The sequence below is a fragment of the Phoenix dactylifera genome, chromosome 8, assembly GCF_051530095.1.
Source record: "Phoenix dactylifera cultivar Ajwa chromosome 8, Ajwa_hap1_PhDact_Kaust_v1.1, whole genome shotgun sequence".
Classification (NCBI taxonomy): domain Eukaryota; kingdom Viridiplantae; phylum Streptophyta; class Magnoliopsida; order Arecales; family Arecaceae; genus Phoenix; species Phoenix dactylifera.
The window spans coordinates 11,289,576-11,352,205 of record NC_143197.1 but is presented as its reverse complement, the minus strand read 5'-3'; the positions used below and the strand labels follow the sequence as shown (position 1 = coordinate 11,352,205).

Sequence of the window (62,630 nt, the reverse complement as noted above, 5' to 3'; positions counted from 1 at the left end):
TTGGGCCCTAATTTATGAAGCCTTTGTACAAATTGCGGAGACTTGACGAACGGAGCATACATAGCGTAGTTAGGGGGTCGGTCTTAAGCCGACCTATTGGAGAAGCCCGGCTTTGGGGCGTGATAAGACTCCAACGTTGAGATTCCGCTCAGCAGTATGTAGATAAAATTTGACAAGGAGGGCGTCTAGTTAGACGTACCTCTTGCATTCTCGGAGTTATGCTTCGCATGGTGGAGTAGGTTGCCTCCTTTCCTCGTCGACCTCCGGAGTCATTTTGACTTAAAGGGGGGCTCGTGTTTCTCACGGACCCAACAGCGCCCACCGAGGTTGAGAGGATTTGGCGAGGCTTTATTGAATTGTAGCTCTCTGCGTGGTCGAGGGATTTCAGACCCCATGGTAGGACCTCGAGCGCCTCAACCTTGGTCGAGGGATCTTGCGTCAGGTCGGCGAGTCCGTGGACGCTTTGCTGACCTGTGGTGCCTCCCGAGGTCGAGGGAGTTTGGGACTCTACGGTCGACCCTCGGGGCATCCCGACCTTAGTCGAGGGATCGTTCGTCAGGTCGGCGGGTCTGGGCACGCTCTACCGACCTGCGACGCTTCCCGAGGTCGAGGGAGTCTGGTTCTCTACGGTCGACCCTCGGAGCATCCCGACCTTAGTCGGGGAATAGCTCACTTCGGGGATCGGGGATCGTCGACCGCTCCCGGGGGTCCACTTCGTGGCGCCCCGGGTGGAGCCACCCTTTCCACCCCTTACGGCTTCATTCCGAGGTCGAGGGAGTCTGGTTCTCTACGGTCGACCCTCGGGGCATCCCGACCTTAGTCGAGGGATCGTTCGTCAAGTCGGCGGGTCTGGGCACGCTCTACCGACCTGCGACGCTTTTCGAGGTCGAGGGAGTCTGGTTCTCTACGGTCGACCCTCGGGGCATCCCGACCTTAGTCGAGGGATCGCTCGCTTCGGGGATCGGGGATCGTCGACCGCTCCCGGGGGTCCACTTTGTGGCGCCCCGGGTGGAGCCACCCTTTCCACCCCTCACGGCGCCTTTCCGAGGTCGAGGGAGTCTGGTTCTCTACGGTCGACCCTCGGGGCATCCCGACCTTAGTCCAGGTAGGAGAACGAGCCGAGCTCGTCTGGTCAGAGAGGACCGTGCTCATAGGTGGAAGTTGATGGAGAACAAGCCGAGCTCGTCTGGTCAGAGAGGACCGTGCTCATAGATGGAAGTTGATGGAGAACGAGCCGAGCTCGTCTGGTCAGAGAGGACCGTGCTCATAGGTGGAAGTTGATGGAGAATGAGCCGAGCTCGTCTGGTCAGAGAGGACCGTGCTCATAGGTGGAAGTTGATGGAGAACGAGCCAAGCTCGTCTGGTCAGAGAGGACTGTACTCATATCTTGACGTCTCGAACATCCCTATAGCCGGGGCATCCCGACGAACCGGGGCATTCTGACCTTAGTCGAGGGAATTTCGCGCCAAGTCGATGTTTCGTCGTCCTGCGATTCTTCCCGAGGTCGAGGGAGTTTGGGACTCTACGGTCGAGCCTCGAGGCATCCCGATTTTGGCCGGAGAATCTGAGGATCACAGACGACCCAATATTAGAAGAGAATTACAGTCATCAAGATAAGAGAATTGTTTGCGAAAAGGAAGCTGAGTCCATTGTTGATGGGGACATCAGAGCCCTTCATCCAGATGATCCTGAGCCCCCGGATTGAGCCAGACCCGTTTATTTACATATTTATTTTATTATTTTATTTCTGGGCTTATTTGCATTCTAGGGTTTATTTGTTGTTTATTTTATTTCTGGGCTTATTTGCATTTTAGGGCTTATTTGTGTTATTTGTGGGTTCATTAGGATTTATTTCTGTGTAGGGGGGGTTTATGCAAGTTGTGTATTTGGGCCCTATATATAGGGAACTATTTTCATGATTAGGGTTTAATGAAGAATTAGAAATTTTCTCCCCACCTAATCTCTTTCTCTCTTCTTCTCTTTTCCCTCTTCTCCTCCTCCTCCTCTTTCTCTTCTCCCTCTTCTTCTGTTCTGGTTTAACATCCCGCTGAAGTTCTTCCTCCAGATTTGGTCCGGCATCAACTTGGTATCAGAGCTATCGGTTTTGCTTCTATTGCCAAAGCCGCGATCCATCAACAGTTTTTTTTTTCTTTCCCTCGGTTACCATCAACAACAAGAACAGGCCTCTTTCCCTCTGTCAGTCTGTTCAAAAAAAAAAAAAAAGAGGGAAAACCTCTGCGGCGGGATCCTTCACCGCCAGTCACAGCCGCGACCACCATCACTCCCGCTCGCCGCCGCAGGCCACCTGCGGCCACCACCTCGAACCGAATTCCGCCGACGAACAGACCGCCTGCAGCGCCACCCCGCTTCCGCCTGCACCGCCGGAAGCCGCCTTCGGCTGCCACCGTGACCGGCCATCCCTCGCCGGCCGCCGTCCGGCGCCGCAGAGCTTCGCTTCAGCCCACGAAGTCGTGGCCGTGATCTCGCCGCCGCCGCAGGTCACGGAGTAGCCATCGTGTTACCTGCCCCGAGCCCGCAGCCGCCGCCTCGAAGATCGGCGTCTTCCCGAACCGTCGAGAGGTTGAAGACGAGTGGTAACGGGTAAGTTCTAAACCCGTTACCCCAAAACCCGATAGCCCGGGTCCACATCCAGTAAGTCAAAAAAAAAAAAAAGAAAAAAAAAAGAAAAAAAAAAGGAGTAACAAAAAAAAAAAAAAAGAGTTACCTCTTCGTCTTCCCCGAGCCGTGGCAGTCGTCGCTCCTCCGCCGTCGCGCCACCGCCACTCTGCCGCTCGGTTCCAGCCGCGCCGCCCAAGCCCGAGCCGCCTCCCGTCGCCACCGAGGTCTCTGCCGCGTCCGCCGGTGCCGCTCCGCCCTGAGTTCCCCGCCGAACCCTCCGCCGTGCTCTCTTCCCCTGACCGCACGCCGCTTCCGCCTCCACCACAGTGCCGTTTCCGACGTCGGCGCTTCCATCTTCCGCCGCGGTTTGCCGCCCCATCGTTCGCCGCCAAGCCGTCCGCCTTCCGCCATCGTTCGAGACCTCCACCGCAGCGCTTCCCCGACTGCGGCCACCGCCCTCGGCCTTCACCATCAACGCTGCCGAAGCTTCCGCCCTCCCTTCGCCGCCACTACGCCATTCGCCACCGTCGCCGCTGCAACGCGCTCCTCCATCCTCCTCACCGCCCATCGCCCCTCCCTAAAACCCAAATCCCCATTCACCCCATTGGAACCCCTTTCCCCCTCCTTGACCCGCAGACAAGGCCCTCGGGACCATCAAGCCGCAGGCCCCTTCGGGCCCAACCCCCAGTCCCCTCTACCCGCGGGCCGCAACAAGCCCGCCCTGAAGTCCCTTCCAGAGGACCCAAGGTCAACCAGTCCCCACATCAAACTTCAGTAGGCTCTTTATCAACTTGTGCGCCAGTAGCATCTCCTCTCCACAACTTCAACCGCTAGCCGGTCATCTCTCCTCGGCGTCCACTTCAATCATGCAACAGTCTAAGTTCAGCAATCAACACCACTGAGTTTCTGCGCTGCATCCAACGACGTCTCCATTGCTTGAGAAGCCACGGGCGAACGACTCTGGTCGTCTACTTTCCGACAGGTGATAGGTTTCCACTTTTTCTTGAGCTTGTTCATTTAATTATGTTCTAGTTCTCTTGCATGATAGCCACATTTTGAAAACTTACTTTTGCTGTCAAAATTCAGAACATAGAATCCCTACTTTCAAACCCATCCTATTTGCCCTTTAAAAATCTAAATATTAAATTAGCACACCCTAACAACTGGATGCTTCTCAACATTCTTCGATCAGATTGATTTAGGATCAGAACAACTGTACTACTTGATTGCAATCTAATTTCTTAAATTGAATAATCTTAATCCTTAATTCTGAATAACCAAAGTAAAAATCAGCAACATTTAAATTTTAAGTTATTTTTGTGAAGACTTGCTGATTTCTGAAATCATAATAGATTGCATTAGTAGGTTGTCCTGCATCAAATTTGGTCTTACATCATAGTTATTAGGGTTTCATTAGTGACACTGCATTTCATATCATCACCCAGTGTCCTCATTGCATGCCAACCTGTAGTGATATGGAGTACTATCTCAGTCAACCTAAAACCCCTGTAGCTACCATGAATTCCGACATTTTGAGGTCTATCAGGGAGCAGATCATTGCCATACGGGCTGGATACAAAGAATTCCAACAAGAGATCCGTGAGCTCGTGCAACATTCTAGGACCCCTAAATCGCCAACCCCTGTTACAGTCCAACCTAAAATCGGTTTGGTCGCACCACCTGTAGTCCTTCCCCACTCTCCTAGGCACCAAACCCAATACTCTAGGTGTCAACAATTCGGCTATATAGCGCCCCAATGTTCCACTAAGACCTACCCGATTACTGAACCAGAAGTTAGGAACCAAGAGGCCGAATATGTCGAAGAAGTCTATGAACCAAATATAGAAGACTATGAAGAAGACTTTGAAGACGAACCTACAGAATTAGACTTTGTCCAAAATGATTCCCAAAGGGAGACTATTGATCTAAGTACAACCAAGCCACTTCACATCACTACTGTGGAAGAGGTAGTGACAGATATTGAGAGCAAGTCACCTGAATTGGCACTTGTAGCTAAAGATACCCATGCAGAGTCCAACCTTGAACATTCCCCAGTAGTAGTTTCTCTTCTAGAGGAGTTTCATGATGCACTCCCTGATGATCTTCCGGATGCACTTTTTCCAATGCGTGATATCCAACGCGCAATCGATCTAGTTTCCAGAGCATCCCTGTCCAACCTTCCACATCATAGGCTCAGACCGAATGCATATGCTAGGACCTGAAATTTAATGTTACCAACAGTTGAGTTTGCATGTAATCGTCCATTCGAATTGGTGCATGATCACAAACCTAGGCAACCCATAGACCTGTTTTTCATGTCTCATCAGTATAGAGTCTTTGAGTCTACACAATCATTTGCATCACATCCACATTCATTGCATCAAGAAATCAGCAATTGTAGTCACTTTAATGACTTAAAATATAAATTCTTTGCTGATTTACATAGACGTTATAAGGAGTTAAGTGAAAAAGATTACGTCATGATAAGAATTAGGTTTGAACGACTTTCTTCGGAAACGTTTAAGAAATTGCAAATTTGTAGTGCAGAACAGTTCAAAATCTTAAAGAAAACCAGTTCGAATGCATATGTTGTGGATCTTCCTGATGACTATGGGATTAGTGCGACATTTAATATTGAAGATTTAGTCCCATACAAAAAGATAATATTCCTGCCTTCTGACCCCTTTATTGATATACCTGCCCATGTTGGACACCCTGCCCTATTACCTGCTGTTGAGCCACCACCTCCCAAATTTCATGCACGCAGAGAACAAATAGAACATATATTGGATGAGCAGGTTATTTCAAGCAGGAACGGTGGTTACCAACGTTACCTTGTTCGGTGGAAAGGTCGACCAAAGTCTGATGTGACGTGGATTTCCAAAGCACAGTTGCAGCGCATTGACCCCGATCTTCTGGAGCAGTACGACAGCCGGCCAGACCTGTACTCGATGGGGTCGAGTTTTTCTCACCCGGGAGGAGTTGATGGGGACATCAGAGCCCTTCATCCAGATGATCCTGAGCCCCCGGATTGAGCCAGACCCGTTTATTTACATATTTATTTTATTATTTTATTTCTGGGCTTATTTGCATTCTAGGGTTTATTTGTTGTTTATTTTATTTCTGGGCTTATTTGCATTTTAGGGCTTATTTGTGTTATTTGTGGGTTCATTAGGATTTATTTCTGTGTAGGGGGGGTTTATGCAAGTTGTGTATTTGGGCCCTATATATAGGGAACTATTTTCATGATTAGGGTTTAATGAAGAATTAGAAATTTTCTCCCCACCTAATCTCTTTCTCTCTTCTTCTCTTTTCCCTCTTCTCCTCCTCCTCCTCTTTCTCTTCTCCCTCTTCTTCTGTTCTGGTTTAACATCCCGCTGAAGTTCTTCCTCCAGATTTGGTCCGGCATCAATTGTCCTGATTGTCTTGAACCCCTAGGGGTTTTACTGGTAGTACATTCGTAGATTCTCGGAGTTCCAGCTTCGCGGGATCAGGGTCCCCTCTAGGGACTTTAATTTATACGCCCCTGGTCGTTGTACCCGGGCGATCTGATACGGCCCTTCCCAATTTGGGGCGAGCTTTCCTTGCTCAGTCGGTTGAGAAGCCTCGGCTCTCCTGAGGACGAGGTCCCCCACTTTGAAGAGCTTGGGCTTGACTCTAGGTTGTAGTATTGGGCCGTTCGCTGTTGGTATCTCGCCATGCGGACCCGGGCAACCTCTCTTGTCTCTTCGACGAGGTCCAAGTTGCTCCTGAGCTGGGAAGAATTGGTGTCGGGGTCATAATGCTCCACCCTTGGTGAAGGCAGGCCGATCTCCAACGGGATGACGGCCTCAGTGCCGTATGCTAGGTTGAAGGGGGTCTCTCCCATGGGCAGTCGGAACGTGGTCCGGTACGCCCAAAGGACATTGTACAAGTCCTCGACCCACTGTCCTTTGGACCGATCTAGCCTAGCCTTGAGCCCCTGCAAAATAGTGCGGTTAGTTACCTCAGTTTCCCCGTTTGTCTGGGGGTGAGCGACTGAGGTGAAACGGTGATCAATGCCGAGCTCGGAGCAAAATTCCCTGAAATGAACATTGTCAAATTGTCGACCATTGTCAGATATAAGGATACGGGGTAGTCCGAATCTGCAGATTATGGACTTCCACACGAAGTCTCGCATCTTTTGCTCGGTGATCCGGGCGACGGGTTCGGCCTCGACCCATTTGGTGAAGTAGTCGATGGAGACGACCAGGAACTTTCTCTGTCCGGTGGCCAGGGGAAAGGGCCCCAGGATGTCGATCCCCCATTGGGCAAACGGCCAGGGGGCGATGATGGAGGTCAGCAGAGCTGAAGGTCGGCGCTGGACATTGGCGTTTCGTTGGCACCGATCGCACTTCCGGACGAAATCCGTTGCATCCTTCTGGAGTGTGGGCCAATAATATCCTTGTCGCAGGACCTTATGGGCTAATGCCCGACCCCCCAGGTGATTTCCGCAGATCCCTTCATGGACCTCTCGGAGGGCATAGTCCGCCTCGGAGGGGCGGAGGCATCTGAGAAGGGGAGAAGTAAATGATCGCCGGTAGAGTCTATTCTCGTATAAGACATACCGGGGGGCCTGGCGCTTGATTCGGCGAGCTTCCGTCTCGTCGTGAGGTAGGGTTCCGTCCTGAAGGTAGCAGACGAGCCCATCGATCCAGCTTGGCTCGGAGTCGATGCACATGGTGGGCTCGGGTTCCTCCGTGCTGGGGATCCGAAGATACTCGAGCGCTGTTCCCTTGGGAAGCTCGCTCATGCGGGAGGTTGCCAATTTGGATAGCTGGTCTGCCCTGAGGTTTTCCGCTCTGGGGATGTATTGAATATTGAAAGAATTCAGGGCAGATATGAGTTCCCGCACCTTTTGGAGATACTTTTGCATGGATGGCTCTTTAGCTCCAAAATCTCCTTGGACCTGGTTCACCACCAGCTGGGAGTCACTGAAGGCCGTCAGGTCTTCCACTCTTAGTTCTTTCGCCAGCTTGAGCCCGGCGATGAGAGCCTCATACTCGGCCTCATTGTTCGAGGCCGGGAATTTGAGGCGCAAAGCTTGCTCGGCCACCACTCCGTCTGGACTGGTGAGGATAAGTCCGGCCCCGCTACCCCCCGAGGTCGAAGACCCGTCCGAGTGCAGGACCCATGGCTACCTCGGGGCCTCCTCTACGGATTCGGGTGGCCTCTCGGGGTTGTCCGGAAGGGTGCACTCCACGATGAAGTCGGCGAGTATCTGAGCTTTGATAGCCGGCCTGGGCCGATATTCGAGGTCGAATTCCCCGAGCTCGACCGCCCATTTGGCGATCCTCCCCGCACGATCCGACCTCTGCAATATTTGCTTCATAGGCTGGTCGGTCAATATAGCTATCGTGTGGGCTTGGAATTAAGGCCTGAGTCTCCGAGCCGAGATGATGAGAGCGAAGATGGTCTTCTCAAGTTTAGAATATCGGGTCTCAGGATCCCTGAGAACCCGGCTGGTGTAATAGACTGGCTTTTGGAGCTTGTCCTCTTCCCGGACGAGGACTGAGCTTACTGCAGCTGGGGAGACGACCAGATATAAGTAAAGGACCTCGCCTTTCTGGGGCTTGGTGAGCAGCGGGGGAGAGGCCAGAAGGCTCCGAAGCTCTTCAAAGGCCTGCTGGCATTCTTCTGTCCACCGGAAGTCTTTCGGCCGTTTGAGGCTCTTGAAGAAGGGGAGGCATCGCTCGGCTGACCGAGAGACGAACCTTCCCAGGGCGGCAACCCGCCCCGCGAGCCGTTGCACCTCCTTAACTGTCTTTGGAGGCGACATCTCTTGCAGTGCCCGGATTTTCTCCGGGTTGGCTTCAATTCCGCGCTGGGTCACTATGAAACCCAGGAACTTGCCCGAGGTGACCCCGAACGCGCACTTCGCCGGATTGAGTTTCATTTGGTACCTTCTGAGCTTGGCGAATGTCTCGTTGAGATCGGCTATGTGGTGTTCCGCCGCTCGGCTCTTTACCAGCATGTCGTCCACATAGACTTCCATGTTCCGGCCGATCTGGTCTTTAAAAATTTAGCTAACCAGTCTCTGATAGATGGCCCCAGCATTTTTCAGGCCGAAGGGCATCACCTTGTAGCAGTAGGTGCCCTTGTCGGTGATGAAGGCCGTCTTCTCCTCGTCTTCTGGCGCCATTCAGATTTGATTGTATCCTGAAAAGGCGTCCATAAAAGTTAGCAGTTGGTGTCCTGAAGTGGAGTCGACGAGCTGGTCGATGCTCGGGAGGGGGAAGCTGTCTTTTGGGCAGGCCTTGTTCAAGTCGGTGTAGTCCACGCACATACGTCATTTTCCGTTGGCCTTCTTTACGAGGACTATGTTGGCGAGCCAGTCCGGGTAGGAGACCTCCCGGATGAAACCGGCTCCGAGGAGCTTGTCCACCTCTTCAGCTGCAGCCCGTTGTCGTTCCGGAGCAGAGCCTCTTTTCTTCTGCTTCACAGGCCTGCTGGTCGGCCTTACCTGGAGTCGGTGGACCATGACTCCAGGGTCAATTTCCGGCACGTCCGCAGGCGACCAGGCGAAGATGTCAGCGTTGTCCCGCAGGAAGCTGACAAGGCAATCCCTCTCGCGGGTGCCGAGGCCGGAGCCGACCTGCACAGTTAGCTCGGAAAAATTTTCTTATAGTGGGATTTGAATAAGGAGCTCACCGGGCTCTACTTGCTTCTTCCAGAGGGTGTCCCTTGCGTCGAGGGTTTCTATGGGCAGCGAAGGGCCCATCGGGTGGTCCGGCGCCTCGGCTGGTTGCTTTACTGTGTGGGCCGCCATGTAGCATTGCTTGGTGACCAGCTGGTCTCCGCGGACCTCGCCTACTCCTTGGTCGGTGGGGAACCGCATGAGCAAATGGCGAGTTGAAACCACGGCTCGAAGGGCATTTAGCCCTGGGCGCCCAAGGATGGCGTTGTAGACCGAGGGCAGACGGACCACCAGGAGGTCCATCCTCACAGTGCTCTCCCGGGGGGCGAGGCCGACTGTGACAAGGAAGCTAGCCTCACCTTCAACCGGGACTGCATCTCCGGTAAACCCAACCAACGGGGCATTGACTCTCCGGAGATGCCCTTCTGTCAATCCCATTTTTTGGTAGGCATGATAATACAAGATGTTGGCTGAGCTTCCATTGTCAACTAGGACACGCTTTACATCAAACCTATTTACAATCATAGAGATGACCACAGCGTCATCATGGGGGGTTTCGACCCCTTCTAAGTCCTCGTCCGAGAACGAGATGACTTCACCAGTACGTGGGCGCTTCGGGGGTGCTCCCTGGGCGGCCGTTCCTGCCAAGGCCCGCCCGATCATGTTGATGGTGCCGGCGATGGGCCTGTTGTCGCCCGGATTTTCGGTTGGTGCGACATTCTCCGCCGGCCTCCTTTCCTCAGGTCGGTTCCTCACGAACCGGTTGAGTACTCCCCGTCGGATGAGCGCTTCTATCTCATCCCGGAGTTGGTAGCAGTCCTCCGTGTCGTGCCCACGATCTCGGTGGAAGCGGCAATACTTCCTGGGATTCCGGGGGAATCCCGTGTCTCGCATAGGAGGCGGGGGTCGGAAGAAGTCCCGACCCTCGATTTCCATCAGGATTTCGGCCCGGGGAGCGTTGACAGGTGTGTAGTTCTCATACTTTTCTGGGTACGTCCGAGGCCGTGGTGGGGACCTCGGCCGAGGAGGGGTCCTTTGCTGAGATCGCCTCTGCTATCGGGGCGGACTTCTCAGTCTGGGGAGGTTCTTCTCTCGGCGGGGGGGTCGGCTCCTTTGTCGGCCGCGCTCCTCGCGGCGTTTCTTCTGCTTCTTCGAGGCGGGCTCAATTGCCCCCCGCCTGGATGCAACTGCCTCCTCGGCCTTGGCATACTTCCGGGCTCGGACCAACATTTCAGTGAAGTCGGCCGGGAAGCTCTTCTCGATGGAGAAGAGGAATCGGTAGGAGCGAACCCCAGTCTTCAGAGCCGACATAGCTATCGACTGGTCTAGCTCACGAACCTCCCATGTGGCGGCGGTGAAGCGGTCCAGGTACTCCTTGAGGGACTCCCCCTCTTTCTGTTTGATGTCGAGGAGGGAGTCCGACGTCTGTCGCTGGCGCCGGCTGGCAGCGAAGTTGGTGGCGAACTGCCTGCCGAGCTGCTCAAAAGAGGACACCGTATTCGGCTTCAGCCCAGAAAACCAAAGCCGAGCGGTCCCTCGGAGGGTCGCTGGAAAGGCCTTGCAGAGTATGGCCTCCGAGGACCCTTGCAGGGCCATGAGGGCCCGATAGCTCTCTAGATGGTCGAGAGGGTCAGTCGTCCCGTTGTAGGGTTCCACTTGAGGCATTTTGAACCTCGCGGGAACCGGCTCATCCTCGATCTGGCGGGAGAAGGGGGACTTAGTAGTGAACTCAAAGTCTCCCTCTTGTCTTGCCTTCTTGCTGTGGAGCGCCGCAATCTGGCGCTCCAGATGCTCAACTTTCCGGTCGAGCTCCCCCACTCGTGGAATTGTCGCCGTGGTTTGCGCCGGCTCACGGTGGTCTGGGGCTGACTCCGCCTCAGAAAGCTGGGGCCTCCGGTCGAAGCCTTCTCCCGGTGACTCCCTCCGGGGGGAAGCTCGTTCTTCGTTGTTGGCTCTGGAGGAGCCATGCAGGTTTTGGCTTGGGAAAACCGGGCCGTTGGGGAGACACTTCGGCAGGGCCTGAGCCCGTGGGGGGAGCGTAGGTAAGGCTTCCTCGCGCCGCAGACCCTGAACGGCGGCGGCCAGGGCCTGGACTTGCTGTACCAAGGCGTCAAACTGTTCCGGCTGGACCTGAGGAACCGGGTCCGCCGGAGTTGGAGAATTCTGGACAGAGTGTCCAGGACTTTGCGGGGGACGCCGGGAGGCGTTAGAGGCTCCCTTACTTCTCAACTTCATGACTGCTACTCGGGCCCTTCCTCTAGCGCCAACTGTTGCTGGAAATTGGACCCGAGGGCAATCTTCGGGTCGAGGAAAGGGAGCGGCGAGTTCTCACGGCGGGGCGGCGGTCCGTCGGCGAGCGGCGTCCTCCGTCTGGGGCGGTCGGAGAGAAGGGACGGCTGGTCCACGCGGCGAGGCGACGATTCGTCAGCTGGCGGCGTCCTCCGTCTGGGTGCCTGCACACGAGCCAGTGGCCGGGTTTTCCGGCGCCGGCCCTCCGACGCTCAAGTCAGGGAGGGGGCAAATAGTGTAGAAAGGAGATAAACAGTATCTGTAGAGTGCATCAATCTTCCAACCCCCTCCTGAGAGGCCAAGGCTCCCTTTTATAGGCGGGGGTCGGTTTACCTGCGATGTAACAAGGCGAAGCCGTAGTACGGCTCGGCATGTCGTTCGGGTCGGCGCACGGTCAGGCGGATCATTGCACTGATGTCGGCGGTGAGGGCGTCGTACAGCCCGAACTAGCACGCTATCAGGCGAATTATTGCATTGGTGTCGGAGGTATGGCCGAGATCGGAGACTTATCATAGTTGACTAGACTCTGTTGGGCTGATTTGCCGTGGAGAGCTGAGAGTCCGTAGATGACAGGAGCCATGCGCATTTATTGTGGAGTAAGCCGGAGATCCGCATTTATTGTGGAGTAAGCCGGAGAGTTACAGCGACCATGCGCAATAAATGCCAGAGGGGCGTCAGGGTATGGTCCTCGGCCAGACCTCAGAGGCGCACGGCCGTAGTAGGTGGCTGACAAGAGTAGACCTCGAACATCGGGGTTTTTCTTAGGTCGGAGGTCTCGAGGTCGGGCGTTCCGAAGTCGGACACCGACTTCGGCCGTCCGGGGTCGGTAGTTGTACGGCTTCTTAGAGGCATTTATGTCATTTGGGAAAAAATCTTATTCCCCCCAACACTCTATTATCCGTACCCACCTTGGAACCACTGCAAGTTCGTTAAAAACTATCCTATTAGAGTCTGATTCGGTCGAGTATCTTATCTGACCCTTATGATGTTGTATCATAACTCATAAGATTACTCTACTTTCACCTTAGGATGGTATTGAAATTAGATTATGGTGCTTGCAATAACTCTCATGATGTACTTTTATCTCATTGGACTCAAGACTTGATGTTGTATCAAATGTTGAGTTAAGGTTCCATCATTTGTGATTTTTAAATATGGGCTTGAGGCCTGTCCCCTTTGATGTTTTGAACACTAAATTCTTGGCAAGTTCTTTTGTTAATGGATCTGCCAAGTTTTGACTTGATCTTACAAAATCAACAGTGATCACTCTATTTGCAATTAATTGTCTTACATAGTTGATGTCTTAGTCTAGCAGGTCTGGATTTTCCATTATATACTTCATTTTATGCTCTTGATAGTGTGGCCTTACTATCCCAACCTATTAATATAGGTGGCAGTGCTTTAGACTATAATGGTATCTCATATAATAAATCTCACAACCATTCTACTTCTTTACTCGTTGAAGCTAGAGCCACAAGCTCTGTTATGGTGGGTCTGCTATACATGTTTGTTTTTCAGATTCCTAAAAAATTACACCTCCATCAAGCATAAAGATCCACCTACTTGTTAAAGCATGATCTTCTTTTTTTTATAATCCAACCGGCATGGATAAACCTTTCGGTTGCATCCTCTGATATGCATCTTTTCTTAGGTTTTTAACTCTTTTGCTGTAGCCATGTTCTGGTAGGTGTCAAAAAGCACATCCGATATTTTCTTCAAAATATGTACTATGCATACGTAGCCGTCATCATCCCACTTTTGCCTGGTGTGAGTTTTTGTCGTAATCTCATGGTCATTTCCTTCTGACTTCGGCATCTTGAGGGCAAAAACAACTTTGAGAATTGTAAAAAGAAAGTATATTTTTTTCTGCCATCTTAAAAATTCTCTCCATCAAAGTGAATTTAACGAAGTCTGTTGTTATTTCTCAAAATGTTAGGCCATATGTTTTAACAATGATATATTAGAAATCTAAATTTTAAAATTTATATAGAGTTGATGTATTTTGGACCGATCCGCATCCAATCCGACCCATATCTAATCTGTTTAATAATTGAATCTCTCTCTCGAGCATGTACGTGTATGGATGCACGCGTGTGTCATAAACTAGTGGTGCTATGGGGATATCAGTGCTTGTGGTAGGTCACAAAGCAACAAATGAACGGGTTGGCCTACTGAGCTTGAGTTTGTCGGTTGGCACTTTCCTTATCATTGCATCCGCTTTGAAGAGATTTTAGTTTAAATTATAAACATGCAAATAAATAAACAAATAAATAAAACAGAACAAAAAGAAAAAAACCTTGGTGCTCCTGCTGCTATGCACGGTTACAAGAGTGAGGAAGGGTGATGAAACAACGTCCCCGTGCGATCAAGCTAATTTTTAGTATCATAATCTGATAGTTTGGTGCTCTGATTGGCTGTTCGGCTTGAGCTTTAATGGTTGATAACTTAGGTCCATTAATTTTTTTGTTTGGTATACACTTAGGTCCATTAATTGCTAGCATTCTGATGTATCTCCAACAAAGTAACAAAAAAAAACAACTAGCCATAGTAACACATTACAAGTTCATAAGGAATCTGCCAAGCCAATATGGGGCCACATTGGGTTTTCCTGTTGCAACAGGGTCCATCCCAAAAGAATGCCAACTTGGTGTCTTGCCTTTTTAATTTCACAATTATTAAGCCTCAGCAAGTGCAATGGATGTGATCTCAATCGAACTGAAGATTGACTAATTACTACAAATAAGAACGTATGTGGCTTTGCATTTTAGAGGTACTGAGCATGAATACTACAAATTTGACCAACGCTAGAATCTCTTCTCCAGATTTTTTTTATCTTATAATGTAGTAGATAAACAGGGAAATCCCCAATAAACAAAAGGCTAGTTTGTTGAACATGGGTTCTTTCTGTAGTACAAGTATTGCTTTCTATTCATTCATTGAGAATTTTGGACCCTTTCAAATGGTAGTGGTGGGGGCCCTGGTTGCTGTGCGGTCTTCTCCTTTTTCACAAGCCAACAATTAAAACAATTTATAACAAAAACTGTTGATTGTGATGTTCTAACTAATACCATCAGCTTCATGGTAAAAGAATGGATGTTTTGAAATCAAGAAAACCACCATCAACTATCACAACCCAGGATCTCCCATGCGTGTCCTCACATACTTCTCTTCTTTAAATTCCGGTGTTCTCGCCAGGCAAAGAATTTAAATTCATTCAAATCTAATTACAAATGGCACAAACAACTCGTGATCAGCTTAAATATGCTTGTGCTGCAGTCTCCTTTAGTCCACACAACTCACACCCACATAAATTCTCACATAGAGAACTAGCCAAGTTGCTTTGCAAATCAAATTCAAACATAATCACATGCACCATGATCAGCTCATAGTTAACTCTTGTGGCATGACTCTGATACCATTTGGAACAATCCAAAAATCTCACCCAACAAGCCTAGCCAAAAAATATTATTTGAGTTTTTTTACTTCTGTATAAATACCCAAAATCTATCCAGTGAATAATCGATGTGGGACTAAACACACATCCGCATGGATCTCCCCAATAATTCTTTCAATTATCATCATCAGCATCATCAAAAAACCTCTCTCCACCAGCATCAAAAAGTCCTTACCAACTTTCCTAGAATCTCTCTCTCTCTCTCTCGCTCGCTCGCTCGCTCGCTCGCTCGCTCTGTGTCATGGGGAAGATTTGCTGCACTGAGTCAGAGGAAAATGGTGGGATGAATTTTACGGGACTACTCCTGGCGCTTGTCATTGCTTTGGTGCTGCTGTTAATCTGCTGCACACCTCGCCGGCGTAAGGTGATCTGCGTCTATCCAAAGCACTGCTGAGGAATTGGAGGCACATCTTCTGCAACTCTGGCTGGGAGAATCACTGGGATCTCTTTTTTTTATCCTTTTTAGTGCAAGATTCGTGTTCCACAAATTTCGCTGTACTTTTTCATTTTTCAATAAGAATATTATCCCTATGCTCCTTTAAAGATGTGATGATGATTCAGTACCGAGGCACCATAGAAAATTTTTGGTAGAGAAAGAGTAGAAAATTTCATATCAAGGTTCTCTTGGATGACAGGAGCCTCATAGGCCTCCAGGTATTACTTTCTTTGCTTATCCATTTGTTTTCCCCGTTGCAGATGAGATAAGCAACTGTTCAGGCAACATTTATTCTTTAGCCCTGCATTCTCATGCCATATAAATTACCATAAACTTAACAAGTTTCAGCTCTTAACAAGATGCCTGATGGATTTCTTATAAACTCACTTTTCAATTATGGTGTTCCAAAAAGATTAGCAGTTTGGGACAATTAAAACACTTAAATTTTCTTAACTTCCTCCTAAAATTTATGGATGGAAATATATGCTTTCTTCAGATCTAACTTAGCATCAACATCGAAGGGAGCTGTTCTTGCATATCATCATAGCCGGACAGATAAATAATTCAAAGGAAAAACAGAAACGTCATGGATCCGTAGCACCATAACAACAATAGGTAATTTTTTACAGATCTCTCTGTGTTGAAACCTAAATGAACTAATTCAAACTTGCAGATTCCATTCACCTGCACCAAGCAGAACTCATTATTCTCTCCCATACATGCCATTACTCAGCCTTCGTCTTTCTTCTTCTTTTTCTTTTTTCTTCTTTCTTGTTTCTGCTTCTTCTTGGTCCTTTGTGTTGTTGCTGTCCTCATCCTCTGCTTCAGTTTGCTCTCTCTTCTTTTTCTTCTTTTCTTTTGTGCCGAGCTCCACTTCTGCTTGGCATGACAGGCTGATCTTGATTCTCTAACTCATTAGGGCTTGGAGCTTCATCTTTCTTTTACTTCTTTAACTTTTTCTCCTGCTCTTCTTCTGCCACAGCTGGAGCATTCTGATCATCATTTTGCAATCAGGTGCTCTCTATATCGGACTTCTTTTTCTTCTTCTTCCCTTTCTCCCCTTCATCATCACCCCCTTCTTTCAAGGTAGCTTCTTTAGCTACCTATTTCCTCATGCTTTCCTCTTTCTAGGCTGTGCCCCCTCCTGTTCATCGGCCAACTTCTCAGCAGCTGGTGCAGTGCTTTGCCCAAGCACTAGATCAGCTGAGGGGTTAAAAGTCTACTAATGCAAAGTGACACAACTAAAGCAATTTTTTTTTATTTTTTTTTTGATGGAAGAAAATTGGCAAAACCCAAGCTGAAGTTCTACTGAGAAAGTAAAAGCACCAGTGAGGACAGGCCATGATTAGAGGAAGCGACTGGCTTTTGGTTTCAGAGTAGTTAAAAGAGTTGCAGCATATGCCGCATGCTTATGGTCAAAAGACAGAGATCAAATAAATCCCTTACGTGCAAGCATAAAAGTAAAAAACGTAAGAGGTTTATTTATAAATGCAATTTCTTTTTTATACTGGTTTTTCGATGCACAAAGTCAAGTAAAATGAAATCAAGTTTAGGATGCCACACATAAAAAGTACTTCTATCATTGTTGAACTCGAAAATATGGGATATTTAACTCATAAATTTCACATATTATCGGTTAAAAATTGTAAAAGTTGAGGGGTTTGCACGTAATTTAAAGCTTGAGGTTGTAGAATACAAATACTTAAACATGAGAACTATCTCTATATCTCTATACCTGTGATATATACATACATACATACATACATACATACCACACACACACACACACACACATATATACATACATACATACATACATACATAGAATTTGTATATACATATTGTATACATATATGAAATATATGGCATGTATGTATGTGCATATAGATATACTATATTCTGTGCAAGAGCTTTCACCAACGTGGCAGAAAATCTAAGGACCAAAAAACACCATGGCAAATGAGAGCACACGAATTTGACTTTGAGAATTTAATAGAACTGTCGTAAATAAGAATAAATCAAGTGAGACTACGAAACCCATCCCTTCGCTGGAGTAATCAGAGCCCCTGCACCCTTCTTTCAGTCTCTGTCATAGAATTCAATCTTGGGCTTGCCTTCTGTTGAGCCAGCAAAATGGCCCAATTCTCTACCCTCGAGAACTCTTAAACAAGTTTCAATCTATTCACAAATACAAGAATCCAATTTTAGGACAATATGTTGCATAGGATAATGTAGCAGTAGTCTCTTGCCTACACTGCCTTAGCTTGATTTTCCAGTCTCATAGTGTTGTCCTCACTATCACCAAGGGCATCATATCAAATAGCCAATGCAGTTTTCGCAGCAAGAGAACGAGAAAACTTCCCCTTGAGTTTAAGGGCTGCCTGACCAATTAAGAATGCATTGAAGATAAGCCCATATGTTGGTGTAGCATGCTGTGTCTTCAGAGCTCTAAACAGTCATATGAAATTGGTCATATGTCTAAGGTTTCTCAAAGAAAAAAGGAAGATTGAGATATAAAGTCACTCTCTAGACATACATACATATATATGCAATGATGCACATACGCACACAAATACAAATATGTATTTAGTTTTGTACAGGTAACAGCTAATGAAGCACTAGAATTATAAGTTTCAACAGTTTTAAAGGGCACAGTATAGGTGGTGTGTGCATGTCTGTGCTTGTGCAGGTGTGGTCATGTGGGTATCTGTGGGTGCACATACTTGAGGGCAGAGGCCATAAAGAATGATACAAATGCAGCAAAGTATCGCAGCCAATCCCATTCTCAGAATTCCTAATGGAAGAACATGACCGCAAATTGGAACACCCAACCTGATGTACCTACCTTGTCCCCCCATAAGTACCATCACAAATAACATACGATCATAGATTCTGTACAACACAAAAGACTACAATCCATTGTGAGCAGACTGATCAACTCCCCAGGAAGTCAGCATTCCATAAGCAACTCAGTTTGCTCATTTTTGTCCTAGTTAGCCAACCAATTCACAAGCTGCTTGCCCTCTTTATAAATGTGAGTCACTCTTAAGCTCCAATAAATTTCAAGTTAGCTAATGCAAGCTGCAGCACAACCCACAACAAGGCGCCAAACTCAATTGCAACCAAATGCCACACAATAACCAAATAGCGACAAGAAATGTGCAAGAGTTGCTAGAGGCGAACTTTAGACATGACAGAGAAGATGTTGATTTAGGTAACAAGCAAGAGAGCTTTCAGACATCAAACAATAAGGGTGGGTAAAAAAGTAAGTCCTGTTGAAGAAAATTATTTGAGCTCATTGGACGTCAGTGCTTTAATAAAAGAAAAGAGATACAGCATCATGGAAAGTTAAAAATTAATGCTCACAGAAGCAAATCGAAAGAAGTGAATATGACAATTAACAATCACTAAGCTTGCTAATATGCAAAATAAAATATCCGGAAAAGCTATTTTAGTGACTAAAAATTAGAAATTAGTTAGATGTACTATTGAAAAAGATGTGAAGATAAGACCTGTAAGTATCAAGGATATAGGCTAAATGCCAATGAGTTGGCGTATCTGAGGCAAACAATGTGAATGTGCTCACAAGAAAATTAGGATGCTTGCTGACTGTATTCTTATAGCAACCAATGCCAGCATATTAGAAGACTGCCAACCATGGAAGTACAAGCAACTGGAGCATGAGGGAAGAATTACAAGATTATATTATTAAGACAGTCAGGAAAAACTAATTTCTAGAAGTTACATTGCCAAAGTACAAAACTAAAAAAACTATAAGGAATATTGACATGTCAGATGGTAGATCGTATCAGAAAGCAGAATGAATGTTCTTGGAGTCTTAAGCAGGTGTTGTACAGTAAAAATAATGTGGTAAGAAAAAGCTAAGGTCATATACATGGTCTATGATAAAAATCATCTGGTTTCAAATAGTGGCCTACATGAAAGAAGACTGAAGACTCGAAAAAAAAAAAAATATGCTGGAGAGAAAGAAAGGAAAAAAATCTGTGGCTACAAAACAGATGGATAAATAACAAAAGTTAAGCAGGGATTTTAGTGGGACCATGACTTTGAATGCTAAAAATTTGCACTGTTACTAGGCACATTTCTAGATGTTGAACAATAATAAGTACGAGATTACGAAGACCGATTCCTTAATGTGGGAAAAACATCCAGTATAAAATGATTACTGAGACATAAGCATACAACTTGAAAAAGAAATGATCTTCAAAACTACACCATAGGTCAGGGTACCAAAATTAGAAGGAAAAATTATTAGATATGGAAGAAGTTCGTAAAAGTAAGGAATAAAACATGTCCAAAAACTTGAAACAATAAGTATGTACAGAAAGGTTGAACTAGGCTGCAAACAGGTTGCGTTAGGTTGGACACAATTAGACTTAGCCCAACACGTTTCTGAAGACCAGTCAGTCAGATCTGGATGAAAACCATACCAACCTGAAAATTGTGTCACATCTGAGTTTAAATCCCTAACCAGCCCAACTTGACCCAACTTGATCTGGCCCAACCCATAAAACCCATCTCATATAAGAACCTCCAAACCCCAATTCACCAAGCCCCTTTCTAGCTTATCTTCAAACCCAAATCATCCTCCTCTTATTCCTGCCTCCAAGCCACTCCTCTCACCAAGACATTACCTTGAGAAATTGCTTGTCAACCACTTCTCTTCCTCTCATCTCGACCACTCTCCAATAAGGACTTTGGTGACCCCACCTCCGAATTATGCCTCCTCTCAACTTAACTCATCAAAGGATGGAGTCAAGTCCTAATAGCACTTCTCGAAGCATTACTGACAATTGGATTCTCCAAAGAATGGTTTTCCTCTCAAACCCATGTCGCTATCAAGAGGAATCATCGTGTCCACCAGCAGAATGAAATAAATTTTTAGCCATTCTATGATGCTAATAACCATTTTATGATGCTAACAGTACTTTAATCATCTCAATGCATAAAAAACACAAACATATCGCATAAAAATAAAGTGATTTTTCAAAGCTCTAGATTTGTTTCTCTGAAAGATTATGGTTCAAGTGTTACTCATGTAGAAGAATAGATAATGTATGTTCTCAAAGAATTGTTGTAAAAGTTTGTAAAATGAAGACAGAAGATGCAAATACCAAGGCGACCAAAAAGGTTAATGGTTGGAGTGATGTTGCTATAAGGAAGGAAGGGGAGATGCTAAAAAAGTTCACCTTATCCACGCTAAACTTCAGCTTGTACCTAGATACACTGCATGACAAACACAAGCTCGTTGCAGCTAAATCTTGCACAGACAACCCACATATGAGTTCTGTAAGCTGGATCCCTAGTCCCTTCATTAGCTCCAATGACAGCATTGTTGTGAAGGCAGTCTACTTTCTGAAAATTAATATTAACAACTATGCTATGAAATACGAGATATTGAGGTCGTGCAGTCATTGTATTTAAATATGGCCTCATAGTGCAATTAGGTTACCAATTTTTCTTCAATTGCATTTCCAAGTTTGGCATCGGCAACACGTAATGTTTCACCTTCACAATGAGCACGAAGAAACTTGCAGAGACCCTTGCTAGGCTTACCATCAAATATTAATGTTGCTGTGTACCAAAAAAAATATATTAATGTTGCTGCAGATAAAACTTCTGAAGGGTTCTCAAATTTACCGAAAGCTTTCAGCGTCACTGCCTGTTGAAGAAAAAGACTGAAAGTTTCATAGGTAACCAAACAAAAAGAAGGCATACCACAGCAAAAAGACAAGAGGTGCAGGACCATATTCAAACAAATATTCAAGTGCAAAATAAATGAATGAGCACCAAGAAATTAGAGTCTTGACTCTTAATTTAATAAACAAAAGTCATACAACAAAGTGTTCCATCCATCAAATATCAATCACTGTCCCATAAAACATCCTCAAGGAGAGGATAGCAGCATAAATACATGCCCGGATCGTTAAAGAGCATCAATTTGCTAAGGGAGAACAAAGTCGCAAGTAAAAAATTCAGATAGCAGAAATGAATGAAGGCGAATCAAGGAGATGGAGAGAGAAAAAACTAAACCAGGCTTTAGGGTTTTGGCCAGCAGCGATTTCTATCTCTCGGGAAGGAGAAAAAAAGGGAGAGAGCGTTTTACCTCTCTCACCCTGGCAATGGATTCAGCGCAGCTACAATGGAGGGGGCGCAGAAGAGGAAAGCGGTGGGGGTTTAGAGGAGGTTTGCAAGAGGCGGAAGGGGGAGGTTTCCTTATGAGTGGAGAAGAGAATCACACCGTTGGTGCAAAGGAATCTCAGCTGTAGGATCGTAATAGACGATCCAGATAGTGCACCTTTGTTTCTATGGCAGGGGAAAGAGGCATGCACCCGCATTTGTGTAAGGAAATTACGAAGGAAAAGCCATCACCATTTAAAATTAAACCCTTTCTATTTTTCAGACCAGATTTGGTTTCACTAAATTCTGACCTGATTCGATCCAGCCCATTTACTTTTTAGGACAATTTTACATTTCTTATTCTATAGCTTGTCCTAACCTGATTCAAATCAGGTACACTGTTAGAGCTTAATAGTCTCTGACTCTCTATTTCTCTACTTCTTTTTTGTATTTGAGGACGAGAGGAATGGAAAAAAGTATCTTTTGTGTATTGTCTAATGGCATGAATTTTATATTAAGGCTTAGGTTGGTTACATTAAATGGAAAAACTATTTTTTTGAGAAGAAAGTTTGAACTAATAAAGGCAAGATAGAGTATAATTTTGTCATATTTTTAGAAGATAGGCACATGAATCATGATGAGTCCTTTGCAGTTGTTGAAGTTTCTCATGTATTATTATCAAAACTATATTTATTCCTCATCTTAGCTCATGTATGCTTTTTTAGTAGTTTGTTTAGAAAAAAATAGTAGTAGATGTATTCTAACAAATTCAAGAGATATCACTGCTAAGTAAAAAAGGATTAGTATAGATACAATTCTTTTCTACTAAAAAAAAAGTATTACATACATGAACAGAAAATTTTTCTTGTAGCTAACAAGGCCGGGCCTATCATTATTAGGTTAGTTTGCAATAGCATTAATCCTTAATGCTTAGGCATTTTACTTGTATTGTTTTGCATAACTTTCTTTTTGTAGTTTTTACTCATTGCAAAAAAAACTAAGTATAGAAAATGGCAAGTACAAAGATCCAACCCAGACTCGAATTTTTTGGATTGAGATCGGGTTATGGACCCGACTCAACCTGAATGACCCATTGGGTTAGAAATTTTAGCCGTGGACCCGATCCGATTTTTATTGGATTGGATTTGGGTTCAACATTAGAATCCGAATAAGGAAGGAATCATGTTAGGTCGAGGTCACTTATAACTTGGTCTGACCCAACTCATATGCACCTCCATATTTCTATAATGAAATTACACCTCTATATTTCTATAATGAAATTACAGAATAGAGCTATAGGACATCTGGCAGTGGCCCGTCCGAGTTCTGATCATTTTGGACAAGATTTAGCCTGATTTTTAAGCCTGTAGGGTTGGGTTTGGGCTTGAGATTTGAACTCGCCCATCAACCAGATCAGGCTGACCTGAATATAATATATAATATAAAATATAAATATTATATATAATATACATAATATAATATAATATATGTCATATTATATTTTATCATCTTCCTGGTTTTTTTTTTCATCTCATCCTCTTCATCCATCTCTTTCCCCCGCTTCGCCCACCCATCCTCCCATCTCCTCCCCAATTCCTTCCATCCGCTATTTCAACCATGTAGGATAATTTCTACAAGCATCCAATCCGCGCCCCGAAGACTTCATACTTAACTGGATAGAAGGCGCGAGGAGGCGAACAATGCCGCCCAGGCCCTGGTTAAGAAACCTCCAAAATGAATTCACTAAGAAAGTACCAGCAGCCGTCCACATCCAGAAAAGTTTCAGGTTATGGATTTGCTCGTACGAAGGATACTTCACTTCTGATAGCCCTCTTAACATCCTAAATTGTAATGACAAAGGTTGATATATTTAATAGGATAAACAAATTATTAGCAGACTCATTCCAAAAGGTTGCTCGTACGAAGGAGACTTCCTTCCTAAAGTACTCTAAAAGATTTAGACAAGGATATTAAAAGGAAAGTAAGTACCTAGAATTCTGATAACATGCCTGCCAATCGACAAGGGCTCTTATAGCACGAGAAACTATTCGAACTTATCATTTTCTCTGCTATTTAGTACAATCTTCCAGAAGTTCCTTTTTTGTTTTTCTTTGAAAAAAAAAAGGACACACTTCTTTAGTAACAGAGAGAATCTCACAGCAGTGCCCTTCCTACTATATGCTGCTGTCTAAGCAAAGCATTTTAGAGGTGACTCAGATCTAGCTAACATCAGCCCTGCTCATGATACACGTTCATTAGGGAACAGGTTAGCGTGCAATTTATTTCAAAATTTCTTCTACGCATAACGTATCCTATGTTGTCAAGCTCTTGGCCAGGTGCCTGCTGTAACTTTGACCTAAAAAACAAACTATAAGCAACCATATTTGAAGGCACAAGTAAAATGCTATAATAGAATAATTTTTGGATTCGCCAGTATTCCAAATAAATCCACTCCTGAACAACAAAAATGGATGGAGTGGTCTAACCTTTAGTGTAACCACATCATGAGATATGATCTTTAAAATGGCAAGTTAAACATGCTGCAGCCAGCATTTGACTATAGGAGACGAACAACTTTTACTAGTATATTAAGGGGTGAAGCCCATGCATTCAGCAAAATAAGCATGTCCTACAGGTAGAACCCGCCTATATTTCCAGGAGGACTTTGGTCCCGAACTTCAAAAAGAGACAGCAGACTCTTAAACTAAAATCATCCCCTCCTCCTCCTTCCCCCCTGTTACAAGTACATGAGAAAACAAATCATACATCAGCTTATGCTGAGCTGCAGTTCATCATAATTTAAGACTCTTTAGGTTCACAAGTCACTAAGAAAGAAAAGGGCAGCATGCAAGCCAACTGTAAAAAATTAGTCTCTAAAAAATGTAAAGAAAGAAATTTGGTAGTGAAACAATATGTCATACACCTCAAACAAAATCCAAGTGGTTTTAATCAACACCACGTCCAGATAATGTGTTTGGCTCCAAATTTCATGATTCACTTGGGACAAAATACTATTCTTTTAACTTTTCAAACAAGTTGTAAGCTCTACTATCACACGTAAACAGTTATGGATAAATGAAAGATTTATGGAGAAAAAAAATGAAAAGATTGAATGGAATTGGTTTTTGCTTCTTTTTGGTGTTTCCCTAAGAAAATAGCTTAAGATACCAAAAACCAGCTTTGTCACCCCAAATGCAGAAGTCATTGTAAACATGGCTGGCACCTATACGATATTCTAGAGAATGGGTCGTACAGTACTCCTGAACTCAAGATTTGGTAACATATATTCATCTGCTAAAGTGGTATAATTTCATAATTATTATTTCTATTCACAAACAAACAACAGGCAAAGAGAGAATTATTTACTGTTTAATAGAGCATTTTTGTCAATATCCACTTGTTTAGTTTTTCTAATCTTCTCCTGTATGATCCTTGTCTCCCCCATAATTTTTAGTGGGTGCTTCCCATTTCATTCCATGTCAGAAACATAAGAAATTTCTGTCTAGCATGATATATCTATTGAACACATTAACTTACCGAGTTTACACGGTCATCCGTCACTGCTTGCCTCCGTCTCTTGAAAGAAGCCAGTGCAGGGGTTTCCACAGCTGCTGACCTTGACATGGCCCGCTTCAATGGCGTCAGATTCTGAAAAACGGGGAGAACAAAACAAGGACCAAGGTCAGTAAATTTCAGCTGGATACAGATCTAAACAAGCTGTAACAATCATCAACATGATAAAGTTATGAACATCAAAATCAGAGCATGTAGCAGAAAGAGGTGAGTCAGGACTTCAGAAAATTTTCATATAGAACACTGTCATGACGATACACTTAAAAAGCTCCATATAAGTTGCTAAGTCAAATGAATACAATTACACATCCAATGCTTTGAAGTCAATAAAAAAGGTCAGAAAACTCAACCTTAGCAAGTTTTTTATCTTTGCGAGCTTGCCTCTCCCGCTCATCATATTCCTGATTTTCTTTCTCCACCAGGCGAATCAGTGTATCACACCGCCTAGCGAGCTCTTGAGTAGTGCGGGACTTCACAAACCAGTCAAAACGGAATAATGGTGAAGTACGGAATGCTGCTTTCAGCTCATCCCAATTCCCATATCCAAGTTTGTGAACCATGCATAACTGAAAAGAGAAATAATGTAGTATCAAAAACCACATGCCAGGAGGCCAAAAAGATATAATTAATTGATAACATTAGACCCATAAAATAGCACACCATGAAGCGGTCACATTCTTCATTGTACAATTTCCCTTTGTTTTGACCATACTGAATCTTCAATTCTAACCAAGGATTCTTGTAACGATCTAACTTTTTCCCAATTGCCTTCATTATTTCATCTTTGCGAGAGATTCTTGCCTCTCCTCTTTCTATGTTCTTGATTATTCTATCATAATCTGATGGGACACCAAGCAAAGTTAAGCACACCATATCAGGATGTGAAGATAGAAAACCAAGTACCATTTCTGCAATACACAACATGTGAATATTGAACAGAAAGAGAAAATTTTGTAATCTGCAATTTGATCGAGCATTGTACCGTTCAATTCCTTGTATCTCTCTCCGAAGACTTTAGCATATCTTTCTACCTCCTCTTCAGTTTTGCCCTCCATTTCAGAAGCTATAATCTTTATGTCATTGCGGCCATATTTCTCACATGCCCGAATAAACGTATTGAAGTCTCTCCTTGTCCATGTTGAAAAACCCTGAAATTTGACAAAGTTAATGATAAAAATACTCATTGCCTGCATGAATGTCCCTAATCAGTGATCTCCCAACCTCTTCTAGCAGCCGCTCCTTTTCTTCCTGTTCCTCCATGGTCAAGGGTTCACTCAAGTCTACAAAATCATTCAAAATTATTAGTTTGAACTACAAATCAACCAAGACAATATCTGCTAAATGAATAACATACCTTCAGGTTCATCACCATCACCAATGGTGTCCTTTGACTGATTCCTTTGATGTGTTTGCTGAAAATATACAAACAAATGATGAAATCACCTATGCCCTTGCTAGAGAATTGGGATAAAAAATCCTTCTACTAGCTAAAGACTATTAAACAGGGTCTTATGACAGCATCTTGTAAATAGAGATATAAGCAGCAAGGGGCAGTAGCCTTTCATAGTACTGTATAAAACTTGGTAGGATGACAAGCTAGGGTGTGGGAAAATCAGAAGGGAAAAACCCATCTAAAACAGTATGAGAGAGTTGGTCGACATTTGAGATTCATTTGGCAGTTTTATGATAGTGCATATCTGTAATTCTAGTTCGGGCAGGCTTTCAGAATTGGACTAAGAAACAATAATTCGGTTCAACTACCTCCCAATTGTTTTTTTAAAAAAATTATACAAACCAAAGCAGCAGGCTAAAGTAAATAAACGCAACAATAGAAAAGTGTATGTTAAACAGGAAAAAAAGGAAAAGCATATTAAAGAGTAGGTCTAGCAGGTTCGCACCATAAGATACCGCACTTCTTTCTCATACAATTCACTTAACCTCTTTGTGTTGAAAAACTGAAAGTCGTGTCTGTAAAATATGGCAGCAACAATTAACATGTTCAGCAATAACTCAAAGTCCAATACAACATATGAGTAGAACTGGGACCAGAACCAAATCGAACTTACAACTGAGGCATGCGAGGAATCCGTGGCTCTTTCGCTCTTGCTGGTCCACCGTGCCGCAATGCTTGCTTGAAGTAATCAGAGTCTGAGTAACTGTATACATACATGGAAAATAAATCAGGTTCATAAAGAGTAAATAAAAAGGCACAATCTACAGCTAACGATATGGCCTTACTTTTTTTTCCTTTCCCTCCTTGAAGGTTCAACCCAGTTCTCAGAAACAAGTTTCTTAAAGTCAGTTTTGCTATCATCCTTCAAAAAAAGGAAGGGAAATGAATGCCGATGACTCTGATATTAATAATGCATATATGGCTAAAACAAGATAACACTCCAAGCATCATGGAACAAATAAAATAATAAAATAGGCAGACAACAGGTCAGCAGCTTATTAAACACAAAGACTGTGCAACTTGATGTGGAATCCTAGTATATTTCAAATTTGCATACCTTCTCATCATCGAAGTCATAAAGGTCAGCAGCTGCACATAAAAAGATATAAGCATTATGAAGCTATCATTTGGCTCATCTAAGGAATTAAAAAATCAACAGAACGGATCCACATACTATCATCCATTTTAAACTTGATAGCATCCTCTGTAAATTTCTTCATTTTAGCATCAAGCTCAGCTGTTGTCTCCTCCCCTTTAGCTATGATACGGTCAATATCCTCGTCAGTTATTGTACTGTCCTTGGAGCTGAAGACCATCTCAGCACCAAATCTCACCATTTGCAACAATTCATCTTTATTAACAGCTGCATGGTAAAAAGAATCAAGAAAACACAACATAAGACACCCTTAAACATATAAATGCGCAAACTGCATTGACAGGGAAGGCTACAAAACCTTTGAAATAGGATTACTTACCTTTCTGCTCTGCTAAGCGACCTTGTTGGATCACTAAAGCATCAAGTGCAAGTTTCTTATATGCCCTCTCGATCACTTTTTCTTCAATAGTATACTGCATTTATATGAGACATATTAAAAGCTTTTCTACACATTGTTTTGTTTCACATTGCATCATGTTATTTAAGGAATTCCATAATGTTAGACCTCTGTGCAGAAACGGAACACTTGAACTTCCTTTTTCTGACCAATCCTGTGGGCACGATCTTGTGCTTGCAAATCAACCTGTGGGTTCCTACATACAGTGACAGAAAAAATAAGGCCAAGGGCCCATGATATGAATCCAAAGAAAAAAGCATGATTGTATAAAGAGAATTACCAATCACTGTCATAAAGAATAACAACATCTGCAGTGGCAAGGTTAATCCCCAGCCCACCAGCTCTGGTTGAAAGCAAGAAAATGAACTTTTCACTCCCCGGCCGATTGAAGGCTTCAATAGAAGCATCACGTTCATCCCCACCAGTATTACCATCAATCCGACAGTATTGGTATCCACGAAAAATCAAATAATCCTCCAGGATATCCAGAAGCCTTGTCATCTACACACAAGAACCAAATTATTAGCAGAAAATATTTAAAAAAAAGTCATAAAATATGAAAGTCACAAATTGTTCATATTCTATGCATATATACAAGATAAGCATAAACTGAGCGAATCCAAAAAAAGAAGAAAGAAAAAGAAAAGAATAGGGTCTCTTTACAAGCAATGTTTGTTTTTTTCTTAGCAATACCAGTTCATAATCCAGGAAAATGGCTTAGCTTGAGAGTATCTTGCACGTTATGTAGACTTTTCTAGATTTCAGGCATTACAAAGATGAAAGTAAAATTGTCTGCAATACAAGAGCAAGTATACAGAAGAGGTTTATACCTGTGAAAATATTAGAACTCTGGAATCACGCTCTTTTAACTTGGAAAGAAGTTTATCCAGAAGAACCATTTTGCCTGCAAAAGATCATATGGTCACGAAGCCGGTGCTTGGTTTGGAAGATATAAAGGTCCAATGGAGTTTATCATACCAGCATTTGTGATGAGATGTTCTCCTGTTGTATAAGGCGGGCCAGGCTCTGCGCCTTGGAACAGATATGGATGATTACTACACTTGCGCAGCTGCATAGCTATGTTTAGAAGACGTTTACGCTCTCCTCCAGCATTAATGACTTCCAAATCTTTCTGAAGCAGCGCACGGTAATACTGTTTCTGCATCTGGGACATTCCTACTTTGAGTATAGTTTCCTTTTTTGGAGGCAAACCTTTTTCAACATCAGATTTTAGTCTTCGGAGGAGAAATGGACGAAGAACCTTCAAAAAGATAAGAGATATGATGACTCATTAACACCATTAAACAAATGAAAGCAGACAAATTTACCAAGCAAAGGTCTTTTCATTTTACCTTGTGAAGCTGTTGGACAACCTCTTGCTGATCATTTTCCCCAGATATTTGAAACCATTCATCAAAGGTTTCAGCTGAACTAAATATCTCAGGGAGTAGAAAATTAAGAAGAGACCAGAGCTCGTGCAGATTGTTCTGCACATAATAGAAATTGACAAATACATTTGTTCAATAAAAATCTTGATCCAACTATTTACAAATTAGAGAATATAGACTACATGTGAAAATACATGCAGAAAAAAATTCTCAAAAAAATGCACGTAAATACAGCATAATGCAATTTCCAGTTGCTGATACTTGATGATAAACACATTTTTGTCAGACTATAATTCAGTTAAGAAGGCATGCAATCAATTCATGCATGGTGCTTTGGTAATATAAGAGATAAGACCAAAATAGCATATTAGATAAAGGTGCTTGCAGAAGAAAAGGTAGATTGGCTGATTGAACTACACAAATTTAGCAGGAAAAACAAATGGGACCCACACCTAGAAAAGTGAAGCATATGAATACCTGAAGAGGTGTACCCGTAATAAGGAGGCGATAGTTCGTTTTATAGAGTCTCATTGTTTTAGAAAGAAGGGAGTTTTCATTTTTTATCCGATGAGCTTCATCAATAATAACATAACGCCAACTAAAGCGCCTCAGGGCATTTTTCTCTTTGATGGCCATTTCAAAACTAGTTACACATACATCGAACTTTCCAGCTACTAATAAATTCTCGCGTATATGTTTCTGCAAAAATGCAAATAAAAAACAAAAAAAAAAGTTAAGGTAAAGATACATTTCAACAATAGGATAATGCAAGAAAACCATGGGGAAAGGGTATAAGCTTCTGACTGACCCTTTCATCTGGGTTACCAAGAAACTTTACAGCACGCAAAACAGGACAGAAGCGTCGAATCTCCCTCATCCAGTTGCCAAGAGTGGATTTTGGTGCTACCACCATGTGAGGCCCTGTAATCCCTCTGAACTCATGCAAATAGCCCAGCAAAGAGATGGTTTGCAATGTTTTCCCAAGACCCTAGACAACAAATATACAATATCGCAAACAATTTAAAGAAAGAAATCATCTTCCAGAATAAGTGTTAACTTGATCTCATATAAAATCAAGCAAATTAATCAGAGGACGGAAGGGAAAAAAAGCATGAAAAGTAATTCCATGCATACCATTTCATCAGCTAGAATCCCATTGATACCATTTTCGTACAACCTTATCAGCCAATTTAATCCAGCCAGCTGGTAATCTCTCATTTTCCCTTGTATACCTGAAGAAGAAAAGATGACAAGCAAGTTCAAACATCTGACCAGTAAAGAGTTAAAAAGACAAGGGCGGGTTCAATATTAGTGAGAGACAATTATTTAACTCAAATGTCACTTACACATGGAAAAAGAAGTTTGAGACTCTTTTGTACATAATTAGATCATGATGATGAAAACTAAATAATTAACGTTGTGGAAATGATGGTGTGAATCATTGCGACTCCTTAAGAATTGCCTTTGCATTGGGACTACATTGACATGCTACCCCATTATTTAATGCATTACCGGAACTACTTAATGCTTAACTTCAACTACGGAATCACATGCCAGCCAATACTATTATTGATGTGTTTATTTTCCCAAAAATCAGCATTTGACAGGGCAATCACATTTCACCAAAAAAAAAAAGGCAACAGGGCAATCACATGTAGAATGAACCACAGACAGGCTGCACTGACATGGTTCAGATAGATTGGAGTCTTCAAGTGCTATCAGTCAAAAGGGGCAGCCATCACATGGTTCTCATACCATCCAATCATCCAAAGAAAAAAAGAGAGACTGAACAAGATAATGGAAGACAATGAGAAAAATGAGGATAGCTTTTCCAACTATTTCATTCATCATTTGGTAAAATTATCACTTTAGAGCATGCATGAGAGTCTACAAGACTTTCATATAATAAGAACTCCTCATGAAATAGGAAAAGCTTACAAGATGGTTGTGAAACCAAACGAGTCCCTCCTCCGGTCGAGAAACCACCTTCTTCCTCCTTCAGGTATTCTTCGTCCTCTTCCTCCTCGGTTACTTTTGATGCATGACGACCCCTGAAAAGGATTGAATCAGAAACAAGTCATGCAAAATATTATAATGTAAGTACCTGAAAAAATGATCTCAGAAACATCTCACAGTATAATTAAGATTTTGAGTAATGAAGAGACAAAAATGAATCCTATGAGCAGAATAAATTCTTAAGTGATTATAAAAGAAACAATTTTTTTACGAGCACAGGAAAAGCCAAGCTAAAGACAAATTTCTTCAGCAATATGTTTTTGCAAACATGTCATAAATCAATTCAACAAGAGTCCCCTATTACCTTAAGAAAACAATATAATACTATATTCGCATAGGTCCTTAAATCATAGATAATTCATCCAAAACAAATCCCAAATCAAGGTTAAAAATGATTAACTTTCTATTTTCGAAATGATCACAGAGATGCCTCATTACACTAAGAAACATAATATAAACATTTTAATTACAAAACAAGGTATTTAAATATTAAGATCTCACCCTTCTTGGTGGGTGGCCAGTATCAAGATGAACCAAGATTTCCATTTATCCAGGCCAAGATGGCAAGATAAGAACTTACAGAAAAAGCCAAAATATTCTGAAATATCGACCAACATTATTGGAATCAAAATTCTGGAATATTGGAATATTCTACCACTTTTAGGCTTTTTTTTTATATTTGATTAATAAAATTGTTCATTTAGAATTGTAAAAGAGAAATCAGAACTTGTCGGCCAATATACTGCTATTGCATATACCAACATCTTGGGTATATCTGTTTATATTCGCAAAGATAACAAAAGCTGAAATTCATACATATCATTGTGCTGAATGTCGAATAAAAGAGGCAGTCCAAGATCTTGCCCCAGGTGAAAATGTTGTTATGGAAGTTATAGTTCATCTCATTAACATGTGTAGTTGTGTACCCTGTCCAACTGCCAAAAATCATAAATCAAAATTATTTTAAACGAATAAAAATATCCCTTGAAACTGAAGGATGAGAAATTTCCGGGATCGAAAGGAAACATAGATATGTGTGTGAGATTGGGCAGATCCGATAAAGAATAATGCACAATATATTCAACTTCTACATGATTAATGTTAGACAAGACCAAATTGAAGATTACATGAAAATTCCTTTTTACATAACTTCTTTGGTAGGAATTTATTTGTACATTATTAACCATGAACAAATTATTAGTTAATAAATATAGAATGAAAAGCTAATTCGGAGAGGGTGAGTGCAAATGGTAAGGCCGCTATACTGTGACCTAGATGTCATGGGTTCAAAACAGGAAACATCCTCTCCGCATGCCAAAGCAAGACTGCATACATTGACCCTCTGCAAACCCCACAATTGTAGGAGCCTCATGCACTAGGCTACCTTTTTTTAGAGCTAATTTAGACTTTAATTAGGCAAATCTGTGAGTACCATAAACCTAAACTCAAGCTTTTTATAGAGCAAAATTATGCTGCAAAGTCACATTTGATATCTTATATCAAACTCCTAGATGAGATAGGTATGACCCAAGCCAACATAAAAATAATTCCAAAACTTAAAATGGAGGCTTAGTGCAACAAGCCCACATTAGTTAAGTCCAAATCAAGCCCGAACAGAGCCCACCTCGTGCACCTTGAGTGAACATGCAGTCATTTCCAGCCCAAATCATGAACTAACTCAAATTATCATGAGGCAAAACTAGGTACTACCTATAGTTTTGGGCAAATATTAACACATATTTATTGACCAGTTCCTCAATTGTTGCTTTGTACTTGCAACTCACATAAGTTCCTTGTGGAATATATACAGCTCCTATGTATATTATTACATATGATTGATTAGAACTAATGAGAGTAGAAATGGAAAAAAGTCCATATTGGAAGTGCAATGGAAAGTTTTAATGAATTATAGACTAAAGAAAATGGATCCGCTAACATAGACAGGTAATTCCTGCTAGTGGCTCAATCCACATCATCTCCTCTTTCACAAAACCTAGGAAGACTGGTTACACCAATGTAAGTACCTAATGTATAATATTTTAATCAAATATCTTGCTTGAAGCAGAAGCACCTGTACGCCATCTAAACAAATAATAAACATTAATTAACTAGAAAGGCCATAAATTATATACAGAGATAAGGATAATTGATCACAAAATTCATGGTTGATTTCGGTATTTGGAGATCCATCAAGATTAAGATCGGAAGGCACCAACTATTGCAACAAATGGAAGATATTCATAAGGAAGGTTGACAAGTTTAGACTATGGCCTCCAACTATGCTTTCTTTATTTAGCACGACACACGCATTATTACCTTCCTCTTGGCTTCTTATCCGATGCAGACTGAATACCATTAGCAAAATGAGCGAATAATTCTGTCTGTTGCAGCAAATACTTCAGTTGTCCTTTCCCTTTATTGTTCTGATAGTGTATCAATTGTTAGTTTGAACCAAATCACATGCTTACAAACACCAAAGAGCTATAAAGCAACCATAGCAGCAGAAATACATTTGAGGGGAAAAATATAGAATCATGATACAATAAATTACAAGTTGTGTCATGTATGACAAGCAACTAAATGAAGAAGTACCCTCCCCTTCAGTATATATATTTTCCCCAGAATCCTTTGTCTTTCAAATTAACCTCTCTAGAGTCTAAATCATGTTGTAGTAAAGATCGATTAGAATGTTCTGTACATGAAAAGGAGAATTGCATTTAGCAATGTCTTCTTGTGGTCGGGCTTTTTAAGTAAACAAGCCTCCCAGCCTGTGCATGACACAAATATCCGGGTTATGCATATTACATATATCAAGCACATGCAACACGTTTTACATAATTTTGATGGGGAAAGAACATGAAACCATTTCATAGAAGTTCATTGATATCTTCTTTTTATAAAGCAAATCGACTTCGATTCCTGAATGATCCACATCACTTCTGGTTCTATTGTAACAAAAGATTCCCTTTTTATGTGGAAAAGACCCGTATCAATAATTATGATCTTACATATGGACAATTCCTCAATATCTTGTTCATTCGCAACAAAATATTTTCTTTGTGCATAGACAACATTCCTTCAAAATTCATATCCTACTTTTCCTTCTTAATCTGCTAATGCAGTTGATTTCATAATTTATACATTGACCATGTATTGGATAAAAGAGGATGGCCATTTATTAATGATGTGGATTCCATCACATACAATGTTCACAATCAGTGCATGGTAAATTGACTCTAGTTATATAAAATAGATGGATATTGCCATTCATTGTAAAGCATAAATTATCTGTGGATTCCATGACATACAATGTTCACAATCAGTTCATGGTAAATTGACTCGAGTTATATAAAATAGATGGATATTGCCATGCATTGTAAAGCATAAATTATCTCTCACTGATCCTTGCTAGTTAGTTAAAGAACAATCAACAGACCATGTCGGCATCAATGGCAGCATTTTGTTGAGCCAATATTTCCTCAATCTTTTGCTTCTTCAGCCTCTGCATCTCTCTTAGCCTAGCTTTCTCGCGCTTTCCAATTTCAGCATTTTCAGATGGTTCCGCAGCCTGCATAAATATCAAAGCAATTACTTCAGCAAATACAGAAGCTTCTACTGACTACCTATGTTCCCTAAGAATTAAAAAAAACTCAATATCCAGCTGATCTGTTTGAGAAACACAATCAGAAATAGAAGCTTCAGCTTCTGAAAGAGAAAAACCTAAGCTTCTTTTTTCCCGAGCTAGAAATAGCTCCAGTACATAAACAAAGGGGAGTAAGTCTAAGATCATCAGCCATATACTATTCATGTGAATAGTACAAAAGCCATATCCATGCAAATCCTAACTCCTTATCAGTACAACACTAATTCAATCAAAAGAAAACCTATGGTAAAAATCTAAAAGCCTAAACGACACAAAGGAGCAAACGTTCATAGCAAACAAAAAAGAAGCCGCGGATCGATAACAAAATCTAGCATTTCTGCCACGGAATCGAAGAATCCACATCAAATCCATCAGAAAAAGGAAGAAAAATCAATCTTTTTACTTTGCTATACAACCATTTATTGGAAAATCAGGAAAACACAAGAAATCAATAAAAAAACTGTGAAAAACTAACAAAAAAACTATGATCAACGATTTGATAAACAGAAACCCTACACCCTAGTCCGGGACGCCGTCATCGGCAAGATCCTGATTTTTTTTCTTCGCATCTAAACTATTTACCTCGTATTCGTCATCGTTTGCCCCCGCAACGGCCTCATCGTCCTCGGTCGAGTCATCGCCATCTCCTCCGGCCTCGTCATCGTCGGGGCTCGCCGTCCGCGCGACGTCCTCGAGCTCCTCGTCGTCCTCCTCTTCCTGGTTCGCATCGGCCTCGTTCTTCTGCTCCTCCTCGGAGGAGATCGAACCATTGGAGGCGGTTTCTTCGGAGAGATCCTCAGAATTCGAGGGCTTCGCCATGACAAATTTGGGGGCGAGGGTTTGATCTCGGAGAGGTAAAGGTGGCGTGACGAGAACAGAGAGATGAGGGGTGGGGTGTCGGGGGAGTGGAACGCGATGAACCGGTATGAGGCTTTATAGCCCGCCGAGGGAGTCCGCACGTGTGGAGTTTTGGTGCGTGTGAGGGATTGACGAAGCGGTTCCCGCCTAACGTTAAGCCGGTTTTCATTTTTTTTATATTTTTTTAATCACTTTCCCCGTTTTTGCAGTGGCTCAGGACCATTTGGCCAGTGACGGAGGATGAATCCCCAATCTGTGATTTTTTTTTTGTTGGGTATTTTTATCTGTGCTTATTTCTTAACCTTCAAAAGATGTTTTCTTTTGCCATTTTTCTCTTTCTATTCAGCTATTGGGTAGCCCATTGTTCACTAATCTAGGTTGTTCTTAGAAGTGTATTTACTAAAGACCAAGGAGATGTTATGCAGTTATGCTAGGTTAAAGAGACGACTAGCTTATATAACTAATGAAAAGATATATCTCAGATGAATGACATGAAAAATATATTTGTAGCTTTGTGTTACAATGTTGAATGAGAAATTTTACAAAGTCAATTTTTATGAAGCGTTTAAGCCTCATAGAAGAACCAAAACCGGTTTCTTGATTTGTGATCACAAAGGTCATATCTTAGCAGTTGGGACATCATGTTTGGCCGAGAATTATATGCCTATAATTGAATTGCAAGGTGCCTAGAAAGGATTTTTTTGTTGTTGTTGTTTCTCAATTCAAGGCTAACAAGATTTGGATTGAAGGTGATTCATATACAGTCATCAACGAGATTAGGGACAATGGTGACATCAAGCACCCCTATCGTTGGGACATGCTAAGTATGGGCTCTTCCTTGGTTATTTTCTTCACTTTCCTCTATACTTGTTAGTTATATATTATGCTATAGTGGATGCAACTTATTGTACCAATCTGTGAGTGTAATGTAAGAGAGGCAACCCCTTTCACCCGATAAAAAGAGATGGAGTCCATATGTAAAAGCATAAATGGCTTTGATATGTGTTGACATTCTATCTCAACAACTTAGCTGGAGGCTGTGGTTAAGCACCATGTAGACGAAGTTAGACAGAAAAAAGGCAATTGAAAGTCACATAACTCTTATTGGGCTGGATAGGGTTTGGCCATGATAAATCTCACCTGAGTATGGAGGTATAAGCTGAAGAGGCAGATTCAGCCATGATGCTGATGAGCATGCCAAAAGACCAAGACTTGATTGTGATCAATTGTAATACAAAGTTTGTGAAGTCAAATGGTGGGTAGAACAAATAGATCGAAGCAACTAAATCAATCTCAAAGATATTCTCAAGTATACAAAACAGTATTATAGATCAAATAAAGAGAGATTGCCACCGTAAGAATGTCAGATAAGCCAATGACCATAATATATAATTATTGGTCTGACAATTAGTGTAGACCAACCATGTTGACTAACATGGAGTAGTGGAATGATAAACTAGTGTCAGTTATTATAACCACCAGAAGTAATGACCAGATGTGGGTAGAAATCATCAAAATAGACGATTATTATTATTTTAGTAAAAATACGTGGAATTATACTCTGTAAAAGATTTTTTGATATCCAACATATCAATGTATCTTATTATCTTAGCTTACTTTACCAGCAAATTTCTATCTTAGGAGTCGTGTTAGCTTAGATTTTTATTGTAACCTAGGCTAAACCCCTATCCCTAACCAAATCTATCTCTTTGAATAGTGGTGTGACAGTGACGAAAATTCTTGAAGGTTAAGATACCTAGATCCATGCTAGTCTCGTATGCTCCGTTCGATTACCATCTTTCTGAATACTTTAATACTGATGGTATGCTTGCGCACCTAGCTATCTATTGTTATTTCACTACTTATCTACCAATGCACTGCCTCAACATGTAAAATAACTTAATATTGTTTTAGTATGTACCAAATAGAAAGTAACTTAACTTAATGTGGCTGCATTGTGGCTGAACATAAAGGGTTCATGTTTCACTATAGCTTCACTGTACCGCTGTTTTAGCATGTTTAAGAGTTTGTTTTTCGCTAGTCATGTTAACATTACAAATAAAGATATAGGCGATAACACATTACTATGGTTGAACACATAGGTGATAACATTTAGCAGTACATATAAAGATAAATGTGATAACATTTAACATTATATATAAAGTTGAAGCATTACATTTAACAACACCGCTATATAATATTCATTATAAAGCTGATTTCAAAAGGCCTAGCACATTGCTTTCTCCTCCCTTCAACCATCACTTCCAAGATCATTACATAATCACAAATGTGTTCTCCACTCAAAAGGTAATCAACATTTGTTGGCGGAACCCATGAAAGCATAATTGCAATCCCATATAACGTCTTTCTCGCGGCATGCTTTGCAAGCTCCCTCCTCAACCCATCACATTCAGCCTTCAACCTTGTTGCCTCCATTTTGATTGCAATAGCCACTCTTTTTAAAACATCTGCTTCTTCTAACCAACTAATTGCCTCTCCTTTCAGTTCTACCACATGTTCTTTCAAACCAGAACTTTCTTTTCTATATCTTCTAATAATTGCAGATAATTTTCTCACCTCAGCTTTCAAATCTCTAGCTTCATCCCTTTTTTTGAGAAAAGTTGCTTTTACTCGATGCTTTATTTTAGGATCAATCCATGTGAAATACCCACAATATGATTATTCTGCCACCGACAAGCATCCACAAACAAGGCAATTAAACAACACACGACAGTATAGTTCAACACCTGTAAAATTTTAAACATAAATCCAAGATACCGATCATACTCAACTGATAGTTTAGACAACCCCAAAAGTTTCATCTAGGGTTATCATCTAATCTAATTAGAAAGAAGGAAGAATTTTCTGAACCCACTCAATTCGAATCTCTTAAAAACAATTTAGAAGAAGATAGAAGAATTACGAAAGTAGGGCTTAAATCTTCTTTTCTTTTATTGATGATCTAAAACTAAGATACATAGCCTCTATTTATAATGATGAGATCTGTCCTTACACAATACTGATCGAATATCTTTTTCTAGTTTTAATAGGGCTCTCTTTTCTAAAATAGACATGACTAGTATAAATAAACTCAAAAAAACTATTTTTTTAGAAAATAAATGTCGACTTCAACATCAACTCTGCCGTTATTACTCCAATGAATTTTTCTCAGATTGGGGACATGTCCAGTCAAAGTTTTATCTAAAAAAAAAATTGGTTTAACCGACCCATTTCAAGCCTCAAATGATGGAATTTGGGCCTAATTACTAAAGGTGCTATCCCTAAAGGGTTGAGCGTCATGTTGTAGATCTCAAGAAATTACCTAATTTTTTTAAAAAAAGATTATTTCAATCGGGCATCGTATGACTAAGTTATGGACTCCATCTATTTAGTGGATTTAGCGCTTGCTAAATCAGAACTGAAAGTAAAAAAAACGTCTGCTTCCCCGACTTGCAGTTGAACCACCTGGCATTGCTCGGAGATGGTTTCTGAGCTTGCTTTTTTCTTATTCTTGGGACTTAGCAAACCACTTGCTCTGCTCCTGTATCTAGATTTCATGGTAGGGACGCTTCTTGTTATTTTTTCTTAATAACGATGACTATGGTGACTCCTCCTCGATCTTAATCTCGTTAGATAGGTCTATGTAACCAAGGGACAATAGCTTGGCTTCTTATACGTGGCAACGGGTTTTCATACCATCATTGCAAACTTGTTGCAAGCATTAACAATTTACTTTGCCTAGGCAGTAGTTGCAAGGTTAATGTTATCTTATGTTCTAGAGACATTGATTGTGAACTCTTTTCCATCCTTTACAAGATGATACTTCTCCACCGCATGTAGAAGATTGCATGTCAAGTCTAAATATATGGGCTTCCAAGGATGACCTGGCAAATATTCAAAAGAACCACTTCATAAGTTACCTCATTAATATACCTCTTGGTTATGACAAATTTCAAGATACACTACATGGTGATCTTCAACTCAATATCTTTCTAAATCCAACCAAAAGGATATGGACATGGATGAGGCTTGGTCTGCAATCCCAGCTTTTAAACCAGATTTCAAACATGGCGATAATAGCCTTGATGATGCTTTGGTTCACCTAAATCTTTAAGCGAAAGAGTTACTCTCTCTTCTCTAGATCTGCCTCGGCTATGGTCTCAGATTTTCTTGCCATCATGCTTAGTGTTAAGTTTACTTCTCAAGTTTGGGTAGCTTCTCAACCTCTACAACATTAAGGACAACCTTCTCTTTCTTCTTGGAATCATCATCCTTCGATTTCTTCCTCTTCGGTTGCAACCGATAGCGAAATTTTCAACATTTCTTCTTAGTGTATTATGGAGATTGTAGTAATCACAATAAATTTTCTATGTCGTGTTGATGTGTTTCCTGCTTTGCTCCTCTTCAAGGACTAAATTTTGACCATCTTTTCTAAATTTATCGCCCTTCTTGCCATTCCTAAGCTGGTTCTTCTTCTCGATTCCCATGCCCTTTATGTTGGCCCCACTAGGTTTTCAACTTTTAAGCTTCAGCTCCTTTTGGATGCTCTTGTGGAGATCTTTGATGTACTTCATAAAGATTGCATGACGATCAATGAAGATTCTAAGTGAGATTGCTTGCTTGTAGGACTTGGTAGTGTAACTATAGATGAATTGATCATACTTCTGCTGTAGGTATTGCCGTTTGATTCACCAATTTTTCTCATGGTCGATTGATAGAATTGCTCTTGATTAGGCCCTTGAATTTATTCCATGTCAGATTAGAAACATCATTGTTCCTCATGTATGAATTCCACAAGGGAAGAGCATGGCTAGAAAGCTTGAGGTGGCCGAAAGCTATCTTCAAGATGCTAATGTATCTATAAATAGTAAAATAGATCTCTAACTGGTCTAACCAGTTATCTAGATTCTCTACATTGATAGCTCTATTATATTCAGGATCTTGATTCGAGTTTCAACTTTAAAGGATTGAAAGGAGGAATTTTGAGTACATGTAGGTTGCTCATCCTTCTCACTAGATTGTGGATCTTCATGTCCAGTTGTGGGAAACAACTTTGCAATAATGGTAGCTGGTGCTTGTGCTCAATGCATTACCAAACTGGAGATGATATCGTTGAGTTGGGCAATCTTCTTCTTTAGTTGTATGAGACGTTTCTTTATCTCGTCATCCATTGAGGAAGTATTAGCAGCCATCCTCGCATATGTCCTTCAATATACTTAAAGCATGGATGTTTTTCTCCGAATTGCTTGTATTACTCACATGTCCAGGTAACCTAAGGCCCCCCAAATGTAGAGGATACCAACTTAATCTGATCGGAGAGAAATTTTTTTTTCTCTAACCATTTAACTCGAATCTCTCAAAAGAAATTTGAAAGAAAATGGAAAAATTGTAAAAGTAGGATTTAAGTCTTCTTTTCTTTCATTGATGATCTAAAATCGAAGTACATATGCACTTCTTTCATTCACGGTTTTTGGCACAATTAATTCAAAAAAAAAGGAGAAAAACTTCTTTCATATTTCTTATGGCCATGCCTTTCATGCTACATAAAGTAACATAATCTTTTAAAGTTCTTCAAATGCTTGACTAATTAGGTTTGCATAAACAAATGCATGCTTATAAGGATTTTACTTTCTCTCTTTAAGTAATGGTATTGTTGAGATAAGCAAGGATAAGTTTGAGAAGTTAAGAAGGGAACTTTAGTCAAGTAATTCTACATCTTGGAGTCTATTGCATTGTATACAAAATAGTCTTTAACCTTTTTTTAAAAGAACCTTGTTCAGGGCACGTAGGAAAAATATCTTTTTAATGTATCATATATATATATATATATATATACATAGATACATACATACATATGTATAGACAAACCCGTATATGAGTGCGTGCATAGATGTATGTGATATTAATTTGGTTGTTTTATTCTTGGCATCTTCTAATCACCATGATGCAATTTGTATCAAAAAAAATCATCATGATGCAATCTTCTTCCATATGTAGATATTATTGAAAATGCATCACCTTTTATAATAAACTATAGCAACAAAAAGGGAGCTACAATCTCACGAAGGAACATATATGTGTCAAAATAATCCATATAAAAATCTCTTTTCTGGACCCATGTGCCAAAGACACAGCTTTTCTCAAAAATCGAAGTTGAAAATCCCCCCAAAAAATCACAGTTTTTGGCACAATTAATTCAAAAAAAAAGAGAAAAACTTCTTTCATATTTCTTATGGCCATGCCTTTCATGCTACATAAAGTAACGTAATGCCCATGGTCGAATGAATCCACTTTTCAGTACCGGCATCCATGCCAGAGCGCTCTGATCACTCGATAATTTCCACAAGCACAAATTCGACTTTTTATGGGAATCTTCCTACCATGACGAGAGTCAGTCAAAAACAATCTTTTAAAGTTCTTCAAATGCTTGACTAATTAGGTTTGCATAAACAAATGCATGCTTATAAGGATTTTACTTTCTCTCTTTAAGTAATGGTATTGTTGAAATAAGCAAGGATAAGTTTGAGAAGTTAAGAAGGGAACTTTAGTCAAGTAATTCTACATCTTGGAGTCTATTGCATTGTATACAAAATAGTCCTTAACCTTTTTTTAAAAAAACCTTGTTCACGGCACGTAGGAAAAATATCTTTTTAATGTATCATATATATATATATATACACACACACACACACACACACACATAGATACATACATACATATGTATAGGCAAACACGTATGTGAGTGCATGCATAGATGTATGTGATATTAATTTGGTTGTTTTATTCTTGGCATCTTCTAATCACCGTGATGCAATTTGTATCAAAAAAAATCATCATGATGCAATCTTCTTCCATATGTAGATATTATTGAAAATGCATCACCTTTTATAATAAACTATAGCAACAAAAAAGGAGCTACAATCTCACGAAGGAACATATATGTGTCAAAATAGTCCATATAAAAATCTCTTTTCTTGACCCATGTGCCAAAGACACAGCTTTTCTCAAAAATCGAAGTTGAAAATCCCCCCAAAAAATCACAGTTTTTGGCACAATTAATTCAAAAAAAAAGAGAAAAACTTCTTTCATATTTCTTATGGCCATGCCTTTCATGCTACATAAAGTAACGTAATCTTTTAAAGTTCTTCAAATGCTTGACTAATTAGGTTTGCATAAACAAATGCATGCCTATAAGGATTTTACTTTCTCTCTTTAAGTAATGGTATTGTTGAGATAAGCAAGGATAAGTTTGAGAAGTTAAGAAGGAAACTTTAGTCAAGTAATTCTACATCTTGGAGTCTATTGCATTGTATACAAAATAGTCCTTAACCTTTTTTTAGAAAAACCTTGTTCACGGCACGTAGGAAAAATATTTTTTTAATGTATCATATATATATATATATAGATACATACATACATACGTATAGATAAACACGTATATGAGTGCATGCATAGATGTATGTGATGTTAATTTGGTTGTTTTATTCTTGGCATCTTCTAATCACCGTGATGCAATTTGTATCAAAAAAAATCATCATGATGCAATCTTCTTCCATATGTAGATATTATTGAAAATGCATCAGCTTTTATAATAAACTATAGCAACAAAAAGGGAGCTACAATCTCACGAAGGAACATATATGTGTCAAAATAGTCCATATAAAAATCTCTTTTCTTCACCCATGTGCCAAAGACACAGCTTTTCTCAAAAATTGTTCTAGATAATATCTATCACTAATTTAGTTTGCATGGTTATAGTCCAGGTTTAAATGGTCTAAAGGTTACTCATATCTTTTTTGTTGATGACTACCCACTAGTAGCTAGGGCTACGGTTCAATATGTTACAAGGCTGAAGACGATTGTAAGGCAATATAGTTATCAATCGGCTCAAAGCGATGAACTGGGAAAATTTCTTCACCAAATTTAGTCCAAAATTATCAGCCATAAACAAAGAAAAAATTAGTGAGTTGTTGGGGGATGTATATTAAACCTGAAAATTAAGTGGGTTTATTTGGGTACTCCATTGTCTACTAAAGACTTCGGTCCAATTATATTACATCAATGCATGGAAGTACAAGCCTGGAAGTGGAAAGAACTAAGCTTCCCTAAAAGAATAATTTTACTTCAACCGTTTCTTTCTTCAATCCCATTGTATCGGACGTTAAATATTTCTATTTCCACATGAGTGCTAGATGAGTTGGAGGAGTCTCTTAAAGCTTTTCTTTGCGGCTTCACGTCTTGCATGAGAGAATCTGCCAAAACATGTCACAAGGTGGGCTGCCATCAAAACTCTTTGATATTAGGGCTGGAAGTGGGCTCGGGCCGGCCCGAAGCCCATCGGGCTGGGCCGCCTGCGGGCCGGGCTATGGGCTTGACCCAATGAATTTAGGGCCGGGCTCGGGCTGCAAACTTAAGCCCAATTTTATTTCGGGCCGGGCTCGGGTTTCCCATTGGCCCGGCCCTGGCCCGGACCAAGCCCGAGCCCAATGACAGCCCGAACCAAGCCCAAATTCACGGCCCGAATTGCATTTGGGAGTGGGACTAACCGGTTTAGGGCTTACGGGATTTGGGGATTTTATCAAGGATTCAAGGTTGCCGTGCCGACTTCCAGGCTCCAGCCCTAGCCGTCCGCCAGAGCTCGTCGACACTCGACCATCGTCTCTAGGCTCCAGCCCTAGCCGTCCGCCAGAGCCGCCGCCTAGAGACTCTTGCTGAAGCGCGATTTGCAGAGGGCGATTCCGCCAGAGCTCGTCGACCATCATCTTCTTCGTCTAGGGTCCGGTGGAGGCGTGGAGGCTCGTCGTCGTCGTCGTCTAGGGTCCGGTGGAGGCGTCGTCGGCTCGTCGAGCGCAGAGGCAAGACGAGAGTGGGGGAGGCTCGTCGTCGTCGGCTCCGGCGTGTGTTCTTCTCTCCCGCCAACGCCTCATACTCATACTGTCATACACCCCTTTCCCCCCACCCCCACTCTCTCCGGCGTGTCCTCTTCTCTCCGCTTCACACCCTCGACGCACAGCAGGACCAGAAACTCATGTTCGGCCACGTCTTCTCCCTCCGCTCCTTCACAACCAAGGGTCCAAGATAGACCCAATCAGGTTTCTTACCCCGATCCCGCATCCACATCGCCCCCTTCCCCTTTTTTCTTTCTCTTTCGATTTTAGCCCTAATAAACCGTCTTCTTCTTTGGAGCAGCGTCGACAAAGGAAATCTTGGGGTGCTTGAGTGCCTCTGCTCCCGGGACAGGGCTGCTCCTTCTACAGCTTCCACACCAACACCTACAAGCTTAGCTTACTGGAATCCCCTTCCGGTGTCAAGGTCACTTGTTCTATCTTGGGGAGCCTTCTTTTCAACTTATTAGCATACAAACAGTAATAATATAAAAGAGGTAATTACTTGTGTTTAGTGTTTATTTTCTCCTCTCTTTATCTGATTTGAAGGTTTCAGAAAGTCCTTGTTATCTTTCCAACCTTAACAACCTGTAAGCCTAGGAACTATAATAGTTTCTTTTGACATAAATCTTCAACTTCTAAAAATATTTTGATAAATCTATTTGGAAGTCCTGCTGGTGACAGGGGATGATTCATTGAGATAGTAATGACTAATGACATGACTATATCTCCAACTTTGTCAATAACAAGAGTTTTAAATTTTCGTACATATCTGATGCTATAGGTTAAATTTGTGATATTTATTTTGTTATTTGGGCAGATTATTTTTATTAATGTCTCATTCTAAAGTGGGTGAAAATGAGACTGTTGAAGATTTAAGGAATGAGGATGATATAAATGAAGATACTGCTGAAAATGTTTGTGACAATTCTTCTAGAAAAAGATCTTGGGTATGGAATCACTTTATCGAGGAAAAAAATTCTGAAGGGTCAATAGCTAAGTGCAAATATTGTAAAAAAGTTTTAAGTGGGAGCACTAAAGGAGGGGAATTGGATTATAAAATATGTGCTATTACTTTGGATAATTGCAGCACAAATGATGCTGTAATGAGAAGGCTCCGAGATCACTTTTGTTATTCAACGTTGTTTAGTGGGGAGTACAGTCATATTAGATGTTGTGCACATATATTAAATATTATGGTTCAGGATGGAATGAAAATCATTCATGAAGCTATTGAATGTATAAGAGAAATTGTTAGATATGTCTCTGCATCCCCATCTCGAATGCAAGCATTTAATGAAATTCTACAGCATATGAGACTTCCTGCTAGAAAAGGACTCACTTTAGATATTCCTACAAGATGGAATTCTACTTATGAAATGTTGCATGATGCACTTGGTTATAAAGATGCTCTTATTAGATATGCAACTGAGCATTCATGTGTATGCCCCACCAATGATGAATGGAAAAAGGCTTCTATAATTCTTAAATTTTTAGAAGCCTTTCTTGATGCCACTAAAGTATTTTCTGGTTGTAAGTATCCCACATCCAATTTATACCTAAAAGAAGTTTGGAGAATTAGGGCTTTGTTGATGGATGAAAGTATCGATACTGATGAAATAGTGAAGCAATTAACAAATGAGATGCTAAAGAAGTTTAACAAATATTGGTCTCAGTGCAATAATTTGTTGGTAATTGCTTCTATTTTGGATCCCAGATCAAAGTTGATATTTGTAGAATTTTGTTATCAAAAGGCATTTGAGTTGGAGGAGTGCAAGAAAAAGATTGATGATATTCGTGCTTGTCTTTTTCAATTGTATAATGAGTATGTAGATGCAACAAGAATGCATCCCTCTATGAGTTCAAGTGAGCGAACATCTAATTTTGGTGGACAAGGTGATATAAGTTCAGTTTCTTCCAAAAAAAAATTTGGTATGGACTTTGCTCAATTTAGAAGTCAGAGTTCTTCAAAACGCCCTAAGAGATCCGAGTTGGATAGTTATTTGGATGATGATGTACTTCCTGATTTGGAGAATAAAGAGTTTGACATCTTGGCTTGGTGAAAGAGCAATGCAGCAGTCTATCCTATACTATCAAGAATGGCTCGAGATGTTCTAGCTATTCCAGTCTCCACTGTTTCATCTGAGTCAGCATTCAGCACTGGTGGTAGAGTTGTGGATCAGTATCGAAGCTCTTTGAGCTCTTCTACCGTAGAAGCCTTAGTGTGTACCCAAGATTGGCTTCGTGAACAATATGATGAAGGTATATAAATCTTTTAAATTTATCTAATATTTTTTATTTGCTTATTGTACTTATAATTTAAACATTTATGATTGATTTGTGTGTTAACAGTTGCAAATTGCTCGAGTTCTGTAACGTTGAATGTAGATGACGACACCCTGGACTCCTGGAGTGGGCAATTTGGGAGAACTGAATGACGATACCCTCATCAGATCTAGTTCATACCTAAAGTATCAAGTATGAAGTATGTTTGTTGATGGAGTATTTTCATGTGGATCATGGTTATTTGTTGCAAAATTTTATGAGAGTTGTATGTTTTTGAACTGCAGGCTTGAAGCTGACTTCAGGGGGTTTCTCTATTACATGGATATGATGAATATATTATTGTGCAGGGAACAACGACTTCAGGCCGATGATTTTTTTTATCCTCCTGTTTTTGATGGAATCCTTTTGTTTGGTTTCAGTTGTATCGTTGCAGTTGGTTGCATGGAATGAATTTTTTTGCAAGTTATCTTCAAACCATCAGATGCTATTTTGTTAATGATCTGTCTGATTGCCTACTTGGTCCATCTTATATTTGATTTAAGTTGAATAGGTTGTTTGCTTGTCGACATTTTTGCTTGTATGTTTACAAGAGCAGCATATGGAACCACTCAGGGGAATGACATTATAAAGCTGAATTTTGATCCGTATATCTACTGTTTCTTTGTGGTTCTTTAAAGGTAAGTGCACTATTATCCATTGCTGGGTTGCTTCAGTGACTTTATGATGAACCATGGAACCAGCTGTAGTTCCAGGAGAGCAGAAAATTGGGTGGCAGGTTTGGTCTTCAAGTGATTTTAGAATGTCCAATAAGAAAACCATTTTCTATTGGCACAATGGGTTGCCACAATGTTATGTCCCAATAATTGTTATTGATCAATGTTTCATTTTTAATATCTTTCATATTATTGCTCTTTCTTGGTTTCTGGAGTGTATACTGAGATGAAACAAATATTTCTCAGGAGATTCTATTTCATCACGCTCTCCAAATGTATCTAAACCTCCACAACTGTCGCCTTTAACAATTTTAGGTCTGCAACTACCTGCACGCCCATTAAAACAGATTAGCTTTTTCAGTGGCAAGAAGGAGGTTCAGAGCTCTGCAACTGTTCTTGGTTATGTTGCACATGTAAGTTTTCGTTTTCTTTTCTTTTTGAAAAATTTACGTAGCTGACATGGCCTGACAACTGAATATGCATTTGTCTTCTGCTCATCTCTCTTAAATTTGAGTTCAAGTTGTATTAAAGTTCATGTGATTTTGAAATTTTGCATGTAGCTGTGTAGCAAAACACGTCATGCTCAAGAGTCTCACTTTGTAGAGCTATCATGGTAAGCAGGTAGAGATATCAGGGTCGGCTTGTTATTTATTTTCTTCCTTGCTTTGCAGGCTGTATTGCTTATTGCATCGTACCTTGATGTTCCTCTATGATATCCTTTGCGCTTGGGAGGCTCACGTTCATATATTCATGACTATGCTCCTTCAGTTGAGTCTATATCATCAGATTTGTCAGCAAATCCAATTCTTATGGGCATGAATGTAAAGCCTACAGAATTTCCACTCTTTCTGGAAGGCCAAGATTCTACAAGAGCAGCATATGCAATATTTTTGTTGAATAAGGTTCATCTTCTATGCTTTATTGTGCTTCTGTCTCTCTGTTTAAGGTAGAAGTTGGCATCAATATGTATCTCCATATCTACTTGATCTGACTTCGGAATATTTTTTTAATTCGTACCAAAAGGTCTAAATCTGAACAAAATAAATATAGAAAATAATTGCTTTAGAACTTTTTAATTAATTTATACTTGAATCATGTCATTAAATCTGTAGTCTTCAAGGTAGATTATGTGCCTTGCTGGTTGAACTGATCGTCATTTAAATGTTTATATGAACAAATGGTGAAAGTCAATGTATACCAGAAAATCCTTGTTCATGTTCTGAGATTGTCCGGTTAGATTCAGAAACTCATACCTGCGCACATGAACTTTGATCGGGCCGGGCTCGGGATCGGGCTGGCCCAAACGAGCTGGCCCAAATGGGCCGGCCCAGGTTAGGGCCCAACTGGGCCGGCCCAAATGGGCTCGGGCCGGGCTCGGGCCGGGCTCGGGCCTTGTTCCTTAAAAATTTTTCGGGCCCCGGCCCGGCCCGAAGCCCGGAAAAAAAATTCGGGCCGGGCTTGGGTAGGGGTTTGGCCCGACCCGGCCCGGCCCACTTCCAGCCCTATTTGATATAGAAGACAAGCATTGATGGCTAAGGCAGCCATATCTTTACTTTTCCAACCTTATTATTTATGGAGCAGTGTTCAGAGAGAAATATTAGTTTGAAGGGGACTGAAATACTTTAGCAAATATTTTTTTCTTCTTCCTCAACTATATTGAGGGATGTTGCTATGGTGGACACTTAGTGGCTAATAATACCATATAGGTTGTGGATAATGGGGTTTCAATTCATGTATTAATTCATTGATCCTTTGGTTGGAAGCTTCTCCATTGGACATTTTGACTTGGGACCTCCAATTATGAGGTTGCATATCACAGGGGCATGGTGGTTGCATATTTACTTTTATTGGATAGGAGTTGGAATAGGCAGTTACTAAGACAAAGCTTTCCAGCAAAGTTGGGGGACCGTATAGCTACCATCTATATTCCTAGAGGTAACAGGAGAGATAAACTCGCATGGGGTAGAAAAGGTCAAGATAATTAAAGGAAGCTTATATATTAGCCGAAGGTGTTCACCTTGATAGCAAAGCAAATCACAGGTGGATATGGTGACTTCTAGCACCTCTACCTCCTTTATCATTGAGCGGTCATTTAGGGGCTTTAGCTGGTGATCCAGGCTGTTTTTCTCTTGATGATGAAGCTTATCCCCCATCATCTCACTGGCCGATCTTGATCCCTGTTATTTTAGGGTCATATCTAGTATTTAGAGTTTGTCTCGATTTGGTACTGCTCTCGCAGCCTGCACAGAAACAATGCTTTACCTCTAGATATTCAGTCAACTGCTGTGCCTCAACGCGTTTCAGGGAGAACCAGCTAGCTCTGAGTTCGAGTGGTATTTCACCCCTAACCACAACTCATCCATTGATTCTTCAATCATTCTGGTGGAATATCTCCTTGTTTGAAAGAAGGATTATTGCTGACTCTACTATCTATTTTGATTATTGTGGACAGGATGTTGAGAATATTGAACATCTTATTTTGTGCCCTTACAGTAGACAAGTTTGGATGTTATCTGCTGATATGATCCCCCTCTTCTTCATCTGTTGTTTTCCTTTGAGGATCTGATACAAGTTTTAATGAGCAAGGATTTTGATATTCAAACAAAGTGCTTCCTGTTCTTCATTGCTTGCAGTTGCGGAATAATAGAAATGAGGCAGTTTCTGAAAACAAAATGATATCCCCCAATGCTTGCTGGAAAAAGTTCTGAGTGTCTCTTCTGAATTCCTTCTTACTAAATTGGAGTCACACTGAGTTGCAAATTGCAACCTGTGGAGAAGCCTTTGCTCTTCGAGCCCTTCTTTTGCTGATAACCAGTTGGTGTGCTGGCAATCTCCTGCTGTTGGAGTTTTCAAGGTCAACTTTGATGGTGCATACGTTAGGAATTTGAATTGTGGAGGCATAGGTTTTGTTATACGGGATCTCTTTGGAATGCTCCAGGATGCTGGGTTAAGTGAACCAATTTATCTTTTGTGGCAGCTATAGAACTTATTTTAGCTTTTCTACGGAATCCTTTATGCTACTATGGAACTAAAGGTTACTAGAATCCAGTTGGAGGATGATTCCAAAATAGTTATACAATGGATTTAGCAAAGGGAAAGTGTTATTGATGTCTACTAGCCATTATTTCAGAATGTTTGGTGCCGATTAAGATAAACTTATAAAAATGCAAAAGTTTTATGTAAAAATTTAAATAATAAATTGCATTCGAGCATTGAGGTCTAATGATGAATACATTACCTTCGGCCCCATTTAAGATTATTGTAGGTAATAGAGTTTTTATATATTAAGCTCTGGGCAGTAGAACTTTCATTAGTAGATCTTTTAATAAAAGACTACTTTTTTTTAATAACTACATTTCTAAAATGCTATGGAACTTTAATATGTATTATTTAACTAAATTAAGAAAGTGCTTTTAGAAATAAAAATAATAATAATAAAGGATATTATATTGTCTGTAATATACTTTATTCTTATTTTTTGTTTCTAAAAACACTTTCTCAATTTATCTAATTATTTATACTACCAAAATAGTTGTTATAAGTATGATAAATTTTAAATTAATAAATATTTATGCCATTAGTTTGTCTTTGACCATACCACATAAAAAGCGTTTGCTATGGGTTGATAACCTCAAGATCAAGAGTGGTGTGAATAAAGGCTACAAGATCACTATGTTTGATTGCATTACAATAATCCTATATGACAGTAATCCCAAATCACACATATTTTTCAAATCACTGCCTAGCTTCATGATATTGAATCTATCCTTAAGGATGGGTATCCAAGATCACCATAGGGCCAAAATACTCCTAGGTCTAATTGTTGAGTATTGGCCAAATTCGCATGTGCTCTACATGAGAGATTCTAAGTAAGGAAGTGTCGTCCACAAGGAAGCGTCATTTGCTGAGTCTATCCCTAATCCGCTTTAGGGATTTCAATTCACATCAAATGAAGCAAGAAAGGAAGAAGGGTTGATTTGATTGAAAAAGTGACACTTCTAAGATCAACATGCGAATAGAAGTAAATTAGATCAAAGAACCCTTCACTTAGTGAAAGATATTATCTCGAAAAGAATTTTATTAATATCTCAAAAGGCTATTGCATATAATATATTAGATGCATATATACAGGATATAATCTTCTAATTCTAATTCGAGTATTAAATTTGACAAGTATCGTATTCAAAATAGGACTCAACAATAAGAAAATATACTAGAATTATTCTAAGACAAATATAGAAAGCCGACTAAAATTCGGTATGTCCCTAATAGAAAATTTATAAGAAAATTTAGTGAAATGTTGAAGTTTTTACCCGCGAACCCACTGGCTTCTACGATGTTGGTATAGTTTAGCTAGTCATAGTATCTGTTTGTTGCACCCTATTTGCATTAGCAAGTATGGGGGTAGACCCCTTCCAAATTCATCTATCATTCCTTCTCTCTCCCTTGATGCTTTTCTCCAGACTATTAAGGGGATTTGTTCAAGAAGTGGATAGAGGGCCGAGGCTATACTTATGTGCTATATAGTTTATCACATCTAGTTGGCTACAAATGAGTGCATCTTTCAAATTATGGTTCGAAGTTTTAGATTGATTGTTATAAAAGCCTATATCCAAACTTAGGAATCCCTCTAGGTGATTGCCCCCAAAAAATCTTTGATAGCAAGAAAAATTTGTGGCTCTTCTTCTGCAGGTTCTGCACTTCCTCAACTGATTCATTTCTCTTGGGAGCCACTACCTCTCTGCTTCCTTATGATTAACTTCAATCAGTAGTGTTCAAAACATGGGTTATTAGGGGCCCACGTGTTGGATCCCGTTTAATTAGAACCACATCTTGACAAGTGTTACTTGTAAATCTTGATAATTACAAGGGCATTGAGGTATTTTCACAACGGTGAAAAGTTACCTTAATGGGGGATGACTCTTCCCTTGAGAGAGAGCTATAGATAGCCTGTTAGACCCCTTCTCTAATGCACACATTAAGAGCTCTCTCTCCAGAAGATCTTTCGCTAATCTCTGGCCAAAGTTCAATTCAAAATAAATTTAGCGAATTATGGTATGATTTATGATTTCATTAAGCAGATGAATTCCAAAATTGATTTATGATTTCATTAAGCAGATGAATTCCAAAATAAATTATAAACGTTTGGTCTGTTGGACAAAAAAATTAAAAAAAATTTTGCTAATTGATGTGGTATCACACTCTTTTGTCGGGATTGAAGGTTTTTGCCCATGTTATTTAAGGCAGTGAATAACTTTATTTGGGCGATGTGGGACTAAAAAGTTTCATCTCTTTTCCCCTTCTTCCACCTTTGTTTAAGAAAATGAGGAAGGGAGAGCCGCTGCCATGGCCACCGTTGTGGCGGGTCTCGGTTGCGGCCCTCCCCGTCCTAACCGGTGGCCAACAGGGCCACCATCCAGTGGCCCGACTCCCCGGCAGCCGCTGCGGCCCGCCGCCCCAGCGAGCCCGCAGCGGCTGCGACTCGCCGTGGCTGCCATGGCCACCGTGGGCGGAGGTAAGGAAATAAAAAAAAAAGGAAAGGAGGACTCGGCCGCCATGGCCTGCGGCCCACCGCTAAGCGGCCCCGGCCGCTGCCAGCGGCGCCAGCCGCGCCTCCCACGGTGCCCGCAGCAAGGCCTGCGGCCGCGCCCTGCGGCCAACCACTGCGGCCTCCCCGCAACCTCCGGCCTTGCCCTGCGGCCGCCCCCGCAGCCTGCAGCCGTGCTCACGGCCTTCGTGGCCGTGCCTGCGGCCGGCGGCCGGTGGTGGCGGTTGCGCCGCCGTCATTTAGGAGAGAAGGGGCCGCTGGTTTTGGCCCCCTTCTCCTCCTTTCGTTTGGGGAAGATGAAGTAAATGGATTGGGTTTCGGATTTTGGGTTCGAACCCGAAACCCAAATCCATTTAAATAAAAAAAGTGAAGGGATTAACTGTGCGTTTTGCAGTGAAACCCCTAACAATATGTTATTCTGAAAAAGGGGCTTCAGAAATTCATATATGGTACCCAGCCAAAAGTTAAATTACAGAAAGGTTCTCTAAATATATTTATTTTATCCCTGTACCTAGGATTCATTACAAAACGGTACACTAGTTATTGCATATTGGTCCCTGTAATGAATTTATTACATAAATGATCAATTTAGATGCTTTCTTATGATGATACATAATTGTTTATATTTTCATATTTTTATGATAAAAGGGTGATATATGCATGAGCTGAGCCAAAGCATCTTATGTAGGAAAAGACATAAAAATGATTAAATTTTTGCATATTTGTGGTGACAAGCCAAAGCATCCCATAAATCTTAGAATGCTTTAATTTAATTTAATCAATAAAGAGTCTTTTATCACTATCTCATGAAATTGAATATTTGCATCATATATATAATGAACCGGCCCTAAAGGAAAGTCATTATACCAAGTTAATGATGGGATGAAATAATGATTAATATGATATTTATAATGAAATCTTGTTACCCAAAGGCTTTGAGTTCTTTATTAATATTGAACAATATCTAGTAAAAAGTTATCCATTGAATAACGATGTCTAAAAAAAGCTTGTCAAAAAGTCATACGTGCCTAAAAAAGGCTGATACTTAAGTGAGCCTAGTGCTCCACCACCGATCTGAAGCTGATCTGGCTATTATTCTTTGAAGTTTTTCAACTAGATATATAAAGTTCATTAAATATCATACTTAATGCATTAGTTTTATCGTAAAGGGGTAAATCATGTAAAGTTAATTTTGATTTACTTACTAAATTGCTAATATGAGTTAGTAATTTAGATAAGGTTTTAGCATAATTATAGCATGTATATTGATAGTAAGCATATTGTTTTGCAGCTTTGTTTACGATAGTTTTTCACAATCCACATCATGCATCCCAATACTTAATGATTCAAATTTCTCAGAATAAAAAAAAGACTGACATTTACTTTAGGGTGCATGAATATTGATCTGGCACTTCGTGAGGACATGCCACCTATCCCCTTGTATGCGAGGTGGGAGCGGTCAAACCGCTTAAATTTTTTACTCATTCAAAATCATATCTCTAGAAAGATAAGGGGCTCAATTCCTGATTGCCAAACTGCAAAAGAATTCTTAACAGCAGTAGAAGAGCAATTTGTAAGTTCGAAGAAAGCCCTTGCCAGCACCTTAATCTCAAGGTTTGCTTCCTTAAAATATAATGATAATGGTGGCGTACGCGAGCACATTATGGAATTACATGACATCGCTGCCCAATTAAAATCATTGGAAGTAGACATGTTAGAGACTTTTCTTGTACACTTTGTTCTTAATTTTCTGCTTATGGAGTATGCACCATTTAAGATCTCATACAACACACATATAGAAAAATGGACTATGAATCAACTTCTAGCCATGTGTGTTGATGAGGAGCAGAGAATAAAACAAGAGAGACAAGAGAGTGTTTATCTCACCTCTCATAAGGGAACAAGACATAAAGAGGTCGGCAGTACCAGTCATCATATTCCTGTCAAGAAGAAGAAAATGAAAGTGTCAGCCAAAATGACTGACAAAAGATAAATAAAGTGCTTCTTCTATATGAAATAGGGACATTTGAAAAAGGACTGCACCAAGTACAAGAAATGGCTCAAAAAGAAGGTATTTTTTTCCTTATTGTGTTATGAATCAAATTTTATTGATGTACCTCATAACACATGGTGGATTGACTCTGATGCTACTATCCATATATGTAAAACTTTGCAGAGATTGTTGAATAAAAGAATTCCAACGGAAAGTGAACGAAGCATCATAATGGGAAATAAGATGCGTTCACATGTGGAAGCTGTTGGAACGTTCAAATTGACCTTAAAGACTGGCCATATTTTGTACCGAGAAATACCTTCTATGTACCTGGATTTTCAAGAAACTTGATATATGTTTCTAAATTTACTTCCTTTGGATATACCGTTTCATTTGGGCGGTCATTTGTAAACCTTTTTTTGAATAATATTATCGTTGGTAATTGCTTGTTAGAGGATGGTTCATTCAAATTAGACCTTGATATATCCTTTGAGCTATCCCTTTTATCCCTGCAAAATAAAAAACATTATGGATTAAAATGTAGCATGATAAACGAAAATTCCTCTATGTTATGGCACCGAAGATTAGGTCATATCTCCATAAAAAGAATCAAAAGATTAGTAAATAAAGAAATTTTACCAACTTTTGACTATGGTGATTTTGAAATTTGTTTAGACTACATCAAGGGAAAGCAGACTAACAAGTTTAAGAAAGGTGCCATAAGAATAACAAATTTATTAGATCTCATACATGCAGATATATGTAGGCCCTTTTCGACCCCATATTTTACTGGTCGTAAGTATTTTATCATCTTTATTAATGATTACTCACGCTATGGGTATCTCTACTTGTTATATGATAAGGCTGAGGCATTAAATGCCTTTAAGCTTTTCAAAACAGAGGTAGAGTTATAACTTGATAAAAAGATTAAAGTTGTGAGATCAAATAGAGGTGGTGAATACTATGGTAGGTATACTGAAACTAGACAACATTTAGGTCCATTTGCTCGATTTCTTCAAGAGCAAGGTATAGTTGCATAATACACTATGCCTGGTACTCCTGATCAAAATAGAGTTGCAGAAAGAAGAAACCGAACATTAACGGAGATGGTAAGAAATATGATTAGTCACTCAACTCTTCCAATTTCTCTGTGGGGTGATGCCTTAAAAACTGCTGCGTATATTCTAAACAAGGTTCCTACTAAAGCTATCCCAAAAACACCCTATGAAGTTTGGACAGGTAGGAAACCTAGTTTAAGACATCTATACATTTGGGGGTGTCAAGCTGAGGCAAGGGTGTACAACCCATAAGAGAAAAAGTTGGACTTTAAAACAATTACTTGTTATTTTATTGGTTATCCAGAAAAGTTCAAGGAATACATATTTTATTGTCCTAATCATACTTTGAGGATTGTGGAGACAAGAAATGCTAGATTCCTTGAAAATGACCAAATCAATGGGTGTATAAAACGTCAAAAAATTAATTTTGAGAAAAATCAAACTCTGTATGGTGTGCAAGATTCAAATAAGCAGCCAATGATTCCTCCACCTATCATGGATAATAATTTGGAAGAGGATGAGTCTACTATCAATGTTCCACTTGAATCTGTGCCAGTTATCACTGAAAATGTTGCTCCAACTATAGAACCAATGGATCAAGAAGCAACTTTAAGAAGATCATCAAGGATAAGAAAATCTCCAATTCCACCATATTATATAGTATACCTTCAAGAAAGTGATTATAACATTGGAAATATAGATGATCCAATAAATTTCTCACAAGCCATAAATTCAATAAATTCCTCCAAATGGCTAGATGCTATGAAAGATGAAATAGATTCTATGGCTAAAAACAATATTTGGAATCTAGTTGAACTACCTCCTGGGGCTACTACAGTACGCTGGAAATGGGTTTTTAAAACCAAAAGAGACTCCAAGGGCAAGGTAGAGCGACATAAGGCCAGACTTTTTGCCAAAGGATTTACTCAAAAGGAGGGCATTGATTATCATGAGACCTTCTCTCCAGTTTCAAAAAAAGACTCTTTAAGGATAATTATGGCTTTAGTGGCTCATTTTGACTTAGAGCTGCACCAAATGAATGCGGGACCTGCATTTCTTAATGGAAATTTAGAGAAAGAAGTTTACATGAAATAACTTGAAGGTTTTGTTTCAGAAGGTTAGAGTCAAAAAGTTTGCAAGCTAAATAAGTCTATATATGGACTCAAGCAATCATCCGGACAGTGGTATCTTAAGTTCAATAACGTTATTTCTACATTTGGCTTAGTAGAAAATGTTGTTGATAGATGTATTTATCTTAAGATCAGTAGTAGTCGATTTATTTTTCTAGTCCTATATGTAGATGACATTTTGCTTGCTAGTAGTGTTTGGCATTGCTTAAAGAGACTAAGCAATTTCTCTCCAGTAATTTTGGTATGAAGGATATGGGTGAAGCCTCATATGTTATCGGCATTGAGGTTCATAGAGATAGATCTAAGGAAAAAGTTTGTCTATCTCAAAAAGCCTACATTAAGAAAATATTGGAGAGATTTGGTATTGAAAATTCCAAACCAAGCCCAGTGCCTATTACTAAAGGCAAAAAGTTGAGCCAATCACAATCTCCGAGATATGAAATTGAAAGGGAGCATATGAAAGCATTTCCATATGCTTCACTAATTGGGACTTTAATGTATGCTCAAGTCTGTATCAGACCTGATATAGCATATGTTGTGGGATTACTGGGGAGATTTCAAGCTAATCCTGGAATGAAACATTGGAGAGCTGCAAAGAAAGTATTAAGATATTTTCAAGGGACTCAAGATCATATGCTCACATACAATAAATCTGATCTTTTGGAGATAGTTGGATACTCAGACTCAGACTTTGCAGGATGTCCAGATAGTAGAAAGTCAACATCAGGTTATATCTTTTTACTAGCTGGTAGTGCAGTCTCGTAGTAGAGTTCGAAGCAAAAGATGACTCTTCAACAATGGAGGCTGAGTTATTAGCATGCTATGATACAGTTACACAGGTTATTTGGTTAAGAAACTTTATCACGGGCCTCAGATCGTGGACACTATTTCAAGGCCCATAAAGTTATTTTGTGATAATTTAGCAGCAGTTTTCTCAATAAAGAATAATAAGATATTCAATGAAAATAAGCACATGGAGGTGAAATATCTTGTTATAAAGAAAAAATGTGATGACTATAAAGTTTCAGTTCAATGCATCAATACTGTGCTTATGTTGGCAGATCCTTTGACCAAAAGTGTAGCCCCTGGATTGCATAAAGGGCATATCGGTCAAATGGGTCTTTCTATATAAATTAATTGATGTATTATTGTGCACATTTCAGATGGTTGTAAATCACATTTGTTGTATTTTCTACTTTAATGATTTCACGTGGTTTATGCATACTATGGTAGTAGAAATTATGACCAAAGAATGGATTTCCTGAGAAGTTCCTTCATAAGGGTTTGGTTATGATGGTTTAGTAATATGGTAATCATGGAAGGTTATACGCTAATCAAATAGGTGTTATTTTCGCCATGGTTCATATTATTATTCTCAAAGTAGTCAACCATAAAGTTTGCCCAAATTGATATCAGAATAGGAAGAAAACGCGTATAAAGATTATAAAATTTAAGTGCTAAGGATATTTTACTTGTCAATATGGTCCAAGTGGGAGAATGTTGGGATCCCGTTAAGTTGTGGCCCACATTGACAAATAGCATCAATATGGTCCAAGTGGAAGAATGTTGGATTCTGTTTAATTAAACATTGATTCCGTTTAATTAGAACCCACATCTTGACAAGTGTTACTTGTAAATCCTGATAATCACAAAGGCATTGAGGAATTTTTACAGCAGTGAAGGGTTACCTTGATGGAGGGTGACTCTTCACGGGTATAACCACCTGCAGTGTTTGGTCCCTGGAGAGAGTTATAAATAGCCTGTTAGATCCCTTCTCTAATGCACGCATTAAGAGCTCTCTCTTTAGAAGAACTTTCGCTAACCTTTGTCCAGATCAGAGCAAATCTCGGTTGATCGCGGTTGCAGATCAGATTGCACGCATCTTAGAGTTCAATTCAAGATTGATTTAGCGAGTCAAGGTATGATTTATGATTCATTAAGATTAATCATTCCATCACCACAGTCTTTGATACTATGATTTCAATGGAAAAATTGTGAGTAGCATGAAAAGGTTTGATATATGCTTTAAAATTTTTGGACAGAATTTTTGGCAAATGTTTGCTACCTTGCATTGGCGAATGCCGTAAATTGTGTTACGACTTATATAGCCAATCATACGAAGACTATTTTAGAGACTTCTACTTCCAAGACCTCCATTCATTTTTGAATATTTTATAGATTGATTCTTACCGATGAATTTATACAAGACTTGTATGATATATCCGGTCCAGTCCAACAAAAACGATACACAAGGGTGGTTACAGGACCATGTCCAAGCCCGGCCCACATGAAATGAGTCTGGGAGTCCAAGCCCCAAATTCCCAACGTTCACCCAATCCAAGCATCAACGAGTCACGTCTGGAAAGCTAAATTCTACCCTGGTCTATTAACACCAGCTACTCTCAACCAGGTCATTGTTTAAAGCCACAAGCCTCACCGGTTGCCTGGTCAACTGCGTGAAAACCCGGCCACGTCCACAAGGCCAGCTCTGCTTGCATCTAAAGAAATCCTCTTAATCCCTCCTTACAAACAAGAAACACTCAAAAAGGTGCGGCTATCCTCCCAAACATGAGAGCGTCCACCATTTCATCTATAAATGAACGACGTAGGTCTTCCTCGGGCCCACCGCGGTCCGTGGCGACTCGTTCCGTCCCCTCTACGGCAAGAACTGGTAATCTCCTACGAGGTTGAGTAGAAACGATAAAGACGTAGAGGATGTAAAGTCTATGCTCCTCCTCCTTGCGGAAGATACGGGGTGCGTCTTCAACCCAAAAAGAAAGAAGAAAGAAAGTAGAACTGCCCACGAAAGAGGGATAAAAAAACGTACGGCAAGGTGTAACAAAGGAAAGAAAAGGAATGGATCCTGTAAGATTACTAGAGTGGGAAGGTTATGTTTATATATTAACAAATAAACCAGAATCCATGACTGTGGATTGGGTTGGGTCAGTCCAAACAATAGTCATAAGCCCATTACTATAGCTCATCATTGTCATATCTTAGCCCTTGTCTACATGTTAAGCTATCCGCTCCCAAGGACATAATAGGTCCAAGTAAAGCCTTAAGCTGGCTTGGTTTTGGGGAAAATTCAAGGGAGAAGTGGGCAAAGTGCCAATAACTTAGCAACAGGCGAAGAAAACTGCCAAGCAGAACTGCTCTACTCTTCACTATTCATGTGTTGTTGGTCGACAAATGTTGATTTGATGTCCTCATGAATTGCATCAATCACTAATTGCCGCCTACTATTAAGGAACTAAGCCATGAATGCAAAATGACACTTTAGTGACGCAGGAAAACAGATGCTACGCTCACAACGAACCTTAATACTTTCTCAAAACTACATTCATGGAAAGATGCATCATATTTTGATTGGTGGAGACTAAAAAAAGAATATGAAATTACTTTACAAAGAAAAGATAGTAGGTTCGTTTTCTTACATGTTCTTTTCATCGCAATTTTATTAGAAAAATAACACAAGCAAGATTCATGCTGGCCCATACTTGATTGGAAGTATTCATAGCTTCATGACACAAGCTATGGAGGAACAAAAGGTCCCTTTATCCAATGCTTCAAAAACCGAAAGCAAAGCTAATTTAATGGTTGATCAGGTATCAGGGCATTATTAGACATGGGAAGGGGAGTGACTTCAACAAAGCAATAGGGGCTCAATCAAATCTCATCTTAATCAAGACACCTCAACTAAAATTTGACTTGGCCTGGCTTTGAATTTCAACCTAACTCCCGAATATGGATTGATACTCAAACATAACTTCCTTTGGGCAATTTATACTAGATAAGAAATGATAGGCTGGATTCAACTTAGATTGGTATTAAATGATAGGAGTCCTCCAATGGAGCTGAATTCCAATTTGGTTGGGTAGCTATCCTTTACCATTATTCAACATAAACCCAACTCGACCTTAACAATACTTGTATCCGTGTTGCACCCTAAGCACTCTGATCTTTGGCTCTAAAAGAAAATTCAGTTCTCATTAAGAACATTGATATGAGACCCTTTCTATGTTGGCAAAAAGTTATTCTTGTCATGTAGCAATGGCATAAAAGGATTGGTGTGATTCGCATGAGTATTTTGTTGTATATACCATTCTCCAAGGCGTCTTTCTCTTAAAACTTATTTGGTTCACATGAAATTTTTTTTCTCTTTAGAATATTTTTCTTGAAAAATTGATATCTGAGTACTACGTAATACATACAAGAATAGTTTTTACCTATTTTGTTGACCATGAAAAAGTAGCAAGTTTCAGAGTGCCTTATATTTGATTGTACATTTACTTTCTTGAAAAAATTATGTAAAATACCCGTTATGCTCTTAATAAAAAAATTATTATATTCTGTTTAAAAGCTTAAGGATACTTTTAAAAAAGAATAATTATAATTTTTAAGCTAGTAGGAATCAAACTTTTTCATATCTCACACTAATTTTTTATTTTATAAAATATGGGTATCTTATTTTCATAAAAAAGATACCTTTTTCATCTTTCTTTTTTTTTTTTTCTACATTGGATGCCTTATACACTTATAGTGTGAATACATTCAAAAAAATCAAAAGATAACAAATCTCAGAGCGCTTTAGGCAGCTTTCTCTCACCAACCTACAAAACTCCTCTAGAATGGTCAACCACATATGAGACCACTCAATCCGTAGCTCCATTGGTCTCTCTATAGATATCTGGAGACAACGTCTCGGCCTATTATGGCACGAATATTCCGAAGCAATTGGTGGCAGTCACCCATATGGTGCACCTCTGGATGCAACCAATCACTATAGCCTCATCTTTCTTTTCTAAAAATTCTAATTAAATATAAAATATTTATATTTATAATTATATTTATTTATTTATTTATTTTTTCTTTCTCTGCCCATCAAAGGAGTTTTTATTGAATCAAAACTTACAATGTCTAGGACCACACAATGGCAGTA

The 62,630-nt window shown here is 40.5% G+C and overlaps 3 protein-coding genes and 1 long non-coding RNA gene across 5 annotated transcripts; 2 read left to right on the top strand and 2 right to left on the bottom strand.

The window, feature by feature from the left end:
• The first annotated feature begins 15,161 nt into the window (after positions 1–15,161).
• LOC148702663 (uncharacterized) lies at positions 15,162–15,562 on the top strand. The gene has a single exon (XM_088702784.2). It carries the CDS (start codon positions 15,259–15,261, stop codon positions 15,409–15,411), a length of 153 nt encoding a protein of 50 aa, XP_088558910.1. The 5' UTR covers positions 15,162–15,258; the 3' UTR covers positions 15,412–15,562.
• A 406-nt stretch (positions 15,563–15,968) lies between these two features.
• Positions 15,969–21,574, bottom strand: LOC103696401 (uncharacterized). Of its 2 annotated transcripts, XR_016396156.1 has the most exons (3): positions 21,115–21,574; positions 20,927–21,048; positions 15,969–20,829 (listed from the first exon to the last, which is right to left on the bottom strand). It is a non-coding gene; the product is annotated as an uncharacterized LOC103696401 (long non-coding RNA). The 2 variants fall into 2 exon arrangements; XR_016396155.1 differs by having other exon boundaries at positions 20,927–21,574.
• Positions 21,575–23,977: 2,403 nt separating this feature from the next.
• On the bottom strand, positions 23,978–36,140 carry LOC103696400 (putative chromatin-remodeling complex ATPase chain). The gene is made up of 25 exons (XM_008778010.5): positions 35,803–36,140; positions 35,014–35,145; positions 33,894–34,000; positions 31,500–31,612; positions 30,696–30,793; positions 30,370–30,549; positions 30,039–30,260; positions 29,526–29,660; positions 29,152–29,434; positions 29,004–29,077; positions 28,454–28,674; positions 28,282–28,369; positions 28,096–28,189; positions 27,795–27,983; positions 27,678–27,709; positions 27,406–27,482; positions 27,234–27,323; positions 27,066–27,135; positions 26,522–26,579; positions 26,389–26,447; positions 26,150–26,315; positions 25,828–26,006; positions 25,518–25,733; positions 25,132–25,242; positions 23,978–24,328 (listed from the first exon to the last, which is right to left on the bottom strand). The coding sequence occupies exons 1-25, from the start codon at positions 36,037–36,039 to the stop codon at positions 24,305–24,307; spliced, it is 3,255 nt and encodes a 1,084-aa protein (XP_008776232.1). The 5' UTR covers positions 36,040–36,140; the 3' UTR covers positions 23,978–24,304.
• A 9,656-nt stretch (positions 36,141–45,796) lies between these two features.
• LOC149752967 (zinc finger BED domain-containing protein RICESLEEPER 2-like) lies at positions 45,797–47,026 on the top strand. Its single transcript, XM_089924625.1, has one exon. It carries the CDS (start codon positions 45,797–45,799, stop codon positions 47,024–47,026), a length of 1,230 nt encoding a protein of 409 aa, XP_089780751.1.
• Positions 47,027–62,630: the final 15,604 nt, after the last annotated feature.

What these genes read in the sequence shown, in the direction of transcription:
- LOC148702663 (XM_088702784.2), top strand. Translation starts at nt 15,259, where the DNA reads ATGGGGAAGATTTGCTGCACTGAGTCAGAGGAAAATGGTGGGATGAAT.
- LOC103696400 (XM_008778010.5), bottom strand. Translation starts at nt 36,039, where the DNA reads ATGGCGAAGCCCTCGAATTCTGAGGATCTCTCCGAAGAAACCGCCTCC. An exon ending in TTGGTAACCCAGATGAAAGG is followed by an intron (nt 30,261 to 30,369) that starts GTCAGTCAGAAG and finishes GCATTTTTGCAG; the next exon opens with AAACATATACGCGAGAATTT. An exon ending in TGTTCCGTTTCTGCACAGAG is followed by an intron (nt 28,190 to 28,281) that starts GTCTAACATTAT and finishes ATATAAATGCAG; the next exon opens with TATACTATTGAAGAAAAAGT.
- LOC149752967 (XM_089924625.1), top strand. Translation starts at nt 45,797, where the DNA reads ATGTCTCATTCTAAAGTGGGTGAAAATGAGACTGTTGAAGATTTAAGG.